General features: G+C 44.2%; 1 protein-coding gene across 1 annotated transcript; it reads left to right on the forward strand.

Moving 5' to 3' along the window:
• The first annotated feature begins 4,415 nt into the window (after positions 1 to 4,415).
• On the forward strand, positions 4,416 to 59,880 carry B3GNT2 (UDP-GlcNAc:betaGal beta-1,3-N-acetylglucosaminyltransferase 2). Its single transcript, XM_069768686.1, has 2 exons — positions 4,416 to 4,602; positions 54,515 to 59,880. Exon 2 carries the CDS (start codon positions 54,524 to 54,526, stop codon positions 55,715 to 55,717), a length of 1,194 nt encoding a protein of 397 aa, XP_069624787.1. The 5' UTR covers positions 4,416 to 4,602; positions 54,515 to 54,523; the 3' UTR covers positions 55,718 to 59,880.
• Positions 59,881 to 72,089: the final 12,209 nt, after the last annotated feature.

Genomic DNA, 72,089 nt, shown 5'->3' on the forward strand with positions numbered 1-72,089 from the left:
CATAGATATCGTTCAGCTGACCGCTGTCACTACAACTCCAAGAAACTTAAAAATTCTTGGCAAAAATTATTACAGCGTAACCACAAATGACAAATTAGTTGCAGGTGTTTTTTCTGACTAAAGCAGCGCGGCTACGTGAGTTTCTGCATGTCCTATTTAGAGAAATAAAAGAGTCACCGAAATTCCTGCGATAAATGTGTCAAATGTGAATTACCATAAGGCCTTTTCACACGGACGTAATTTCGGTAAGTATGCCATACTTGTGCAATGAATGGCAAAATTGATCAATCGCAGCCTCCAATCTATTCTAAACTCTGCTGCCCGACTAATCCACCTGTCCCCCCGCTATTCCCCAGCTTCTCCCCTCTGTCAATCCCTTTATTGGCTCCCCATTGCCCAGAGACTCCACTACAAAACCCTAACCATGACGTACAAAGCCATCCACAACCTGTCTCCTCCATACATCTGTGACCTCGTCTCCTGGTACTTACCTACACGCAACCTCCGATCCTCACAAGATCTCCTTCTCTACTCCCCTCTTATCTCCTCTTCCCACAATCGTATACAAGATTTCTCTCGCGCATCACCCCTACTCTGGAACCCTCTACCACAACACATCAGACTCTCGCCTACCATCGAAACCTTCAAAAAGAGCCTGAAGACCCACCTCTTCTGACAAGCCTACAACCTGCAGTAACCACCGATCGACCAAACCGCTGCACGACCAGCGCTACCCTCACCTACTGTATCCTCACCCATCCCTTGTAGATTGTGAGCCTTCGCGGGCAGGGTCCTCTCTCCTCCTGTACCAGTCGTGACTTGTATTGTTTAAGATTATTGTACTTGTTTTTATTATCTATACCCCTCCTCACATGTAAAGCGCCATGGAATAAATGGCGCTATAATAATAAATAGAGAAGAGAAGAGATGGATCCAGCACTTCAGATAAAATCCAAAGTTTTATTTCATTCTTTAAAACATAGTTTCAGGGAAACGTTCACACTTTAACTGAGGCTGTATATTAATCATGTCCAAGGAGAAAGTCCCATGAGAAAATCAATATCAAGGTTTATGCGTTTCGAAGTTTCCTGTTTATAACCTGATTTGGTTATGAATAAGAAGCATTGCTTCGAAACGCATCAACCGTGATATTGATTTTCTCGTGGGACTTCTTCCTCGGACAGATATACAGCCTCTGTTAAAGTGTGAAATTTTCCCTGAAACTATGTTTTAAAGATTGAAATAAAACTTGGAATTTTATCTGAAGTGTTGGATCCATCTCTTCTCTTCTCTTCATCGACTGGTTCAGATTGCGTTAGTGCAATCCGTTTAGTGCCTAGCGCTAGCGGATTGCACTAACGCAATGTGTTGTAAAGGGGTCGCGTTAAACATCCCCGCTCTCGCAAATCTCAGATCTGCGAGAGCGGGGAACGGACCGCGGGCGCGCCTCGGACGCTGCAAGCAGCGTCCGCGGCGCACCACAAAACACCAGCACATTGCTAGCGCGTGCCGAAAATGGCACGCACTAGAGATGCGCGTCCCCATTGCTGTTAATGGGCGCGCTAACGGACGCGTTGCACGGCGTTAATTTCGCCGTGCAACGCTGTCCGTTAGCGCGGTCCCATTAACGCAATGGGAACCTAGCCTTAGCCTTAGAAATACCGATCCACTTTGGTGGAACTAGAAGATGCTGCATTTTTGATGTAGCAAATATGCAGCTTCCAAATCCATGTGGTGGTAATATGTGGTCTGGTCATGGTATGATGGTATTTTTGTCCCTTTTAGGCTACGTTCACATTTGCGTTGTGCGATGCTGCGTCGGAGACGCAACGCACAACGCAAACAAAAACGCAACAAAACGCACGCTAAAACGCAGCGTTTTGCGACGCATGTGTCCTTTTTTGCCGAAATTTGGACGCAAAAAAAATGCAACTTGCTGCATTTTCTGCGCCCCACGCTTGCGGCAAAAAAAACGCGTGCGTCGCAAAACGCAGCACAACGCATGTCCATGCGCCCCCCCATGTTAAATATAGAGGTGCATGGCGCATGCGTCGCCGCGGCTGCGCCCGACGCAGCCCGGCAGAACGCAAATGTGAACGTAGCCTTATGTGGTATTATTGGTCACTATGTGGTGGTAATGTGTGGTCAAGTCATGGTGTGAGAATATTTGTCCTTTGCATGTGGCATTATTGGTCATTTAAAAAATGTATGTGGCACATTCCCTTAAAGAAAAAAAAATATATACCTAAAAGAGTATGGGAAATTTTATGAAATGTTTAATAGGTTAGAGTAGAGTAGGGCCCGGCCTAAAGTCTACCTTGTTGTGGTGGCGGTCCTGCGGATTAAAAGTTCTTTTGGCCAGAACAAAAGCTGATGGCTATGTATGTGATCTTGTGTTCGATGGGAACTGTTAATGTGTGATTGGTGAGGAAGTGGAGCAGAAGTGGAGTTTTTCCAAGAGTGACGATGGGACTTGCAAGTTTTGCACGGTGGAGGCGGAATGGGGTGGAGCCTGGACAAAGTCTGAAGGGGGCTCAAAAATGTTGCCAGTATGGGGTCCTGAAATTCCTGGTGGCAGCCAGGGTCCCTCCCTGAAGCATGAAGAGATGAGGAAACCGAAATGTATCATGATGAATTAACGAAAACCAGACTGCAGATTTTTTACACTAAAAGTATGAAATCAGTATGACAGCGCCATTCTGCCCATACTTTTAGTTTTACATGGCCAATCTTGCTGACAGATTCTCTTTAAGTAAAGCTGCTTTGTTTTTGATACTTGCTGGTATTTGGCTTTGACAAAAATTTATTGACATACTTAGGTGCAGATTACATGCGTTTTTGATGCGTGTCCGCCATGGAAACGCACTAAAAACTCATGAACGTTTTACACCTGTGGAATTTCAGCACCTAATGTAAGTCTATGGAGAAATTCCAAACAGAAAACCCGCTGTACCCATAGGAGAAAGTGTCACGCTGCGGATTTGAAAAACGCACCGCAGGTCAGTTTACGCTTTGTTACAAAGAAGTGCAGAGGGCCGGAGATTTCTATACATCAATATAGAGCATCAAAAACACACCGAAAGCTCATTGTGGGAATGTAGCCTTAGAGCAAAATAAAAATGTTTTTTTTATTTAACCCCTTTATTACTTATGACATATACGTATGTCATAGGTCGTCTCTTCTGTTTGATGTGGGCTCTGCTAATGAGACCGTAACTTTTTCAGCACATGTTAGCTGATTTCATGAGCTGACATGTGCCCCTAACAGCTGCAGGTGGAATCATGATCTACCCACGGCTGTTAACATGTTAAATGCCCCTGTCAATCTCTTACAGTGGTATTAACATGATAGCGCCGGATTAGCGTCATTAGCGCCATCTATTGCCACCCCTGTCACTTGATCGTTGGGCGCCAATGGACAACTCAGGCCGGTTTGCAGAAGCCCGCTGTGGTTGTCATTGCCGAACTGCTTTGAGCGCCGCCCCTTGGCCGCTGCTCATAGCAGATGAGCATTTTTGCTACACACGGCAGGGCGGGAGCATGATCGCAGCTTCTAGTCTCCCATGGAGACTATTACAGCAAGTGTAAATCACCACCCTATTCGCCCCATTCAAAATTAAACAATAAAAAAAAACCACATATTTGGTATCACCGAATTCAGAAACGCCAGATCTACCAATATATAAAAATAATTAATCCGATCTATAAATGACGTAACGAGAAAAAATATCATAAAACGCCAGAAATATATATTTTTTGGTAGTTGCAACATTGTATTAAAATGCAATAACGGGCGATCAAAACACCGTATCTACAACAAACTGGTATCAATGAAAACGTCAGCTCGGCTCGCAAAAAAAAAAAGCCCTCGCCCAGCCGCAGATCACAAAAAAATGGCAAAAACGGAAGAACCCACAGTGCTAAAGGGGTTAAAAGCATTGTGCTCCAAGGTAAAATCACTCCAGGTTGTAAGGAGGGGGAGACAGGAGCACAGCTGAGTACATTTTTTGCAACTTTTTTGGAAAAGTCATACCACAAGTGTAAAAACACGCAAACTGGATTTGTTAAGAATCAATAAATCACTGACAGAAGGTTATTCCAGCCAATGACAGACATGCACTGATGATATGTAATGCACTATGTCCCAAGCTCAGGACCACACTACAAGCAGAAAGCTTAGCAGGGTCATTCATCAGCCAATCAGAACGCAGCTTTCATTCTTGTATGCGTTCCTATTGGCTGCTGCGCACAATGGCGCTCCCTCTTCTTCTGCCTGTGCAGCGTGTCAGTGACCGGAGGGGCGGGGCTTCAATGTTTTCTCAGAGAGACGTCACTCAGCGTTAAGACACCGCCCATGTCTCCTCGGTTGACCAATAAGGATGGAGTAGAGCTCAGAGCTCCGCCCCCGGCTGTGAGTGACTCGCTGAGTCGTGCTTGTGCGGTGCAATCTGTGGTCGGCACTGGCTGCTGCGCGCCCGGACAGGACGGTCGGACCGGGAGCCGCGGACTGCACCCTCTCTAGATGGCTGCGGGGAGATGAGGCAGCAGAGAGGATGATCAGACCCTGGCAACACTCACTGCACAGGAACCGTCCCGCCCAAGGTACGTGTGCGCCCGGTGCCGCCGCTGCTGCAACAGGGGGTCGGGTCCTCCCGTGATGCAGCACTGAGCGCCGCACTCTCGGCTGTCACATGCAGCTGGAGCAGACTTTACTTCCCAGGAGCCCGGATGTTTGTGCTGGGGCTCCTGGAGGGTCCTCTCCTCGGGGGCTCCTGGAGGGTCCTGTCCTCGGGGGCTCCTGGAGGGTCCTGTCCTCGGGGGGCTCCTGTAGGGTCCTGTCATCGGGGGGCTCCTGGAGGGTCCCGTCCTCGGGGGGGGGGCTCCTGGAGGGTCCCGTCCTCGGGGGGCTCCTGGAGGGTCCCGTCCTCGGGGGGCTCCTGGAGGGTCCCGTCCTCGGGGGGCTCCTGGAGGGTCCTGTCCTCGGGGGGCTCCTGGAGGGTCCTGTCCTCGGGGGGCTCCTGGAGGCTCCTGTCCTCGGGGGGCTCCTGGAGGCTCCTGTCCTCGGGGGGCTCCTGGAGGCTCCTGTCCTCGGGGGGCTCCTGGAGGCTCCTGTCCTCGGGGGGCTCCTGGAGGCTCCTGTCCTCGGGGGGCTCCTGGAGGCTCCTGTCCTCGGGGGGCTCCTGGAGGCTCCTGTCCTCGGGGGGCTCCTGGAGGCTCCTGTCCTCGGGGGGCTCCTGGAGGCTCCTGTCCTCGGGGGGCTCCTGGAGGCTCCTGTCCTCGGGGGGCTCCTGGAGGCTCCTGTCCTCGGGGGGCTCCTGGAGGCTCCTGTCCTCGGGGGGCTCCTGGAGGCTCCTGTCCTCGGGGGGCTCCTGGAGGCTCCTGTCCTCGGGGGGCTCCTGGAGGCTCCTGTCCTCGGGGGGCTCCTGGAGGCTCCTGTCCTCGGGGGGCTCCTGGAGGCTCCTGTCCTCGGGGGGCTCCTGGAGGCTCCTGTCCTCGGGGGGGGGGGGCTCCTGTCCTCGGGGGGCTCCTGGAGGGTCCTCTCCTCGGGGGGGGGGGGCTCCTGTCCTCGGGGGGGCTCCTGGAGGGTCCTCTCCTCGGGGGGGGGGGCTCCTGGAAGGTCCTCTCCTCGGGGGCGCTCCTGGAAGGTCCTCTCCTCGGGGGGGGGGGGGGGGGCTCCTGGAGGGTCCTCTCCTCGGGGGGGGCTCCTGGAGGGTCCTCTCCTCGGGGGGGGCTCCTGGAGGGTCCTCTCCTCGGGGGGGGCTCCTGGAGGGTCCTCTCCTCGGGGGGGGGCTCCTGGAGGGTCCTCTCCTCGGGGGGGGCTCCTGGAGGGTCCTCTCCTCGGGGGGGGCTCCTGGAGGGTCCTCTCCTCGGGGGGGGCTCCTGGAGGGTCCTCTCCTCGAGGGGGGCTCCTGGAGGGTCCTCTCCTCGGGGGGGGCTCCTGGAGGGTCCTCTCCTCGGGGGGGGCTCCTGGAGGGTCCTCTCCTCGGGGGGGGCTCCTGGAGGGTCCTCTCCTCGGGGGGGGGGCTCCTGGAGGGTCCTCTCCTCGGGGGGCTCACTCTGCTGCTGGGTAACCCTTTAAATGCTGAGGTGTGGACTCTGCAGTATTTCGCGGAGGGCTGTGTACATTGTATCTGCTGAGCGGTATACTGGGGGCAGAGCACAGGAGACCGTGTAGTGGACGGACCTGCCCTGCAGATATCCTCAGGGATGGGGCTGATTGGAAGGACCCCTGGAAATGTAGGGGCTCCTAGCACTGAACTTTTCCTGTTAGTTTTTGTTTATTTTACTCAATTGGGCAAAATATAAATATTTACATTCTGGACATTCTCACTATGACTTGTGACAATTGTGCTTGGCCCGTGATACAAATGTCCATCAGATGACAATCGTATTATCGGCGTGGGGTGTAACTGTAGGGGGGGGGGGGGGGGGTCCTAAAGCTTCCATATGAGAAAAATACTATTGAAGGTCTGTGATAGTTGGGGGTCCTGTTGGAGATTTTGTACGGGAATCCAAGAGTTTCACATTACGCCACTGCTCATAGGTGGATAGTCCATGGTTCATGGACGTGTTCTCTGTTTTTCACAGAATGTTTTGATTTTTTTGTTTATGTAAGTGGCTCCAAAAAGGTAAAAAAAAGACATGTTTTTGATCCTAGTCACAGATCACCCATACAAGTCTGTGAAAAATCGCGCTCCCTGCTTTTCCGCGCTCCCTGCTTTTCCGCGCTCCTCACTGATTTGTTTTCTTCCGTTTTTCACATTAGCTTGATGGAAGCCGTCCATTTATTGCGCACAGGAAGAACTGATGGTAAAAACTGACACTAATGGAAATCTGATCCCAAATAACCGATGGATGACTGTCGGTTTTTATTTATTTAATTTTTTTGTACACATGTTAAATCGCCAGCTTCAGAGTGTGACTTGGAGTAGGAGCCCACAATCTGTCCCGTTGACCTATATTTTATGTATAATGAGCTCTTGAATGCTGCTGTCTTTCATAATGTGGTTTTGAGGGACCCTCCCATTGGAACAGCAAACATCATGCCTTCCATAGGCACAGCACGCCCATACATAAGGTGATGGACCGAGTGGTGGCGAGTTCAGGTTATGGAGTTAGGACCCTCGCAACACCCCCCCACTCCCCTTCCTCCCTCATTTCCAAGCCTGCTGACTTCATCGATTGTCCCTCCTTGTTGTGGAGTTTGATGTCTATGGAGTTTTTCCTGCCGGTCTACTTGTCACACTGGTTCTTGGAATGGTCTACCTGGATCCTCCCATTACCCCCTCATCCACCAAGTAGCAGCTGGTCAAGAAGATCTTGCTGGACCTGCATCATGAAAAGTGACCCTCTGTGTCTTCCCCCTTATCTCCATGAACAATGGAGCCCAATTTACTCACCCTTTTCAAGACTAGGCTCTGAAAAAGCCCTAAATGTTGACTAGCTTTACACCACCTGCTCTGTCACTTATTGTGCTTAGGGCTGGCTCAGATGAGCGCATGATTGGCCCATGTGCACACATGGAGAACGCATGGATTTGTTATAGCCAGCCTTTATGACACGGACTGGAAACAGTCAGCATGTTTGCTTTGGTTACCATACATACGTCAGAATCCAGTCTAAATCAATCCTAGTCCTCTATCAGGAGCCTTGTATAGGCACCATGGAAGCACTGTCCTGCCCTCGGTGATGACGGATGTACCTACCCCCTTATGAGTATGGATGGTCTTTCTGCATAGGGTATACCCTATCGGTACAGATCCTGGGCCTGCGTCTTCTATGGTCGGCTTTAAAGCTGCTGCCCGGTGCTGGGTATTACTCCCTGGTCTCAGTACAGCAACAACCTAAAAATATATTCCCGAGCCTGTTATAATGTGGGAATATATTATATTTATTTAACAAGTCCATCCTCACGCTGGATACAGATGTAGCGGAACTTGTGCTCCCAACCCGCAGTCCTATGTAAAACCGTGATGGTGCAGTAACTACATAACAGACTGGGCTTTGCTATGGCCCTGTTCCTAGGGTGCATTGCTTTCCTTCCAATATCTGGTTTACTGATCATTTCCCCCTCTGTCCTCTCATTGCTGTCAGGTGTGAACTGCTGCTGAGTCTGAAATCTGTTGGGAAGGGGGGAGAGGCGGCTGTGCCACCGCCTGTACCATCGCCTGTGCATGTCGGAGCTCATAATGGTGTCTGCCTCTTAACTAGTGACTGTGTTTTCTCTGGAAGGGGGAATCAAGGAAGCATTGTTGTGGCAACCACAAGATTTTTATTGTGAGGAAGGTTCTACACGTAGAGGTGTTGCAGAAGGGGTTAATTCAGGAGTTTCTCACTTGGCTCAAACTTTGCTTTTTCCTGTTGAATAGGTCAGTTTTTTTGGGCACAGACTGATGATCGTTGGATTTTTGTTAGAGATGAGTCGGTGTCCTTTTACGTAAAGCGTCTTTAACCTAAGCGCACTGTTGTGCGGAGTATGAAGGAGTATTTCCTCTGAGCAATCAATACTTTAAAGGGGTTTTTCTATACATAAAGTTTGTTTTAATCAATAGATCTTCAAATAATTTCCAGAATTGGATGTGTTTAAAAAAAAAATAAAAATAATGTTCCTGTGCTGAGATAATCTTATACATCTGCCCCTGCTGTGTACTGTGTAATGGCTGTGTCTGACTGTGCAGGAACATGGTCTGACCATACCACAGCTCCTGGGCAGGGTAGGACTCAAGAGTATACATACCTGTACGGTCACACAGCCATTACACAGTACACAGCAGGGGCACATCTTTAAGATTATCTCAGCACAGGAACATTTTTTTTTTTTAACCAATTGTGGAAATTATTATTACAAGATCTATTCGTTAAAATGTACTTTGTTAGTTGGGAAAATCCCTGCAAGGATTTTTTTTCACTTCTTAAATGTGGGGACCACTGTGCGATATGGGAATGCAATATTTTGATCTTTCCATTGTTGTTATTTTTACATCCAGATCTCACAGGTTCACATTTCGCGCATGTATTTAATGCAAAATATCAAAATGCATGTGACTTTTACCAGAACCCTACTAGTGCTAAAAATTAATTTGATATGTGCCATAAACAGTTGTTTTTTTTTATTTTTTTTTATCATTTATTTTTATCTGTAATTGCGCTATCCATTTCCAAAATCCGATGGAAAAGTTCAGAGGTTCTTTTATCGCTCCCCACTTCTGGATATGGCTGTAAGGTTACATTGGCGGCGTGTTTCATAATGGATGATGTCTCCTCGGAATTGCTCTCCGGGGGCTGAGCGGGCGTCTCTTGAATTGATGTTTATAGCAGGTTGCCATCACAATAGGGTGGCATCTGTTGAGCTTGTGCACTGTTATTTACCTGCGGTAATTTCATAGTGTTAAGTAATTGTGGCGGATGCATTATCTCTAATCGTATAGGTGCGAAAGGCCCAGAGCAGTTTTTGCTATTTTTCTATTTTCTCATCTCTTTTGTATGTCTTGGTTATATTTATAATGACTTGTCAGACGAGCAGGAGTGGCCCCTGGGAAATTAATTGTTGTTAGGCCTTGCCTTAAGGTACCGTCACACATAACGATATCGTTAACGATATCGTTGCTTTTTGTGACGTAGCAACGACATCGTTAACTAAATCGTTGTGTGACAGCGACCAATGATCAGGCCCCTGCTGGGAGATCGTTGTTCGCTGGGGAAAGTCCAGCACTTTATTTCGTCGCTGGATCTCCCGCTGACATCGCTGAATCGGCGTGTGTGATGCCGATTCAGCGATGTCTTAACTGGTAACCATGGTAAACATTGGGTTACTAAGCGCAGGGCCGCGCAGGACTAAGGTCCTGCGCTTAGTAACCCGATGTTTACCCTGGTTACCCGGGGACCTCGGCATCGTTGGTTGCTGGAGAGCTGTCTGTGTGACAGCTCTCCAGCGACCACACAGCGACGCTGCAGCGATCGGGATCGTTGTCTAGATCGCTGCAGCGTCGCTTAATGTGACAGTACCTTTAGAAATAATTCTTATCTTTGGTACAAGGTGTTTTTTTTTTCTGTTTTTTTTTTTTTTTTTTTCTTTTTTCACTCCCCAAGGTGAAAATGTCAATATTTCACACTGCTGCTATCTCCCGGAGTGTGCATTTCCCCTACTGACTGCGGTCCGGGTACATAAAGACATTTTCCAGCATGTTTTATAGAGAGAGCTACTTGTATTTACTAAGCAACAGTTGTCTGGGGCATAACTACCGGCAAGTCGTCCCCACAGGAAATGATGAAACGGCTTGTGATAATAACTGCTAAAAGTCATAAGGCCTAATTCAGACGTCTGTTCGCACGTGTTCTGTCCTTGCTCTTCGCTAGTGGAGAAGGGGGGTGCGAGGGTAGTATCAGTCACAACCAACTGCATATCCAGTGCTGGAAAGTACCCTCGTTTTTTCTTCTGTCAGCTGCAATCACCAGCAGGTATAGCACCCAATGATTTCCAATTACAGCAACAAATCGATCAGCATGAAGAGCTCCAACAATCCCCCTCTCTCCTACCTTTATAATGGGCACATGGCTCTGTTCACATGTTTGTGTATTTTGGCAGACTTCTTGTCCGCAGTCTGCCCCGGGGCCATGACCATTTTTAGCAGGGCTGTGGAGTCGGTTTAAAATGGACCAACTCCAACTCCTAAAATATAAATTGGGTACAGTAGTACGATGCAGGATGTGCTGTAAATGTTTTCATAAGAATTTGGGAAAGTTATGAAATGTCGTATAAACATCTGTTCTGCTCCTGATCTAAGGATCTTTGTTTTTAGCGGACATGAATCTGTGCTGCACTTTATGTCCATGCTCAGTAGTGACCAGTGCTGTGGAGTCGTAGTTGAGATGAATCTGTGCTGCACTTTATGTACATGCTCAGTAGTGACCAGTGCTGTGGAGTCGTAGTTGAGATGAATCTGTGCTGCACTTTATATGCATGCTCAGTAGTGACCAGTGCTGTGGAGTCGTAGTTGAGATAAATCTGTGCTGCACTTTATGTACATGCTCAGTAGTGACCAGTGCTGTGGAGTCGTAGTTGAGATGAATCTGTGCTGCACTTTATGTACATGCTCAGTAGTGACCAGTGCTGTGGAGTCGTAGTTGAGATGAATCTGTGCTGCACTTTATGTACATGCTCAGTAGTGACCAGTGCTGTGGAGTCGTAGTTGAGATAAATCTGTGCTGCACTTTATGTACATGCTCAGTAGTGAGGCAGTGTAGATGAAAATTGTTCTTTTATGTACCGTATATACTCGAGTATAAGCCGACCCACCCCCCTAATTTTGCCACAAAAAACTAGGGAAACGTAATGACTCAAGTATAAGCCTAGGGTGGGAAATGCAGCAGCTACCGGTAAATTTCAAAAGTAAAAAGATACCAATAAAAGTAAAATTAATAGGTTAAGTGTTTTTGAATACCCATATTGAATCAGGAGCCCCAAGTTTGATGGGCCCCATAAGATGCTCCATATTAAAATATGCCCCATATAATCCTGCATAAAGGTCAATAATGGTCCTATAAGATGCTCCATAAACACATTTGCTCCATATAGTGCTGCACAAATGTTAATTATGGCCCCATAAGATGCTCCATACAGACACTTGCCCCATTTGCTGTTGCTGCGATAAAAAAAAATATCACATACTCACCTCTCGTCGCTCAGGCCCCCGGTACTTGAAATATTCACCTTTCCTTTTTCTGGCTGCCGCTCTTCGACGTCTAATGCACTGATGTTCAGCAGAGGGCGCGCACCAACCACGTCATTGCGCCCTCTGACCTGAGCGTCACTGCAGAAGGCGCTGAAGACGGAGCGGCAGCTGGAGCGAGAAGAGGTGAATATCGCGCAGTGCTCCCCCTCCCCATTATTCTCACCTGTTCCTGCTCACCTGCAGTCCCTGCTTTCCCAGCGCCGCAGCTTCTTCCTGTATTGAGCGGTCACATGATACCACTAATTACAGTAATTAATATGCAGCTCCACCCCTATGGAGTAGGTGAGTATTATTAGACAGCCCCCGCTCCCCTTCCCCTGCCGACCCCTGGGTATGACTCGAGTATAAGCCGAGAGGGGGACTTTCAGCCCCCAAAAATGGGCTGAAAATCTCAGCTTATACTCGAGTATATACGGTATGTGGGGAAAAAACAGCTGCTTATATCTCCATTTAAAGTTCTATTCACACCTAGTTTGGGGTATACATTGAGGTTTGCGTACAATAATTAATTATTTATATAGCGCCAAAATATTCCGCAGCGCTTCACAAATTATAGAGGGGATTTGTACAGACAATAGACATTACAGCATAACAGAAATCACAGTTCAAAATAAATACCAAGAGGAGTGAGGGCCCTGCTCGCAAGCTTACAAACTATGATACATCAATCTATTAAGGTTTTTTCTAATGGGAGGGGACTGTTTTATCAACAGTCTCTCTGCACATCAATATTAGTGATTTAAGGAATATATTAGTAATGTAACTTTTGCACTGTTATGAAGTTTTTGTTAGTTGCTTAAATAAAAGTTTGCTTGATTTTTAAAACATCACAGTATATATAATTTTTTTTTTTCCCTCCAAGTCATAACTTCCCATAAACATGGGGGGTTGTCTTCTATTGCAGTTTCGCTGTGGTCTTTTGTAGCAGAGTTGATCCTATGTGCAACTCGGATTGTCCCATGAAGCAAAGAGAGATTGACCTACTACTCACTCTTAGTGCTGACTTTGCAATATTCAGTGCACGTGGTGTAATCTGCTGAAAAACCACAAAGCAGTGTAGCAATTTGGTGAAAAATGGTTAATGTCTGCTACAAGGTGATGTCTGGGCAAAATAAAACTTTTCCCAAGGAAAGGGAGATGTTGAGAAAACAATAAAACAAACCCAGACCTACTCGCCTACGGGGAGATTCAGTGCTGGCTGCTTCGGGGTCTTAAGGTACCGTCACATTTAGTGACGCTGCAGCGATCTAGACAACGATGCCGATCGCTGCAGCGTCGCTGTTTGGTCGCTGGAGAGCTGTCACACAGACAGCTCTCCAGCGACCAACGATCCCGAAGTCCCCGGGTAACCAGGGTAAACATCGGGTTACTAAGCGCAGGGCCGCGCTTAGTAACCCGATTTTTACCCTGGTTACCATTGTAAATGTAAAAAAAAAAAACACTACATACTTACATTCCAGTGTCTGTCGCGTCCCTCGCCTTCAGCTTCCCGCACGGACTGAGCGCCGGCCGTAAAGCACAGCGGTGACAACACCGCTGTGCTCTGCTTTACGGCCGGCCGGCGCTCAGTCAGTGCGGGAAGCTGAAGGCGAGGGACGTGACCAGACAGCGGGAATGTAAGTATGTAGTGTTTGTTTTTTTTGTTTTTTACATTTACAACGGTAACCAGGGTAAATATCGGGTTACTAAGCGCGGCCCTGCGCTTAGTAACCCGATGTTTACTCTGGTTACCAGTGAAGACATCGCTGAATCAGCGTCACACACGCCGATTCAGCGATGTCTGCGGGAGATCCAGCGACGAAATAAAGTCCTGGACTTTCCCCAGGGGCCTGATCGTTGGTCGCTGTCACACATAACGATTTCGTTAACGATATCGTTGCTACATCACAAAAAGCAACGATATCGTTAACGATATCGTTATGTGTGACGGTACCTTAAGAGACGTGAAGCTGTGATGTCACTGATAAAGCACCCCCTCGCCCCGGTGGACCCCTGCAGCTTGTGATTGACCAGAGTGGCAGATGACTTTGCAGAATATGATACTAAAATATCCGATGACGCAGTGCTCAAGTTATGACTTCTGCACGCCGCTATTCACTGGCCACAGTGGTCCTGCAGCTGGTGGAATGGTGCATCATCGCTTCCTGACTGCGCAGGCGCTGGATCCATGTGGGCACCGCTAGGTGAACATGGTGACATATATTTCTTTCCAGTCACGTCACCTGGGAATTTTTTTTTTTCTTCTGTCAACATAACCATATGAAAATTTGTTAAAATTGTATTTTAAAATTGTGTTTTATCCTCAAGTCAGTGACTGTCGGGGCTTATGTCTGAATGTGCTGACCTTTACTAATGATGCATGTCTGTTGGACATCATTTTCACCCATACCTGCCTATTTGAGGCAGGCACCAAAATGTGGTATTCCTCTCCCTGTTACAAGCGGATTTACCATAATTATGATCTGGACTAATAAATTTAACTCTATACACATTCTCCATTAAAGTGGTGTTCTACAGTATATGTAGGTTAAATAAAGTCGGCCTTCACAAGTCAAGGTGCAGATAACTGCCAGACATTAAAGTGAACCTGTCAGCAGGATTGTGCACAGTAAAGGCCCCTTCACATTTAGCGACGCTGCAGCGATACCGACAACGATCCGGATCGCTGCAGCGTCGCTATTTGGTCGCTGGAGAGCTGTCACACAGACCGCTCTCCAGCGACCAACGATGCCGGTAACCAGGGTAAACATCGGGTAACTAAGCGCAGGGCCGCGCTTAGTAACCCGATGTTTACCCTGGTTACCATGCTAAAAGTAAAAAAAAACAAACACTAGATACTTACCTACAGCCGTCTGTCCTCCAGCGCTGCGCTCTGCTTCTCTCCTCTCCTCCTGTACTGTCTGGGAGCCGGAAAGCAGAGCGGTGACGTCACCGCTCTGCTTTCCGGCTCACAGCCAGTACAGGAGGAGTGCAGAGCGCAGCGCTGGAGGACAGACAGCTGTAGGTAAGTATCTAGTGTTTGTTTTTTTTTACTTTTAGCATGGTAACCAGGGTAAACATCGGGTTACTAAGCGCGGCCCTGCGCTTAGTTACCCGATGTTTACCCTGGTTACCAGTGAAGACATCGCTGGATCGGTGTCACACACGCCGATCCAGCGATGTCTCCAGGGAGTCCAGCGACTAAATAAAGTTCTGGACTTTATTCAGCGACCAACGATCTCCCAGCAGGGGCCTGATCGTTGGTCGCTGTCACACATAACGATTTAATTAACGATATCGTTGCTACGTCACAAATAGCAACGATATCGTTAACAATATCGTTATGTGTGAAGGTACCTTAACCTACAGACAGTGTCAGGTCAGCGCCGTTATACTGATTACAATGATACCTGGTGATGAAATCCGTCTTGTGGTTGTTGTTGTTTAATCATTTTTTTGTAAACAATAACATATTCAGTATGTAAAATCGGTCACTGATGCCTCACTGACCTGCCCCCTATCAGAAGCCATCAGTATGAATAGCTAATCAGAGCACCACATGAAGACACCATCCCGGAGCACGATTACGTCATCAACTCAACAACTACAAGACTGATTTTTATCAACAGATATCATTGTAATCAGGATAATGGCGCCGAGCTGACGCCAGGTTACTGAGCACAATCCTGCTGACAGGTTCCCTTTAATGAACGTCTTTATGAAGCGTTTCAGCAGCCACTCCTGAAATCAGACAAAACTTTTCAAAAAGGACTCTTCCGCCTAAAGTCTGTGGCTGTAGATTGTCGTCACAAAATGACAGCGTGCTCATATTCCGAAGGCGGAAGCGGTTTCTACTTTAAAATCTCGTTGTTTTTTTGTTTTTTTTACAACCTTAAACTGTCTGCACTTGTCCTAATGGTAGAAGCAGTCTTGCTACTGTGTAGCTCCGACCTCCTTTTAATTATTTTTTCTTCTTTTATTGATATCAGTGGCACAAAGAACAAGCACTCCCGGTGTTGCTATTCTGCGGGTTGTTTCCACTTGACCTCGAGTTACTCGGTCAATAATTAACTTTAATGTTTAGCAGCGATCATGTGAGCTGAGAGGGAAGAATGTGAAGTGGCTTATTGAGAAGTCAGATGATGGGGTCTGTCAGGAGGCCCTGATTATATTCCTATTCATAAAGCTGGAGAGTTTTGTCTCGTGTCGCCCAACCTGATCCTTCTTTGTTTACGGCAGGGGTGGGAAACCTTAAGCCCTTGGCCATTTACGGCCCGCGACCTTTTCTCCAGCTCTCTCTCAGGTTCACGGGGACTGCAGTGCTCAGGCCAGCAACCGCATTTTGATGGCCACCGGCCTTTAATTTCTTCTTGCTCTGCGAGCACTCGCATGCATCGTTCATTACGGAATGCTGGAGCGCATGCGATGAAAGATGACTTCCTCAGGCTAGCCAGCGCCAGCATCAGGACGTACTTTGTGGGCGGCGTTATCGCTAGGATGTCGCGTAAGTTTCCATTTCTTAGTGTGGGGGGTGATGGCTATGGAAGACCTGGGACTGATATGTACACCTTTCTCTCTGTCACCGCATTTCCCAGTGACCTACAACGTACCAGAAACTGGAAGTCCTTTAGAGGAAGTTTCTCTTATCTAGTAAAAATGTGACTGTGGGGAAACTGTGAGTCATTCTATAGTCTGTCATGGTGCAGAGACACGGGTGCGTCCGTGAGACATGAGCCCCGGACCCCATCCATAATACTGGTGTGGGACTTCAGTACCTCTGGGGGTCCCAGTCAATTAGTCATAACCAGTGACTTATCCCTTGCCCAGGAGTACGGCATGTTGGATCTTTATTTTTCGTTCCTATAACTACACCACTTTTTTTTTTTTTTTTTTTTTTTTTTTTTTTTGAGGCCATGCCACGTTTCTAGCCCTAACCCTACATGAGCGCTTAGACGCCCAGGCACCAGCTGATGACTTACTCAGCTTAGAGAAACCCCGCGTTCTGGGATATTTCAGAGAAGGTCTTTTTCTTCAGACGAACTAATTAAGGAACTACTATTACAAGTTACAGTAAAGGAAGGAGTTACTATATTTGTGTTCCGCTGTACATGAGGATATTGGTACGTATGTGCATCTTCATAGAACTGAAAAGGTGAAATTGGTACATTTGTAAGGTTTTATATAAATGGGTTGTAGCTAGAGGCAGTAACTGGGGCATTTGCCCCTGATGATGGCTTTTGGGGAGCTGTGTGTTCGCGTGTGTGCCCCACCTTGGGGTTCATTCAGATGTCTGAGCACAGACCACAACTCACGGTCTGGCCGCAATCCTCCCAACCGGAGCATGACTTCTTCACATTGGGTCGGGAGAGCCGCAGCCAGTTTATGCATTGCGGCCTGTGCTCAGGCAGATGTCTGAATAAAGGTACCGTCACACTGAGCGACGCTGCAGCGATACCGACAACGATTCGGATCGCTGCAGCGTCGCTGTTTGGTCGCTGGAGAGCTGTCACACAGACAGCTCTCCAGCGACCAACGATGCCGGTAACCAGGGTAAACATCGGGTTACTAAGCGCAGGGCCGCGCTTAGTAACCCGATGTTTACCCTGGTTACCAGCGTAAAAGTAAAAAAACACAAACACTTCATACTTACCTTCCACTGTCTGTCCCTCGGCGCTCTGCTTCTCTGCCCTGTGTCAGCGTCGGCCAGCCGGAAAGCACAGCGGTGACGTCACCGCTCTGTTTTCCTGCCGCTGGGCTTACACAGGGCAGAGAAGCAGAGCGCCGAGAGACAGACAGTGGAAGGTAAGTATGAAGTGTTTTTTTTTTTTTTTACTTTTACACTGGTAACCAGGGTAAACATCGGGTTACTAAGTGCGGCCCTGCGCTTAGTAACCCGATGTTTACCCTGGTTACCAGTGAAGACATCGCTGAATCGGTGTCACACACGCCGATTCAACGATGTCTGCAGGGAGTCCAGCGACCAAATAAAGTTCTGGACTTTCTGCAGCGACCAACGATCTCCCAGCAGGATTCTGATCGCTGCTGTGTGTCAAACTGAACGATATCGCTATCCAGGACACTGCAACGTCACGGATCGCTAGCGATATCGTTTAGTGTGACGGTACCTTAAGTCCTTACTGGGGGGATTTAGATACAGGGGGAGAGGATGTACATTGACCCTTTTTGCCCCAGATAAATAAAAGCTCATGTACAAATCTGATACAAGCCACTTTGTTGTTTTTTTTTTTTTTTTTTTCCACTCGTCTAGTAATATATCCCTATTTAAACTAGCCGATTTTGGTTGATAAATGGTCACTGGTCAGGCACTCTGACAAATGTTCTACGTGTCCATAGAATATCACATTGACACCACATCACATTCTTACTTGGGGTGATATTCCCTGATTATTGGTCAGTAATCGAGGTTTCTTACATGGGAATTTGTAGATCTAGTAGATCACCCCTCAAAATCTCCATTAATTGTATTTGTTTCACAGTTAGTTTGCCTTCATTACATATCTGGTTCCTCCTATGAACCTTGGTTGTTGTACGGTATTGGCATAGGATGTGCACAGATCTTTTCTGTAGTTAAAGGGAACCTGTCACCCCCAAAATTGAAGAGGAGCTAAGCCCACCAGCATCAGGGGCTTATCTACAGCTTTCTGTAATGCTGTAGATAAGCCCCTGATGTATCCTGAAAGAGGAGAAAAAGAGGTTAGATTATACTCACCCAGGGGCGGTCCCGGTACAATGGGTGTCGCGGTCCGGTCCGGCGCCTCCTATCTTCATCAGAGGACGTCCTCTTCGGGTCTTCATGCTGGAGCTCTGGCGCAGGCATAATTCTCTGTCCTGTTGAGGGCAGAGCAAAGTACTGCAGTGCGCAGCCGCTGGGGCTTTCTGACCTTTCCCGTTGCCTGCGCACTGCAGTACTTTGCTCTGCCCTCAAAAGGGCAGACAACGTACTGTATGCCGGAGCCACGGCGTGAAGACCAGAAGAGGACGTCATCTGATGAAGATAAAAGGCGCCGGACCGCGACACCCATCGTAGTGGGACCGCCCTTGGGTGAGTATAATCTAACCTCTTTTTCTCATCTTTCAGGATACATTGGGGGCTTATCTACAGCATTACAGAATGCTATAGATAAGCCCCTGATGCCGGTGGGCTTAGCTCACCTTCAATTTTGGAGGTGTCGGATTCCCTTTAAATGATGGAAATTTTGTCAACAGTGATTTGTCAGTGCTTCCCAAAGTTTTGGGGGATAACACTCGGTGTGCCAATGACCACTGGTACCACAGCTGCTGGTTTGAGCCATAATCTATAAATTTTGATTTTTAGATATTGACATTTTTTTTTTACCCCTTTCTATCATTATTTTTTTTTTTTTGCCTCACTCCTGTGTCAATTGATATTGCTATCGCAACAATCCGAAGTTTCTTTTTCTTGATTGGTTACGTTGTGTCTTGTGGGCCAGTACTTTGTTGGTATGCAAAAGTCCCACAAAAATCTCATATATGTTCATTTTCGAACACTTTCCACTGTGCGCCCATCACCTCTTAGTGGGCAACTGGTAATTTTTGCTAATGTTCCAATGAATCATTTTTGACAGTGTTGTGCCACTAGACTGTGCAGTGTGGACTTTTCATAACAGAAGACATTTCAATCCTGCTTTTATGGCATTCTTCCAATGGCTTGTTCTTGTGCAGACCTTTTGGTTTATTTCTTCAAAGTTCCTTTAGCAAGCCATAGTCATGTCTTATTTTCTGATCTGTTTTTCTTTTCTTTTTCTTATTTCAGCTGTCCACTATTGTTTCACTTTGTTTTTGATACTCTTGTGTTGCCTAGTGAACTTTCAATCAGTGCTGTGGAGTTGGAGAATAAAATGGACCGACTCCTAAAACATATACCGTATATACTCGAGTATAAGCCAGACCCCCTTCCCCTCTAATTTTGCCACAAAAAACTAGGAAAACTTAGTGACTCGAGTATAAGCCTAGGGTGGAAAATGCAGCAGCTACTGGTAAATTTCAAAAATAAAAATGGGTACCAATAAAAGTAAAATTGAGACATCAGTAGGTTAAGTGTTTTTGAATATCCATATTGAATCAGGAGCCCCATATAATGCTCCATACAGTTTGATGGACTCCATAAGATGCTCCATATTAAAATATACCCCATATAATGCACAAATGCTGATTATGGCCTCATAAGATGCTCCATAGAGATATTTGCTCCATATAATGCTGCACATGGCCCAATACAGATATTTGCCCCATATAATGCTGCACATGGCCCCATACAGATATTTGCCTCATATAATGCTGCACATGGCTCCATATGCTGTTGCTGCGATTAAAAAATTACATACCTCTCCAGCTCACAGCACTTGCTATATTCACCTGCTCCCCATTCCAGCGCCGACCGACGCAGTGGTGCTGACGGTGGAACAGGGAGCAGTTGAATATCGCGCACTGCCCCATCATACTCACCTGCTCCTGGCGTTGTCCCTTCATTTCTGTTTCCCAGCGCCGGCAGCTTCTTCCTGTACTGAGCGGTCACATGGTACCGCTCATTACAGTAATGAATATGTGGCTTCACCCCTATGGGAGTGGAGTAATGTCCATATTCATTACTGTAATGAGCGGTACCATGTGACCGCTCGCTACAGGAAAAAGCTGCCAGGGAACCAGGGACACCGCGCCAGGAGCAGGTGAGTATTATTAGACAGCTGGCGCTCCCCCACCCCTGCCGACCCCTAGGTATGACTCGAGTATAAGTCGAGAGGGGCAATTTCAGCCTAAAAAAATGGGCTGAAATTCTCAACTTATACTCAAATATATACGGTAACACATTGGGTACAGTAGTTCAGTGCAGGATGTGCTGTAAAAAATTTTTTATTAAAATTTGGAAACGTTATAAAATGTCCTATGAATATCTGTTGTGTTCCTGATCGAAGGAACTGGTCTTTTAGTTGAGATGAATCTGTGCTGCACTTTATGTACAACCCCTGGCAGAAATTATGGAATCACCGGCCTTGGAGGAGCATTCATTCAGTTGTTTAATTTTGTAGAAAAAAAACAGATCACAGACATGGCACAAAACTAAAGTAATTTCAAATGGCAACTTTCTGGCTTTAAGAAACTCTAAAAGAAATCAAGAACACAAAATGTGGTAGTCAGAAATGGTTACTTTTTTAACCAAGCATAGGGTAAAAATTACGGAATCACTCAATTCTGAGGAAAAAATTATGGAATCCCCCTGTAAATTTTCAGTCCCAAAACTTAACACCTGCATCAAATTAGATCTGCTCGTTAGTCTGCATCTAAAAAGGAGTGATCACACCTTGGAGAGCTGTTGCACCAAGTGGACTGACGTGAATCATGGCTCCAACATGAGAGATGTCAATTGAAAGAAAGGAGAGGATTATCAAACTCTTAAAAAAGGGTAAATCCTTACGCAATGTTGCAAAAGATGTTGCTTGTTCAGTCAGCAGTGTCTAAAATCTGGACCAAATACAAACATGGGAAGGTTGTTAAAGGCAAACATACTGGTAGACCAAGGGAGACATCAAAGCATCAAGACTGTAAACTTAAAGCAATATGTCTCCAAAACAGGAAATGCACAACAAAACAAATAAGGAATGAATGGGTCTCAACTGGAGTCAACATCTGTGACCGAACTGTAAGAAACCGCCTAAAGAAAATGGTATTTACATACAGAAAAGCTAAACGAAAGCCATCATTAACACCTAAACAGAAAAAAACAAGGTTACAATGGGTTAAGGAAAAGCAATCGTCTGTGGATGACTGGATGAAAGTCATATTCAGTGATGAATCACGAATCTGCATTGGGCGAGGTGATGATGCTGGAACTTTTGTTTGGTGCCGTTCCAATGAGATTTATAAAGATGACTGCCTGAAGGGAACATGCAAGTTTCCACAGTCATTGATGATCTGGGGCTGCATGTCAGGTAAAGTCACTGGGGAGATGGCAGTCATTACATCTTCAATAAATGCACAAGTTTATGTTGATATTTTGGACCTTTTCTTATCCCATCATTTGAAAGGATGTTTGGGGATGATGAAATCATTTTTCAAGATGATAATGCATCCTGCCATAGAGCAAAAACTGTAAAAAAAAATTCCTTGAAAAAAGACACATAAGGTCAATGTCATGGCTGCAAATAGTCCGGATCTCAATGCAATTGAAAATCTTTGGTGGAAGTTGAAGTAAATGGTCCATGACAAGGCTCCAACCTGCAAAGCTGATCTGGCAACGGCAATCAGAGAAAGTTGGAGCCAGATTGATGAAGAGTCCTGTGTGACAGTCCATGCCTCAGAGACTGCAAGCTGTTATACAGTCATGGCCAAAAGTATTGACACCCCTGCAATTCTGTCAGATAATACTCAGTTTCTTCCTGAAAATGATTGCAAACACAAATTATTTGGTATTATTATCTTCATTTAATTTGTCTTAAATGAAAAAAACACAAAAAGAATTGTCCTAAAGCCAAATTGGATATAATTCCACACCAAACATAAAAAAGGGGGTGGACAAAGGTATTGGCACCCTTTGAAAAATCATGTGATGCTTCTCTAATTTGTGTAATTAACAGCACCTGTAACTTACCTGTGGCACCTAACAGGTGTTGGCAATAACTAAATCACACTTGCAGCCAGTTGACATGGATTAAAGTTTACTCAACCTCTGTCCTGTGTCCTTGTGTGTACCACATTGAGCATGGAGAAAAGAAAGAAGACCAAAGAACTGTCTGAGGACTTGAGAAACCAAATTGTGAGGAAGCATGAGCAATCTCAAGGCTACAAGTCCATCTCCAAAGACCTGAATGTTCCTGTGTCTACCGTGCACAGAGTCATCAAGAAGTGTAAAGCCCATGGCACTGTGGCTAACCTCCCTAGATGTGGATGGAAAAGAAAAATTGGCAAGAGATCTCAACGCAAGATTGTGCGGATGTTGGATAAAGAACCTCGACTAACATCCAAACAAGATCAAGCTGCCCTGCAGTCCGAGGGTACAACAGTGTCAACCCGTACTATCCGTCGGCGTCTGAATGAAAAGGGACTGTATGGTAGGAGAACCAGGAAGACCCCACTTCTTACCCCGAGACATAAAAAAGCCAGGCTGGAGTTTGCCAAAACTTACCTGAAAAAGCCTAAAACGTTTTGGAAGAATGTTCTCTGGTCAGATGAGACAAAAGTAGAGCTTTTTGGGCAAAGGCATCAACATAGAGTTTACAGGAGAAAAAAAGAGGCATTCAAAGAAAAGATCACGGTCCCTACAGTCAAACATGGCGGAGGTTCCCTGATGTTTTGGGGTTGCTTTGCTGCCTCTGCCACTGGACTGCTTGACCGTGTGCATGGCATTATGAAGTCTGAAGACTACCAACAAATGTTTCAGCATAATGTAGGGCCCAGTGTGAGAAAGCTGGGTCTCCCTCAGAGGTCATGGGTCTTCCAGCAGGACAATGACCCAAAACACACTTCAAAAAGCACTAGAAAATGGTTTGAGAGAAAGCACTGGAGACTTCTAAGGTGATCAGCAATGATTCCAGACCAGAATCCCATAGAACACCTGTGGAGAGATCTAAAAATGGCAGTTTGGAGAAGGCACCCTTCAAATATCAGGGACCTGGAGCAGTTTGCCAAAGAAGAATGGTCTAAAATTCCAGCAGAGCATTGTAAGAAACTCATTGATGGTTACCGGAAGCGGTTGGTCGCAGTTATTTTGGATAAAGGTTGTGCAACCAAGTATTAGGCTGAGGGTGCCAATACTTTTGTCTGGCCCATTTTTGGAGTTTTGTGTTAAATGATCAATGTTTTGCTTTTTGCTTCATTCTCTTTTGTGCTTTTTCATTTAAGACAAATTAAATGAAGATAATACCAAAGATTGTTTGCAATCATTTTCAGGAAGAAACTGAGTATTATCTGACAGAATTGCAGGGGTGTGAATACTTTTGGCCATGACTGTAAAAGCCAGAGGTGGTGCAACAAAATACTAGTGATGTTTTGGAGTGTTTTTTTGTTTTTCATAATTCCATAATTTTTTTCCTCAGAATTGAGTGATTCCATTTGAAATGACTTTAGTTTTGTGCCATGTCTGTGATCCGCTTTTTTTCTACTAAATTAAACAACTGAAGGAACATCCTCCAAGGCCGGCGATTCCATAATTTTTGCCAGCGGTTGTACATGCTCAGTAGTGACCAGTGCTGTGGAGTCAGATTTTGGCTTACCAACTCCACAGCCCTTCTTTCAACAAGTCTTGATTTCTTCAATCAGTGCATGTTCTTGGCTTTCCATGATATAGTCTGCTAGTCCATGCTTTTCTTTCTCTTGTAGTAGTTGACTGTAACCAGATTTTCTAGGCGTGTACAGTTTATGAACATCGCTACAAGGATGTGAAACATAGTGAGTAGCTAACAACTTTCACCCAGCCAAATCAGATCTCCTACTTTGCACTGATGAGGCGCGATACTCCCGAAACAGTCTGCAAATTTAGATTGTTCTGGCTTTTGTCCTAAGTCATATTGCAAGGGTCATTAAAAGGTCGATAACTACTTGTAGGACTACTGCTTCCAACAGGTGATGCTATCGAGTTCAAGTCCTCAGCTCGCAAGAGGCAATTCTGCTTATTGTGTTTTGGTTGAAATTGTACAAAACTGCTTATGATGGGTACAGCCCAGGTGTGTATGGCTTTAATGCTGTTGGCAACTTTTAGATTTCTTTAGCATTTTTCGCCCCAAAATTGAGTTCTTGGGAGTAGATGGTAAAACCTAAAAATAAATAAAAATTACCGTAGGTATTGATGTAATGTAATAATGCTAATCAACCTGCAGAGTAACATTAACATGTTAGTTATACTGCACAGTGAACTCTGTAAAAACTAAAATGTAAAAATAATTCCATTAGGAATTTAAAGGACCCTTTTTTTTTTTTTTTTTTTTTTAACGCAGCACTAAAGCATTTGTATTAATTGAACATATAATGGCTAATCAATATCTATTTACTCTGTTTTATATAATTCTTCCCCCTCAGTTACATCTATACACTCCTCCATCCCTTTATTATAGGTATTTGGGTCCTGTGATCCACAGTGACAACCAACCTGCTACCCACAGTATTGTGCAGACAGGATGTCAGTCTCTGACTTCCTGTGGATTACAGAATAACATCATCCATAGAATCCTTCCTGGCCGCTCTCGTTCTCCTCCGTGCTCCCTGTCCATCTGTCTATTCTTCTGTGCAGTTAAACATATGGGTGAAGACTTGTGAAACTGTCTAGAAAAGTTGTACTTGCTGGCCGTAGCAACCATTAAGCAGCTTTCATTTAACCCCTTTACCCCCAAGGGTGGTTTGCACATCAATGACCAGGCCAATTTTTACAATTCTGACCACTGTCCCTTTATGAGGTTATAACTCCGAAACGCTTCAACGGATCCTGGTGATTCTGACATTGTTTTCTCGTGACATATTGTACTTCATGATAGTGGTAAAATTTCTTTGATGGTACCTGCGTTTATTTGTGAAAAAAACGGAAATTTGGCGAAAATTTTGAAAATTTCGCAATTTTCAAACTTTGAATTTTTATGCAATTAAATCAGAGATATGTCACACAAAATACTTAATAAGTAACATTTCCCACATGTCTCCTTTACATCAGCATAATTTTGGAACCAAATTTTTTTTTTGTTAGGGAGTTATAAGGGTTAAAAGTTGACCAGCAATTTCTCATTTTTACAACACCTTTTTTTTTTTTTTAGGGACCACGTCTCATTTGAAGTCATTTTGAGGGGTCTATATGATAGAAAATTCCCAAGTGTGACACCATTCTAAAAACTGCACCCCTCAAGGTGCTCAAAACCACATTCAAGAAGTTTATTAACCCTTCAGGTGTTTAATAGGAATTTTTGGAATGTTTAAATAAAAATGAACATTTAACTTTTTTACACAAAAAATTTACTTCAGCTCCAATTTGTTTTATTTTACCAAGCGTAACAGGAGAAAATGGACCCCAAAAGTTGTTGTCCAATTTGTCCTGAGTACGCTGATACCCCATATGTGGGGGGGAACCACCGTTTGGGCGCATGGGAGGGCTCAGAAGGGAAGGAGCGCCATTTGGAATGCAGACTTAGATGGAATGGTCTGCAGGCGTCACATTGCGTTTGCAGAGCCCCTAATGTACCTAAACAGTAGAAACCCCCCACAAGTGACACCATTTTGGAAAGTAGACCCCCTAAGGAACTCATCTTGATGTGTTGTGAGAGCTTTGAACCCCCAAGTGTTTCACTACAGTTTATAACGCAGAGCCGTGAAAATAAAAAATCTTTTTGTTTTCCCACAAAAATTATTTTTTTAGCCCCCAGTTTTGTATTTTCCCAAGGGTAACAGGAGAAATTGGTCCACAAAAGTTGTTGTCCAATTTGTCCTGAGTACGCTGATACCCCATATGTGAGGGTAAACCCCTGTTTGGGCACACAGGAGAGCTCGGAAGGGAAGGAGCACTGTTTTACTTTTTCAACGCAGAATTGGCTGGAATTGAGATCGGACGCCATGTCGTGTTTGGAGAGACCCTGATGTGCCGAAACAGTGGAAACCCCCCAATTATAACTGAAACCCTAATCTAAACACACCCCTAACCCTAATTCCAACGGTAACCCTAACCACACTTCTAACCCTGACACACCCCTAACCCTAATCCCAACCCTATTCCCAACTGTAAATGTAATCTAAACCCTAACCCTAACTTTAGCCCCAACCCTAACTGTAGCCCCAACCCTAACCCTAACCCTAATCCTAGCCCTAACCCTAGCCCTAACCCTAGCCCTAATGGGGAAAATGGAAATAAATACATTTTTTTTTTATTTTTCCCTAACTAAGGGGGTGATGAAGAGGGGTTTGATTTACTTTTATAGCGAGTTTTTTAGCGGATTTTTATGATTGGCAGCCGTCACACACTGAAAGACCCTTTTCATTGCAAAAAATATTTTTTGCAATACCACATTTTGAGAGCTATAATTTTTCCATATTTTGGTCCACAGAGTCATGTGAGGTCTTGTTTTTTGTGGGACGAGTTGACGTTTTTATTGAAAACATTTTTGGGCACGTGACATTTTTTGATCGCTTTTTATTCCGATTTTTGTGAGGAAGAATGACCAAAAACCAGCTATTCATGAATTTCTATTGGGGGAGGCGTTTATACCGTTCCGCGTTTGGTAAAATTGATAAATCAGTTTTATTCTTCGGGTCAGTACGATTACAGCGATACCTCATTTATATCATTTTTTTTATGGTTTGGCGCTTTTATACGATAAAAACTATTTTACAGAAAAAATAATTATTTTTGCATCGCTTTATTCTCAGGACTATAACTTTTTTATTTTTTTGCTGATGATGCTGTATGGCGGCTCGTTTTTTGCGGGACAATATGTTGCTTTCAGCGGTACCATGGTTATTTATATCTGTCCTTTTGATCGCGTGTTATTCCACTTTTTGTTCGGCGGTATGATAATAAAGCATTGTTTTTTGCCTCGGTTTTTTTTTTTTTTCTTACGGTGTTTACTGAAGGGGTTAACTAGTGGGACAGTTTTATAGGTCGGGTCGTTACGGACGCGGCGATACTAAATATGTGTACTTTTATTGGTTTTTTTTTTATTTAGATGAAGAAATGTATTTATGGGAATAATATATATATTTTTTTCATTATTTTGGAATATTTTTTTTTATTTTTTTTTTTACACATTTGGAAATTTTTTTTTTACTTTGTCCCAGGGGGGGACATCACAGATCAGTGATCTGACAGTGTGCACAGCACTCTGTCAGATCACTGATCTGAGAGCAGTGCAGGCTGCTTCACAGTGCCTGCTCTGAGCAGGCTTCTGTGAAGCCACCTCCCTCCCTGCAGGACCCGGATCCGCGGCCATCTTGGATCCGGGGCTGGAGGAAGCAGGGAGGGAGGTGAGACCCTCGCAGCAACGCGATCACATCGCGTTGCTCCGGGGGTCTCAGGGAAGCCCGCAGGGAGCCCCCTCCCTGCGCGATGCTTCCCTGCACCGCCGGCACATCGCGATCATCTTTGATCGCGGTGTGCCAGGGGTTAATGTGCCGGGGGCGGTCCGTGACCGCTCCTGGCACATAGTGCCGGATGTCAGCTGCGATAAGCAGCTGACACCCGGCCGCGATCGGCCGTGCTCCCCCCGTGAGCGTGGCCGATCGGCTATGACGTACTATCCCGTCCAGGGTCAGATAAGCCCAGGGCACCTCGACGGGATAGTACATCTAAGGTCACAGAGGGGTTAAACAGCAGCACACAAAATGAAAGCTCATGTATGATTGGTTGCCATTGACAGCAATCATCTATAGAGCAGCTTTCATTTTGTATTCTGCTCTAGTAAAATGAAAGCTGTGTTGGGATTGGTTGCTTTTTCTGTTACCTCCATTCATCCGGCCTAATGTTTCCTGCATTATATAATAGCATTGTAATAGTTGAGACAGGTGGGAGTCACTGAGGCTGTGCCATGTACTTGTCATGTAGGAGACCCTGAGGCTGTGCCGTGCATTCAACGCATGGGAGACTGAGGCTGTCATGTAAACTGCTCAAAAAATTAAAGGGAACACTTAAACAGAATATAACTCCCAAGTAAATCAAACTTCTGTGAAATCACACTGTCCACTTAGGAAGCAACACTGTTTGACAATCCGTTTCACATGCTGTTGTGCAAATGGAGTAGACAACAGATGGAAATTATTGGCAATTATCAAGACACACTCAATAAAGGAGTGGTTCTGCAGGTGGGGACTACAGACCACATCTCAGTACCAATGCTTTCTGGCTGATGTTTTGGTCACTTTTGAATGTTGGTTGTGCTTTCACACTTGTGGTAGCATGAGACGGACTCTACAACCCACACAAGTGGCTCAGGTAGTGCAGCTCATCCAGGATGGCACATCAATGCGAGCTGTGGCAAGAAGGATTGCTATGTCAGCGTAGTGTCCAGAGGCTGGAGGTGCTACCAGGAGACAGGCCAGTACACCAGTAGACGTGGAGGGGGCCGTAGGAGGGCAACAACCCAGCAGCAGGACCGCTACCTCATGCTTTGTCCAATGAGGAACAGGAGGAGCACTGCCAGAGCCCTGCAAAATGACCTCCTCCACTGGAGACTCCGTGGAGAGCGATCTGCTGCCTGCAACATCCTTCAGCATGACCGGTTTGGCAGTGGGTCAGTAATGGTGTGGGGTGGCATTTCTTTGGAGGGTGGCACAGCCCCCCATGTGCTCACCAGAGGTAGCCTGACTGCCATTAGGTACCGAGATGAGATCCTCAGACTCCTTGTGAGACCATATGCTGGTGCGGTTGGCCCTGGGTTCCTCCTAATCCAGGACAATGCCTGATCTCATGTGGCTAGAGTGTGTCAGCTGTTCCTGCAAGATGAAGGCATTGAAGCTATGGACTGGCCCGCCTGTTCCCCAGAATTGAATCCGGTTGAACACATCTGGGGTATCATGTCTCGCTCCATCCACCAATGTCACATTGCACCACAGACTGTCCAGGAGTTGGCGGATGTTTTAGTCCAGGTCTGGGAGAAGATCCCTCAGGAGACCATCCGCCACCTCATCATAAGCATTTGTCAATGGCCACACTAGCTGAATGTGCCTGGCCTCGTCAGATCGCAAATGCTAAGCAGCTTGAGGCTGGGCAAGTACAAGCATGCGAGACTGGCTGAGGAGCTCATCAGGAGCATGCCCAAGCATTGTATGGCGGTCATACAGGCATGTGGAGGCGCCACACACACACACACACACACACACACACACACACACACACACACACACACACACACACACACACACACACCTGGGCATAATTTCCTTGTCTTGAGGCTTTTCCACTGAAGTTGGATCAGCCTGTAATTTGATTTTCTGCTAGGAAAACGCTAGCATTCTGCAAGCTAATTATGTTTGTAAAACGCTAGTGTTTAGCGGGAAAACACATGCCAATTCCGCATGGGTTTTACCTGCGGCACATTTGCGAAATTTCCACGGCAATTCCGGACGTGTGCACATAGCCTTAGGCTGTGCCTTGCATATATCGCATGGGAAACTGAGGCTGCCATGTACATATCATGTAGGAGACAGAGTATCACTGGCAATCTTGTGATCAGAGTAAGGGCATCATGTGCAATATAGTGTGCACGAGGGGAACCACATCAAGGGGAAGAAGGAATAAGTGGCAGACTGCTTAGACAAGATACATGAGCTAAAATGGTATCCGCAAGGCACACATAACCTCAAAACAGTATTTAGTAGTCTCTGCTCCTCTGTGTAGGTTTTTTTTTTCCTTCTGTAGTGCAAGTTTTCAAACAAGGTTAAGGCAATGTGCACACGTCAGGATTTCTGGCAGAAATTTTCCTGACAAAAGCCTGACATTTCTGCCAGAAATCCGCATGCTTTTTTTTTTTCCGCGTTTTCTTGTGCGTTTTTTCTTGCGTTTTTTTTTTTTTTTTGCAAATGCATAGAATAGCGGGAAAAAGGAAAAAAAAAAAAAACGCAAAATTAACATGCTGCTTTTTTTTTTTTTTTTACCGCAATGTTTTTTTTCCACGGAATAAAACGCATCATGTACACAAAAATTGCAGAATGCATTCTAAATGATAGGATGCATATGTCTGCAGTTTCTAATGCGGTTTTATCACGAAAAAAACGCGAAAACCTGAACGTGTGCACATACCCAAAAACTTCTTCGTTTCAGGCCCCCCGATATGCAGCTTTCAACCTCCTTCAAACTGTTCTCATGATTGCATATTTCTCCCAAACGTACTGTGTGTGTGAGCGATCTGTGCAGGATGCTCTACTGTATCACCACCACTTTATTCTTAGGTTGATTTTTTTTTATTTTTATTTATTTTTTTTTCTACTCACTTTGATTTTATAGACACTGATGCTGTGGAGACTGATTTTTCTGTTGCTTCCCCTACAAAGTGCCCTGTGTTTTTGTCTTTCTGCCTGCGCGCAGCTTGTGAGGTTCATCCCCTGCGGAATGCATCCCTATCTATACTTTTATAAAGTACAGACTGTGTCAGCTGCCCTCCCTGAAGAGTTGGATGCTTTCCTTCTCCTTGACCCTTTGATCCCGTGTACAACCTCTTCACACTTTTAGTATCTTTAAGTCCAAGTTCAGGTGGCTGTATTAAAAATCTGGTCTCTCCTACTGACGCGATTGGCTCCGTGTGCTCCTGTGCGTTCGGACAGGTGCTTGAGCCTTTTGTTGTATGCGCTTTTCTGGGTTTTTGTTCTTGTCGTTGTTAGGCTAGGGTCACATTGCGTTATGGCGGTACGTTTAACGGACTACGTTACACCACGGTGTAACGTAGTCCGTTAACGCCGCCATTGAGTGTAATGGCGAACGCATCGCTAGCGCACGCCCACATTGGGCATGCGCTAGCGATGTGCCGTCATTTGAGTGACTGACCACGAACGCTGCTTGCAGCGTTCGCGATCCGTTCCTCGCTAGCGCAGATCCGGGATCTGCGCTAGTGGGATCGACTAACGCGATCCCTTTTGGGACATTGCGTTAGTGCAGTCCGTAGCACTATGTGTCCCTAGCCCTAGTTAAAGCCTCTATCGCAAAAGTGAAGGTGGCCTAATTTTGGATTCAAGAAGCAAATTAACAATACAAAAACTTTAGTGCAAAAATGGAAAAACTATATACTGAAGGGCCAGCAACGGTGTGTGTATCTTGTATTTTTTTTTAATTTTTTTTCTTTGGGGGGGGGGGGGGGAGGGGTTCATGCTGCTCCTTATCTCCTGCGATACACATTTGCACTCTCAATGCTGAGTCATCAGGCACTTTCTGATGTGGTGTCCTAGCTGTGCAATGAAATGGACAACCCCTCTAACTAGACTGCGCTCTGTTCTGGTTCCCTAGGCCGGTGAATGTAGCCTCTGCAGGGAATTCCCTGAGTGCCTCTTTTTGTAGAGGAGAACTCGGCCCTCAGGAGTATGAAAGCGAATGTTTAATGTAGCAATCCAATCACAACGTTTATTAACATCTTGATCCTAAGGCTGTGTGCACACGTTGCGTTTTTTTCGCGGTTTTTCCCGATAAAAACGCTATAAAACCGCAAGAAAACGCATACAATAAGCATCCCATCATTTAGAATGAATTCTGCATGTTTTGTGCACATGATGCGGTTTTTTCCGCGAAAAAAAAACGCCTCGCGGTAAAAACTGCAGCATGTTCATTAATTTTCCGTTTTTTTTTGCGGATTTCCCACTCCAAAATGCATTGGGAAGTGTCTGGAAAAAAACGCGGCAAAACCGCGGCAAAAACGCATGCGGATTTCTTGCAGAAAATGTCCGGAATTTTCTGCGAGAAATCTTGAACGTGTGCACATAGCCTAAGTTCTGGACATTCATCAGAATGTAAGGGATTGCCGTGAATGGAGCAGATTAGGAAGAAAAGCGCAAAAGTAACACGTGACCATAGTCAAGCATGCAGTCACTGCACTCGGGCACCATCCTCTCCCCGAGTGATGTATAGTACCTTATATTACTGTGTGTCCACAAAAAATGGATCTGTGCATTCAGCTTTCTCCAAAAGACTTGCCTTAATTTTATAGTCATGAAAATACAGAAAAATCTTTAAATGAGGTGTCCAAACTTTTGGTCTGTACTGTACATACATAGCTCCAAAAAATAAAGGGAACACTTAAACAACTTAATCAACAGAATGTAACTCAAATCAAAGTAAATCAAACTTCTGTGAAATCAAACTGTCCACTTAGGAAGCAACATTGTTTGACAATTTCACATGCTGTTGTGCAAATGGAATAGACAACAGATGGAAATTATTGGCAATTATCAAGACACCCTTAATAAAGGAGTGGTTCTGCAGGTGGGGACCACAAACCACATCTCAGTACCAATGCTTTCTGGCTGATGTTTTGGTCACTTTTAATAATAAAATAATAATAATTTTTATTTATATAGCGCCAACATATTCCGCAGCACTTTACAATTAAGCGGGGACATGTACAAACAATAAATTCGGTACGAGTTAAGACAATTTAAACAGTGACATTATGAGTGAGGTCCCTGCTCACAAGCTTACAATCTACGAGGAAGTGGGGGGACACAATAGGTGAAAAGTGATTATTTCAGGTCTGGCAATTATAATAGGGATTTTCATACAAAGCTGCATGATCCAGTCATCAGCCCGTGTGTTTAAGTGCAATAGTCAAGTATCAAGTGCAGTTATCATGTGTATGGAGGGTGTGGAGACAGATGAGTAGAAGGGTGCAGATTCAGAGTAATATTTGGAAGGAGGGAACAGCACAAAGTTAGTTTACTGAGTAGTTGATTTGGTAGGCTTGTTTGAAGAGATGGGTTTTCAAAACGTGCTTGAATAGGTCGGGGCTAGGTATCTGGGGAAGTGCATTCCAGAGAGCTGGCGCAGCAGGAGAGAAGTCTTGGAGACGGAGGTGCGAGGTTCGGATTACGGGGGATGTTAGTCTTAGGTCATTTGTAGAACGGAGGGCACGTGTAAGGCGATAGACGGAGATGAGAGAGGAGATATAAGGCGGTGCAGAACTGTGGAGAGCTTTGTGGGTGAGAGAGATGAGTTTATACTGGACCCTGTAGCGAATGGGTAGCCAGTGTAATGACTGGCACAAGATGGAGGCATCGGTGAAGCGGCTGGACAGAAATGACCCTGGCTGCCGCATTCAAGATGGATTAGAGAGGAGAAAGTTTGGTAAGAGGGAGACCGATCAGAAGAGAGTTGCCGTAGTCCAGACGAGAATGAATAAGGCTACGTTCACATTTGCGTTGTTGTGTGTTGCGTTGTTTTGTGACGCATGCGTCCATTTTTTGCTTTATTTTGGATGCAAAAAAATGCAACTTGCTGCGTCCTCTGCGCCCTGACGCTTGCGCCAAAAATGCCGCATGAGTCACAAAACGCAAGACAACGCATGTCCATGCGCCCTCATGTTAAATATAGGGGCACATGACGCATGCGTCGCCGCGGCTGCGCCCGACGCAACGCTAATGTGAACGTAGCCTTAGAGCGACAGTAAGAGTCTTAGTAGTTTCACAGGTGAGAAAAGGTTGGATTCTGGAGATGTTTTTAAGATGCAGGTGACAGGAGCGTGTAAGTGATTGGATATAGGGAGTAAAGGAAAGTTTGGTGTCGAATATGACCCCAAGACAGCAGGCATGCTGCTTGGGAGTTATGGTTGAACCCTCCAGGGTAATTTCGATGTTGGGTAGTGAGGTTAGTAGAAGGGAGAAACACAAGAAGTTCCGTTTTGGAGAGATTTGGTTTCAGGTAGAGGGAGAACATGATGTTAGAGACAGCAGACAGACAATCCTTGGTATTTTGAATTAGGGTGGGGGTGATGTTGGGGAAGAAGTTTATAATTTGGTGTCGTCAGCATAGAGATGGTACTGGAACCCAAATCTGCTGATTTTGTTCAATAGGGGCAGTGTATAGAGAGGAGAGGAGGGGGCCCAGGACTGAGCCCTGCGGAACCCCGATAGTAGGGGGACAAGGAGAGGAAGAGGAGCCGGCAAAAGATACAGTGAAGGAGCGGTCAGAGAAGTAGGAGGAGAACCAGGAGAGGGCTGCATAGTGAGAAGGAGCTGGTGATCTACAGTGTCAAATGCGGCAGAGATCCAGGAGAATCAGCAGAGAGCAATGACCTTTGGATTTAGCTGTTAGATCATTAGAGACTTTAGTGAGGGCTGTTTCAATGGAGTGTAAAGAGTGGAAACCAGATTGTAAGGGGTCAAGAAGAGTTATCCGAGAGATAGCGGATTAGATGGGAGTGGACCAAGCGTTCCAGGAGTTTAGCGATGAAGGAAAGGTTAGAGACAGGTCTATAGTTAGCAGTGCAGTTCTGGTCCAGGGATGGCTTTTTAAGTAAAGGGGTTATGATGGCATGTTTAAATGAGGAGGGAAAGATACCTGAAGAAAGAGAGAGGTTAAATATTTTAGTCAGGTGAGTGGTGACCACTGGTGAGAGAGACTGCAGGATATGTGAGGGAATGGGGTCACTGTTGCAGGTTGTAGGCCGAGCAGAAGTGAGGAGCTTGGAATCTTCTTCTTCTGAAACAGGCTCAAGGATGTCTAGTGAGCTTGAGGTGCGGCAGAGAAGGGGATCCAGGCACTGAGGAGATTGCGCTGAGATATTCTGATGGATGTGGTTGATGTTTTCTAAGAAATAAGTGGCCAGATCCTCACCACTGAGATTGGAGATGGGGGCCTGTACTTTAGGTTTCAGGAGGGAGTTTAAGGTTTCAAAAAGTCGTTTTGGGTTGTTGGATAGTGAGGTGATGAGGGTGGTGAAGTAGGATTGTTTGGCCAGATAAAGGGCAGAGTTATAGGTTTTGAGCATGAACTTATAGTGGATGAAGTCTTCTGCTAAGAGATTTTCTCCACTGCCGCTCTGCACACCTTGAGCAGCGCTGAAGAAAGCGTGTTTGCATAGTGTGCCAGGGCTGCCGGTGTCTGTGTCGGGTCTTTCTGCGTGCAGAAGGTGCTGCTTCATCTAGGGCATTCTTCAGTGTATTATTGAAGTGTGACAATGCCAAGTCTGGACAGGAGAGGGAGGAGATGGGGGCTAACGATGTGTGGAGATTGTCCACAAGCCCCTGGGTATTAATGGTACGTGTATTCCGATAAGTGTGGTAAGTGGGGGTGTCCTGGGTGAGGAGACAATTCTTGACAGAGAAGAAAGAAGGTTGTGGTCCGAAAGCGGGAGAGGGGAGTTAGTAAAGTCGTGCAGCACACTTTTGAAGCTTCTCCTATCTTTTGCAATGTTAATCATGGAAGTCATCTGTATGTAGTCTGGGATTTTCAGGACCCATAGAGATTGATACTTTTCATCCAAGATGCTAATTAACAAAAAAAAAGTACACAGCTTGTAATTACAGCTTTTTGGCACATTCTCTCTGTACCACAAGCAGTATGTGATGAAATATTTCATTTTTTTAATACATATACAAAAAAAAAATTTGCAGGCTTTGTGTTTTTCATCACATACTGCTTGTTAACGCGTGAGAAATTACAGTTGATGGAAGCGTGCTCTAAGTGGCAGATTGTGAATATTTTGGTTTTACTTCTTCCAAGTATCTACACCGCTGCAATTTTCCCTAGAGTCATTACGGTACATATGATTTTTTTTGGAAAGTGCAATCTCTACTTTTTGCAATACAACCACAAAAGAGGATCAAAGTGGCTCCGATTCTCTGCCAGTTTTTGATTTGATGCTTTGTACCCTAGGGGGTTTGGTCCGTGTTGGAACAGAAGTCTGCAGTCACTATGTGACGGAGAAACGTCGTCATGCTTTTCTGCGCTATTCAGTCGCGTGCAGTCAAGAGGTCTGCGCTTCTCTCAATTCTCTTCTGTTGAGAGAAGCCGAATGAGACTATTCCGTTACTACTTGAGGTCAGTATCTCTTAGAGTATCAGTGGTATGCAGGAGAAAAACGTGTTTTACCTGCTGCTGTCACTGCACGGGAGATGAGTGGTGTCTGTACCTCTCAGGGCTGTGGAGTCAGTAAGCCGAACCTCCGACACCTCAATTTCCATGCCACCGACTCCACCAAAATGGACTCCGACTCCACGACTCTGACTCCACAGCCCTGTAACGGACTGAACTTATTTACTTTCCTCTCTCCACTCGGAGATCACCATACAATAGAGAAATCAAATCTGCCACCACTAGCAGCTATGTACGATAGAGCCCACAGTACCTCCTGGGTATAATATCTTATTACATGGTGACCTTGCCGCAGTATTATCCTGCTACTACTATATTTTACTAGATCAGTTCTTTTATTGTACATGATTGACACTCGGTATACTTACACACTGAGTAATTCATTTAATTTCTGTATCCTTCTGAGATCTGACTCAGGACCAGTTTCATATAGGTTTATTTGTTTTACTCACTTGTATTCATTTATTAATTGTTGGTTATTATATGTGCAATGTATTCTCCTTTGCCCTTAGTGAGGTTTGGACTTTTTTTTAAACTTAACCTTTAAATAAAATAGGTTACTTGAGGTTTTTTTTTTTTTAGGTTTTTTGCTGTATAGTTTTTAAAATCCTCACAAGAACATAGCGCAAGGCCAGTGAGCTGCATCACATTTCTAAATACTTGCACCCCGCAGAATTAACATCGAGAGGAATTCTCGTTCTTGGTCACAACCCGTGAAAACATGCCTAGCGATGGCTCGGCAAATAGGCAAAAGTAATTTTGTTCTGTGATGGCATCATTTCATGTAGAATTAAAAATTTTCCTTAGTCGGCAGCACATTCCTGGGTGCAGACAGGTGTAAGCTGCCAATAATAATGCAAACTCTCCGGGGCTGGAGAACAAATCGCTTGTCTCTCTATAAAGTGTTCAAATTGACTGCTGCTTGTTGAATGACTCTGGTTGACTGTCTGCTTACGTAAAAGGAGCCATATTTCTTCTGTGAAGAGGTCCGTTGCAGTTAAAGGGAACCTGTCACCCCGAAAATCGCGGGTGAGGTAAGCCCACCGGCATCAGGGGCTTATCTGCAGCATTCTGTAATGCTGTAGATAAGCCCCCGATGTTACCTGAAAAAGGAGAAAAAGACGTTATATTCTACTCACCCAGGGGAGGTCCCGCTGCTGGTCAGGTCGGATGGGCGTCTCTGGTCCGCTGCGGCGCCTCCCATCTTCATTACAAGACGTCCTCTTCTGATCTTCAGCTCCGGCGCAGGCGTACTTTGCTCTGCCCTCTTGAGGGCAGAGGATAGTACTGCAGTGCGCAGGCGCCGGAAAGGTCAGAGGCCCGGCGCCTGCGCACTGCAGTACTTTGTCTGCCCTCAACAGGGCAGAGCAAAGTACGCCTGCGCCGGAGCCGTGGCTGAAGATCAGAAGAGGACGTCATGGAAAGAAGAGGCGCCGCAGCGGACCAGAGACACCCATCCGACCTGACCAGCAGCGGGACCGCCCCTGGGTGAGTATAATATAACGTCTTTTTCTCCTCTTTCAGGTAACATCGGGGGCTTATCTACAGCATTACAGAATGCTGCAGATAAGCCCCTGATGCCGGTGAGCTTACCTCACCCGTGATTTTTGGGGTGACAGGTTCCCTTTAAAGCATTATGCAGCAAGTGGTGTCAAAATTTAGGCAAAACATATTTGTAAACTGTGAGTTGAAGATCGTTGGCATCATAAAGTGTCATAAAACAAAATCCAATCTTCTATATCTATACAGAAGCCTTCCCATGGCTTCACTCCACCCATGCCATGCTATGGATCTCACAACTACTATCCACAAAAAAAATATTCAGAAATATGAAGTTGGATGAGGACCAGCAAAACGGGTTCATCTCTGCTGCGATGTAGCCTCCCATGGTAACCCATTACCCAGTTACACCATTGGGGGGGTCCAAAAGTTAAAAGGTTTTTTTCTCTTTTGTTCATGACTTTTGCAGAGAACATCCAAAAAGGACTTTCTTATTAAGTTTCTTATGTTGGCAAATTTACACCAACATGACCTGGCAAGTAGCGCTCAGCTCTAATCCTCTAGATTACGTGTGTTTTTTTATCTCCGCACTCCCACAAGACACATTAAAGCCCGTTCCTAGGGCTCCTCTCATGAGGCTTTCATTAATTCTACGCAATAGTGGAATGTTCGGTAACTACTTTTTTTTTTAAAAAAATTTTTTTTTACAAGAAAATGTTGAAACTCCCAACAGACCGAACTGCGAATCAGTGGCAGTCATCAGTTATTTGGATCGAAAAAGGTCATAATTTCCAATACAGACTAAGGCGGCTAGTATGAACACGGCCTTAGGCTTCATTCACACGCCAGAGTTTTAACACATGCGTGAAAAAAATAAAATTGGTACCATGTCCGTGTTTTGCCATCAGTATTTTTCATGGATGAGTAACTTACAAAGCTTCTTCTATCCATATACTTCTACTGGCAATTTTCATTTGATCCCAGGAAAAAAAAACTCAGACTGGACACAGACAGTGAAAGAGCACAGACTTGTGAATAGGACCATACTTTATATGTGTACATGTTGCATCTGTGAAAAAAAACCAAACAAACAAAAAAAAAGGTACAACAGGTATGTGCAACAAAGACCTCTGAAGAAGGCCGTAGGGCTTATTCACGCGTCACTGTTTTGCATCAGTGTTTATAGGGTAAAACCAGGAGTGGAACTTTCAGAGAAACTAGGATTGAAAGCCTGACACGTTTTCTTTGTCTTCAGAGATTCCTGGTTTTGGCACACAAATACTGAAGTGTGAGGTTTGCTCAAAGTTGCAAATTGTAAAAAAAAAAAGAATACATATAAACTAAAATTTGAAGAGGTTCAAAACTTTCAATAATAATAAAAAATATATATATTAGATGCAATCAACCCTCCAAAAATGGGTGGTGATCAATAGTTGGAAAACTTTGGGCCACCATTCACAATAGTTGTACTGTCCAAACACCACCCAATTTAAAGGGAATCTGTCAGCAGGTTTTTGCAGCATGACTTAGGGGCCTGACAGACAGATTTCAAAGATGTGTTCCTTTTTAGGCCATATGCCGTTTCCATACTATATATGTTTTATCAACAGGAGATGATCACTGCCTGGACTACAGCTCACATGAGCCCTGGTCTGACGACGCCCCCTCCTCTAATAAGCAGCTCACTGTCAATAGACAATGTACACAAAAAGCTGTGGTGTGGGCGGGTTAGCGTTCTGAGCTCTGCTACATGCGACTTCTAAAACTCTGAATATTATAACTGCTGCATCCAGTAAGCGAACGCCACATTCCCACAATGAGCTTTTGTTGCATTTTTGATGTTCACTTGAATGTACATCTTGTAACTCCCTTCCCACATTATTTTGACTTGCCATTGCCCGGTTCATCTACGCCATGACTTTCTAGGTCTATATAGCAATCAGTAGAGCTGTAATTCGTAAAACGGACTAAACAAGCTTGTTGGATACGTCAGGTGTAGTCCAAAATCGATGGAGCCAAGAAGTTGTGGTTCATCCCTTTAGTGACCGGGCCAAATTTTTGAAATCTGACCAGTGTCATTTTATGCGGTAATAATTCTGGAACACTTCAAACAAATCCCAGTGACTCAGAGATTTTTTTTTTTTTTCGTGGCACTTTATAATTTATGATAATGGTAAATTTAGGTTGATATGTTTTAATAATAATGATGATAATCTTTATATAGCGCCAACATATTCCGCAGCGCTTTATAGTTTAACTGTTTCAAATGCAAGTCGTGTTTATTTATAAAAATCAGAAATTTGCCAAAAAATGTAAACAAAAAAAAAATTTGCAATTTTCAAACTTTGATTATTCCTTTAATCCAGATAGTCATACCACAGAAAAACATTAACCAATAACATTTCCCTCATGTCATGTCTGTTTTACATCGGCACCATTTTGTAAAATGTTGTTTTATTTTGTTAGCGTTTTAGGAGGTTTAAAAATGTAGCAGCAATTTTTCATTTTTTTTTTTTTTCAGGGAAATTTACAAAATGTATTTTTTTTAGGGACTTAACCAGGTTTGAAGAGACTTTTGGGGGTTTTCCAATATATAGGAACCCCAAAGTGATACCATTTTAAAAACCGCACCCCCTGACATATTGAAAACTGCTGTCAGGTAGTTTATTAACCCTTCAGGTGATTTTTCAGGAATTAATGCAAAGTGGCATGACCGGAATGAAAAAGTGTATTGTCACCACCTAAATGCCGCTAACTTCTGAACAGGCCACTGTAGCCGGCAGACTCTAAGGCCGCTATTTGGTCATGAATTGCCATGGCAGACATCAGTGCCACAAAATCATCTCAGGGTGCCGATGGGGTTTAATAGGGAGCCCCCTACACTCTTTTAACCATTTATATGATGTAGTCACTATTGACAGCAGCATCTAAGGGGTTAAACGGATATGGACGGTGCCAACACTGATCGTGGCTGATACAGCAAGTTGTCAGCTATAGTGTACAGCCGACAGCTGCTGGATTGTCACCTATATGGGGATGCTATTCTCTATCTCAGGTCAGAAAAAGACATTGGTGGTCAATAAGGGGTTAAAGCAACCTACTTACTTACACAATTGGCTGTAAACTATCGTAATGGCTCCGCTCCTTATTTGTCATGCTGTTTTCTTCCGCATTTGCAGATCTAAAAGATTTATTTTCAGAGGATTATAAGATCTTGATTTCTTTTAGGCGAGCATGTTTGTTACGTAGCTTGTAATTACCACTTTTTGGCACATTCTCTCTGTACCACGCCCATAGTGTGACTGTTTAGGGAAGGTGAGCAGGTTTTTTTTTTTTCTTTTTGTTTTTACATAAGAAACAAGTTTTAACTTGAAAAACGAAACCATTATTGTGTTTTGTTGTAACATAAATGTGGGTCAAGATGGATTGTCACTTTTTTATGTTCATATTGGCATGGGGTGAAATTACATGGTGGTCAGCAAGTCATCACTAATGTTCTCAGAAAAATTAGACCTGTTATGATGTCTGGTTGTCTGAAGAATATTCTGCCATGCTTAATGCACTTGGGCATATAAAGATCCGCTGCTGGCAGCTCCTTTTGCAGTTTCTGACCAATGATGTCTCAGATGGGCAATAGGAGGCTAGTCCGAGATGCTGCAGACAATGGTAGCACGATTTAACCATGCTGACTGATCACAGAAGCAGCCTGGCATTGTCGTTTTGAAAAAAAATACTACTGGGACACTTTCACGTTCCCTCATGAATGTTACTTAATGGTGTTGCCCCCAAACTTCGCCAGACCTATCTCTGGCTATAATTGCATCCAAAGCTGGACTCATCGCTCAAGAGGATATACCTCCATTGCTGATTTTCTCTGCACCATGATGGCTTTTGATGGTGGCATGATGTCAGTGGATCACTTACAGCTAGACGTCCGGTGCATCTTCCAATGGTTTATGTAGGCACATGACATCTAATTACACTGTCAGGACAGAATCGATGACTGCTCATTGTTTGACAATATCACGAGGAAATGTCACTCAGGGATTATGGTGTGGGGTTACATAATTTACTGTAGCCAGAACCCTGTTGTCTTCATTCCAAATACACCACCAGCTTTGCGTTAGTTAGGCTACGTTCACATTTGCGTTGTGCGTCGGCGACACAACGCAAATAAAAACACACCAAAACGCATGCAAAAACGCTGCGTTTTGCGACGCATGCGTCCTTTTTTGCCGAAATTTGGACGCAAAAAAAATGCAACATGTTGCGTTTTCTGCGCCCAACGCTTGCGGCAAAAAAAAACACATGCGTCGCACAACGCAGCACAACGCATGTCCATGCGCCCCCCATGTTAAATATAGGGGCGCATGACGCATGCGTCGCGGCAGCGTTTCCCGACGCTGCGTCGGGAAACGCTAATGTGAACGTAGCCTTAGCTCTACCAAGTAAGTGTGTCTGTGTCACTCGTACTCGAAAATGAATTAAGTTTTTGGAGTTTTTATTTTTGTTTCCATTTTTTTCGTCATTTGCACTTCACTCTGCTGCACGGTGGCTCAGTGGATAGCACTGCAGCCTTGCAGCACTGGGGTCCTGGGTTCAAATCCCACCAAGGACAACATCTGCAAGGAGTTAGATTTAGATTGATGAGCCCCGATGGGGACAGTAATGTCTGTAAAAGTAATCATTTTTCCTATCGCCACGACAGCACCCCTACGAGAGAGGGGATCCGCCCACCTTCCGGACAGGAACCTACAGAATTTAAAGGGGCGGTCCCCCCTCACCACTCCAGTTTGGGTTCCTGTCCGGAAGGCGGGAGCCTGCAGCAGCAGTCTTACCCGGGCCTCCATGCCTCCGCGCGGTGTCTGTTAGGAACGGCGGAATTGGGGGCTCGGAAGCAGCGTCGGGGGTGTCCTGCGTGCAGACCCCCCCCCCCCCCTCGTCTGGCCGTGAGGAGCGCGTCCCAGGAGTCGGGCAGTGCCGTCCTGGTCCGCGGTGTGCAGCGTCCACACCGGCGCTGGTGAACCCGGAAGTAGTTGATACGCTTCTGGGGTAAGCCGGGGGAGGAGCGCTGCAGCGCTGTAAAAGAGCGACGCTGATGGTAGGAGGCGCGCAACCATGTCCTCAGTAGGGGACGCCGAGCACCCTCATGGAGAGGGAACGGAACAGCGCAGTAAGAATGGTAGTCGCTCAGGGAGAAGCAGCAGCAGCAGCGTGGTACGGGGGCAGCAGCGTGCAAGCGCCTCAGCGTCACATTTGGATCCTACTCCTCCAGAACCGGTATTCACAGGATCAGCCTTATGGTGAGTGTTAAATCAGACACCTGGTGCTGATATGGTCTGTTATTTGTGCTTTGTTTTAGGGGAAAAAGACCACTAAATCTAAGCACAAGCAATGTGCTCTATGCATGACTCCAATGCCTGACAGTTACACCAAAAGGCTGTGTCAGGCTTGCATATCTCAGACCTTAGAAGAAGAAGCTCCCCTTCGGTCATCAGACCTTAGAGCGGTCATCAGGGAGGAAATAAGCTATTCCCTTAGAGGCAGCCGCCAGGAAAGGTCGGGCAGGGACATATCGCCAGGATCTAGTCTGTCCCTGCAAGAAGGGAAATGTTCCAGATCTTCATCCCCATCCTCCTCAGATGAAGAGGGAAGGCCTTGTTTCTCGGTAGACAACATGGACATGTTAGTTAAAGGAGTCCGAGCTACCATGGGTGTTGCAGAGAGCAAAGAACCAAGGTCCGCACAGGACATAATGTTTGCGGGCTTGTGCCAGAGGAGTCGTAAGGCTTTTCCGGTGGTGGATACGGTCAAGACTCTTATAAAGAGAGAATGGGATAAGCAAGACAAAGGTTTCCTTCCGTCATCAGCCAAAAGAAGGTATCCCTTTGATGACCATGAGCTGGCGGAGTGGATGAAAGTCCCGAAAGTGGATGCAGCGGTGGCGTCAACATCTAAAGCCGGTACTTTGCCGCTGGAGGACGTGGCCCTTTTGAAAGACCCGTCAGATAGGAAGGCGGACATGTTTTTGAGAAAAACATGGGAGTCAACTGCCGGGGCGTTCAAACCTGCTATCTCTAGCACATGTACAGCTAGATCCATCATGGTGTGGATATCCCAACTGGAAGAACAGCTGAAGTCCAAGGTGCCCAGAGACAAGATGCTGAATTCCCTTTCGCAAATGCGTGAAGGGGTGGCGTATTTAGCGGACGCATCAGTGGATTCATTAAAATTGGCGGCAAGATCAGCAGGTCTCTCAAATGCTGCTCGCCGTGCCTTATGGCTTAAGACCTGGAAAGGGGATGCCCAGGCGAAAGCTAAACTGTGTACAATACCGTGTAGGGGTGAGTACCTGTTTGGCCCGGTATTGGATGATATCCTGGCTAAGGCTGAGGATGGGAAGAAAGGTTTTCCTAAAGCTTTCAATCCTACCTTTAGGAATACCTTCAGGAGACGCTTCCAATACAGAAGACCCTACCAAAACCGAGACTGGGAACCATCAGACCCGAAAAAGAAAGGTTCGGACTTTAATGCTTCAACATCTTCCTCAAGAAGAAGGAATTATCGTTAATAATGATCTTCCAGTAGGGGGCAGATTAAATTACTTCTATGCTCAGTGGGCCAAAATAACTTCGAGCAATTGGGTTCTGGGTATAATTAATTCAGGGTTAAAATTAGAGTTCCGGGAAAGACCTTCTGAATTTTATATCTTGACTGCCCCTGATTCCTTAGACCAACAAAAGGCCCTTGAAAAAGAGGTCCAAATGTTAAGACGGAAGAAAGTCATAGTGGAGGTTCCAAAACATCAGCAGGGGAAAGGGTTCTATTCCCCTTTATTTTTAATCTCCAAGCCAGATGGATCCATTCGAACCATCATAAACTTACGGAGATTGAACAAACATCTAGAGTATCATGCCTTTAAGATGGAGTCTATTAAAACGGCAACTAAACTTCTCTTTCCCAGATGTTATATGACAGTCCTGGATTTAAAAGATGCGTATTACCATCTGCCCATTCACCAGGATCATCAACAATTCCTCAGAATGGCGGTGCGCTTAAACGACCAGGTCAGACACTTTCAGTTTGCTGCATTGCCCTTTGGTCTATCTATGGCACCGAGGGTGTTTACTAAAGTCATGGCAGAAGTAATGGCCTATGTCAGAGAACAGGATACGTTAATTATACCCTACTTGGATGACTTCCTGGTAGTGGGAAATTCTTTTTGCCAGTGTAGTACTCGCCTAAATCATGTAATATCTTCCTTACAGGACTTGGGTTGGATAGTCAATATGGAAAAGTCAAGACTCGAACCATCAACGACTCAGACTTTCCTAGGTATTCTGCTGGATTCGGAAGTGCAACAGTGTTTCCTTCCGGAAGAGAAAAAGCAGAGGATTGTGCACAAAGTCAGTACGGTAACAAAGAAGCCAGATCTGACTTTAAGAGACGCTATGTCCCTTCTGGGATCCCTAACGTCCTGCATACCAGCCGTCCAGTGGGCTCAATTCCACACTCGAGTGTTGCAGGCCCAAGTCTTGGATGCAGAGAGGAGTCTTCAAGGGCAATTAGGCGGAAGACTCAGGCTGTCCACCGCCACTCTACACAGTCTGAGATGGTGGTTGAACAGAAGACATTTAGGAAAAGGAGTACGCTGGAGTATAGTACCAGACCACACGGTCACAACCGATGCCAGTCCTATAGGTTGGGGAGCTCACATAGGAGATGTCTGGACTCAAGGGCAATGGTCTCTCTTAGAGGCTCAAGAGTCCTCAAACTGGAAGGAGCTCACGGCAGTAAAGAAAGCCTTACTCAGGTTGCTTCCATCTCTGCAGGATTCACATGTAAGAACCCAGACAGACAACACAACAGTAGTGGCGTATCTCAACCATCAAGGGGGTACAAGGTCAAGATCCCTAATGAACACCGCCACAGACATACTAGAAATAGCCGAAGCCCACTTTCGCTCTCTATCAGCTGTGCACATTCGGGGAGAGCTCAACACAGAGGCAGATTACCTCAGCCGTCATTCTCTACGTCAGGGAGAATGGGTTCTAGATCGACGGGTGTTCAGACAAATAGTGGATTGCCAGTAATCGATCTATTTGCAACGAGAGAGAACAGGCAGACCAGGAAGTTCGCTTCTCTTCGGGTGGCGGACAGGCCCTCTATAATAGACTCTCTTCAAATACACTGGAATTTTCCTCTAGCTTACGCGTTCCCTCCAATGTGTCTGATCCCGTTAGTCCTCAGGAAGATCAGGGAGGACAGGGCGAGAGTGATCCTGATTGCCCCCTTTTGGCCCAGGAGGGCATGGTTCTCGTTACTCAGGGCAATGTCTGTGTCCGACCCCTGGGTACTGCCGACCAGCCCGGAGCTTCTTTCTCAGGGTCCATTCAGTTACCCCAATGTGGAATCCCTGCATCTGACGGCGTGGAATTTGAGAGGGAGTTATTGAGGAGAAGAGGGTTTTCAGAGGCTCTCATATCTACCCTTTTAAATAGTCGGAAAGAAGTCACCACTAAGATCTATGCTAAAACTTGGAAAAAGTTCCTTGCCTTCTACCAAAATCCCTTTTCTGGCAAGGTTCCAATTCCGGCTATTCTGGAGTTTTTACAGAAAGGCCGAGAATTGGGCTTGGCGGTAAATACCCTTAGAGTCCAAGTATCAGCTTTGGGAGCGTTATATAACAGTGATGTGGTGGGAAATAGATGGGTTTCCCGATTTATCAGGGCCACTGAACGTAGTAAACCAGTGTATATTCCTAGATTACCACCATGGGATCTAAATTTGGTTTTAGACGCCTTAACAGAAGCCCCCTTTGAGCCAATAGATTCTGTCTCCATTAAAAATTTAACTTTAAAAACAGCCTTCCTAGTAGCCCTGACCTCTGCTAGGAGAGTGAGTGACTTACAAGCTTTGTCGATAGACCCTCCTTATTTAATGGTCTTTCAGGATAGGGTAGTGTTAAAACCTGATCCAGCATACCTACCAAAAGTAGCTTCCAAATTTCATAGAAGTCAGGAAATAATTTTACCATCTTTCTGTGACAGTCCGAATTCAGCTGACGAGCAGAAATATCACATGTTAGATGTCAGAAGAACTCTATTAGAGTACCTACATAGAACAGAACCATGGAGGCAGAGTAGGGCTCTGTTTGTTTCCTTTCAGAATCCAAGGAAAGGGGCGAGTGTAACTAAAGCGTCTATCGCCAGATGGATAAGAGATGCCATATATCTTGCTTATACTGCTAAAGGCCAGACACCACCAGATGGCATCAGGGCCCACTCCACTCGAGCCATGGCCTCATCCTGGGCGGAAAGAGCGGACGTCTCCATAGACGTAATATGTAAGGCGGCAACTTGGTCATCTCCTTCCACCTTTTATAGACATTATCGCCTTGATTTATCTTCAGAGGCCAATTTAGTTTTTGGCCGTACAGTACTTAGTGCTGTAGTCCCTCCCAGGTGATTGATCTTTGAAAATCTCTCGTAGGGGTGCTGTCGTGGCGATAGGAAAATCGGTTTTTACGTACCGGTAATAGGATTTTACGGAGCCACGACAGCACCCGCACATTCCCCCCCGTAGTTATTCACTGGTTTCTGCACCCTTTGGGGAAAGTGTGCTTGTTAAAAAATCACTCTTTAGTAGGTGATGGTATTTAGTAATGTTTAAGTATATATGTTTATGTACTAACTCAATGGCGGTGTCCCTTATACTCTGAAACACAAACTGGAGTGGTGAGGGGGACCGCCCCTTTAAATTCTGTAGGTTCCTGTCCGGAAGGTGGGCGGATCCCCTCTCTCGTAGGGGTGCTGTCGTGGCTCCGTAAAATCCTATTACCGGTACGTAAAAACCGGTATCCTCTTTATCAGTCCTGTGGTTTACATAATTCCTTGACTTCACCTTTTTAATGCTGAGATTTTAATGCGTGTGTGTATGTATGTATGTACTGTATGTATGTATTTATGGCTCAGTGGTTAGCACAGCAGCTTTGCAGCACTGGAGTCCTGGGTTCTAATCCCACCTTGGACAACATCTGCAAGGAGTTTGTTTGTTCTCCCCATGTTTGCGTGGGTTTTCTCCGGGCACTCCGGTTTCCTCCCACATTTCAAAGACATACTGATAGGGAACTTAGACTGTGAGCCCCATCAGGGGACGGTTATGATGTGTGCAAACTGCAAAGCGCTGCAGAATATGTTAGCGCTATATAAACATAAAGATTTACATATATATATTCACACATATATTCAATATTCACACATATATTCACACACGCTGGGAGCGTCACTCTGTCCGAAGCCTTTATAGACAGCGCAAGCGCAGTTTGGACCCCACAGAGTGACGCAGCCCAGGAGTTTGCGGTATGCGTAAGCACTGAACGCACACCGCGATCTCCAACGGAGAAGCAGGGACGTGCCAGGAGGGTGAGTATGTTATATTCACCTGTCCCGTTCCAGTGCTGCGCACCGCTCCGTCTTTCGGGTCCTCTGCCTGTGACGTTAAGTTCAGAGGGTGCGATGACGCGCTTAATACGTGCCGCCCTTTGACTGAACAGTCACAGCCAGAGGACCCGGAAGACGGAGCGGCATGCAGCACTGGAACGGGCCAGGTGAATATAGCAAGTGTCGGGGGCCTGAGCTAGCGGCGACTCCGGCACCTGACCCCCACAGCGCGCCGGTGTCCCCGCCTGCTCAGGCCCCCCAGCACTCGGCGCCCAGCGACGATAGGTGAGTATATTATTTAATATATATAATAATAATAATAATAATAATAATAATAATAATAATAAAAATATATATATATATATATATATATATATATATATATATATATATATATATATATATATATATATATATATATATATATATATATATATATATAAATATAAATAAATATAATCTCGCAGCAGCATACGGGGCACATAATACTATTGAGCATCTTATGGGGGCCATCAACCATAATGGCGCAGTATATGGGGCATATACTATGGAGCTTCTTATGGGGGCCATCAACCATAATGGAGCAGCATATGAGGCATATAATATGGAGCATCTTATGGGGGCCATCAACCTTTATGGAGAAGCGTATGGGGCATATGGATGGGAGCAGCAAATTACAGAACGGGGGCGCAGGATGGGAGCAGCACATGATAGGATGGGGGCGCAGGATGGGAGCAGCAAATGACAGGATGGGGGCGCAAGATGGTAGCAGCACATGACAAGATTAGGGCGCAGGATGGAATCAACACATACCAGGACGGAGACCATATACCAATATAAATGCTCGCCAAACGCATCGGGTATTCTAGAATATGCATGTCCACGTAGTATATTGCCCAGCCACGTATACTGCCCAGTCACGTAATATATTGCCCAGCCACGTATACTGCCCAGTCACGTAATATATTGCCCAGCTACGTAGTATATTCCCAGCCAGGTATGTAACAGGTTAAAAAATAAAAAAGATGCATACTCACCCTCTGAGAGCCCCTTGTAGTCCTGTCGCTTGTGTGCGGTGCACGCGGCAGCTTCCGGTCCCAGGGTTGGTATGAGCGCAGGACCTGTGATGACGTCGCGGTCACATGACCGTGACATCATGGCAGGTCCTTCTTGCATAGCATCTTTGGAACCGGATCCTGCCGCTTGCACTGCCGAGGACAGGACGACATGTCGGAGGGTGAGAATAACGTTTTTATTATTATTATTATTATTTGTAACAGTAGATCTTTTTACTATTGATGCTGCAGGCGCAGCATCATTAGTAAAAAAGTTGGTCACACAGAGTTAATAGCTGCGTAACCGGAGTGCGTTACACCGTGGTCCGCTAACGCTGTCATTAACCCTGTGTGAGGGCTGACTGGAGGGGAGTATGGCGCGGGGAGGAAAGAGCGGCCATATTGCCACCGGACTGGCAAATCGTGGTCGTGGCAAATCAGCGACTTGGATTTCCATGACTGACAGAGGCCGCGACCAATGAATATCCGTGACAGAGGGACAGACCGAAAGACGGAAGTGACCCATAGACAATTATATAGTAGATACACATACATTCTGTATATTCTATTGCAGGGGTGTCAAACTGCATTCCTCGAGGGCTGCAAACAGGTCATGTTTTCAGGATTTCCTTGTACTGCACAGGTGATAATTTAATCACCTACACACATAATGATTGCAGCACCTTGTGCAATGCTAAGGAAATCTTGAAAACACGCATGGTTTGCGGCCCTCGAGGAATGCAGTTTGACACCCCTGTTCTATTGCACACCTTCTGTGTTGCTCTGCCTCAGATCTACATTTTCCTATACCTCTCATATCGTGGGCTCTTTCCATATCTGGAGTCGAGTTTTTTCTCTGGTTCCCCCCCCCCCCCACACACACCACATATTAACCAAATGACTATGGTAATTTATTGTCAGTTAAGGGGAAATACTGACTTTTTTCCACTCGATAACTGCTGTTGTGAAGGAAAAAATTGTGTTATCCTTCAGTTTTAACACTAGTGAATGCATGTGTTAAAACTGGCGCATAGCAAATGTGGTGCCAATATTCAAAAAGGGCTCTAAAAGTGAACCTGGAAATTATAGGCCAGTAAGTCTAACCTCTATTGTTGGTAAAATATTTGAAGGGTTTCTGAGGGATGTTATTCTGGATTATCTCAATGAGAATAACTGTTTAACTCCATATCAGCATGGGTTTATGAGAAATCGCTCCTGTCAAACCAATCTAATCAGTTTTTATGAAGAGGTAAGCTATAGACTGGACCAAGGTGAGTCATTGGACGTGGTATATCTCGATTTTTCCAAAGCGTTTGATACCGTGCCGCACAAGAGGTTGGTACACAAAATGAGAATGCTTGGTCTGGGGGAAAATGTGTGTAAATGGGTTAGTAACTGGCTTAGTGATAGAAAGCAGAGGGTGGTTATAAATGGTATAGTCTCTAACTGGGTCGCTGTGACCAGTGGGGTACCGCAGGGGTCAGTATTGGGACCTGTTCTCTTCAACATATTCATTAATGATCTGGTAGAAGGTTTACACAGTAAAATATCGATATTTGCAGATGATACAAAACTATGTAAAGCAGTTAATACAAGAGAAGATAGTATTCTGCTACAGATGGATCTGGATAAGTTGGAAACTTGGGCTGAAAGGTGGCAGATGAGGTTTAACAATGATAAATGTAAGGTTATACACATGGGAAGAGGGAATCAATATCACCATTACACACTGAACGGGAAACCACTGGGTAAATCTGACAGGGAGAAGGACTTGGGGATCCTAGTTAATGATAAACTTACCTGGAGCAGCCAGTGCCAGGCAGCAGCTGCCAAGGAAAACAGGATCATGGGGTGCATTAAAAGAGGTCTGGATACACATGATGAGAGCATTATACTGCCTCTGTACAAATCCCTAGTTAGACCGCACATGGAGTACTGTGTCCAGTTTTGGGCACCGGTGCTCAGGAAGGATATAATGGAACTAGAGAGAGTACAAAGGAGGGCAACAAAATTAATAAAGGGGATGGGAGAACTACAATACCCAGATAGATTAGCGAAATTAGGATTATTTAGTCTAGAAAAAAGACGACTGAGGGGCGATCTAATAACCATGTATAAGTATATAAGGGGACAATACAAATATCTCGCTGAGGATCTGTTTATACCAAGGAAGGTGACGGGCACAAGGGGGCATTCTTTGCGTCTGGAGGAGAGAAGGTTTTTCCACCAACATAGAAGAGGATTCTTTACTGTTAGGGCAGTGAGAATCTGGAATTGCTTGCCTGAGGAGGTGGTGATGGCGAACTCAGTCGAGGGGTTCAAGAGAGGCCTGGATGTCTTCCTGGAGCAGAACAATATTGTATCATACAATTATTAGGTTCTGTAGAAGGACGTAGATCTGGGTATTTATTATGATGGAATATAGGCTGAACTGGATGGACAAATGTCTTTTTTCGGCCTTACTAACTATGTTACTATGTTACTATGTTCATGATGGCTGCAGACCTGACTGACCGTCCTTCAGGCTGCATCCGAGTATTTGCATACCACCTGCTTTCCTAAGGACTTAATTTAAAATATATGTTTATTAAAGTTATTTTAAGCCTGCTTTTCCTTTATTTTGCATTGCATGATTTAATGGATGGTTGGCACAATATCAGACTCATAGGTACATGTAGGTAGACGCTAAACCAATTCAAGAGGTGGATTGATCCCTTAGTGACCAGGCAGCTAATGGTCTGTTTATGATTTTACGTATTTATTAGCTTTTACTGAATTAGGCTATGTGCACTCGGTGGGTAAAATTTCTGCAGCTCTTGGCAGGAGAAACATAGCCTTTTCACATTTTTGACTGATTTGAGTGAAGTCAATGATGAGAAACGCACATAAAATTAATTGACATGCTCCAGATTATTTTCTGCATCAAATCTGCAAGTCAAAAATGAAGGTCACGAACTAGCAGCGCTTTGGATGCAGTTAATGTTTGCTGCATCTCCGCAAGGGAAATTGACATGCCGCTGTCTGGAGAGACGAGCATCGTTTGTCAGTGTTCGCTGGTGAGCCGGAGGCGACTATGGACACAGTGTACTTGGGGTTTCTAGAAATCCCATCCACTACGCTGTCACATCTGGCTGCTGCGGTTATGATGCTGCATAAATACGCACCGTCAAAACTGCAGAAGTTCCTGATCGTGGGCAAATACCCCAACGTGTGCACTACACTTAATGTTTCTTATTCACTTTGCTGGCATCAGGATTGCTTCAGGTTTATCTAGAAAATCTTCAAGGAAAAAATGCACCAAATCTGCAATGTGTGCACACAACCTTAGACTAGTGTCACCACCGTGAGGGGAAATTTATCATAACAAATTTACAGTATGGTTTCCCTTGCTTGCCAGAGGAGGTATACCGGATACTAGTTGATAGAGGAAACTAACTCCACCTTCTACAATCTGAATTGATCAGGATCTGTCAGGAGCCAGTGGCTCTCCTACACTGAAGTTGTTCTGGACTATTATATACACAGCACACTTTTAGCACTCAGTATATACAGATGGAAAAAAACAAATTAGTTAAGGGACTGTCAGCGCAGAATGACTGTTCAAACCAAGTACAGGCCCTCCGTGCTCCATGTCGGGGCCAATCATTTTATGTACACCTTCCCACCTACTTGTTTACATCTATCTCCACCTTTTCTCTGCAGTGATCAGGTAACTTTGAGCAGCATGTCGCCTGACAGCTGCAGTGTCTAGTGAAAGGTTGAGTTTTTATATGTTCTGGGGAACCTTTTTATTTTGCCGGGACAGTCTCCCTCGCTCTTGTGTCGGCCCCTCGCCCTGTGTCGGCCCCTCGCTCTGTGTCGCTGTGATTGTCCTTTTTATACGGCGTGGTAGTCTGGTTCTTTTCTAACAAGTATATATGCAGGATTCAGGCGAGCGCTGTAATAATAAATAGGCCCACAATTGAGTGTTACCCATAGCAACTAATCAGATTGTTTGTTTATTTTCATGGCTGGATTGAAAATGAATGCTGTAACCTGATTGATCGTTCTTGGCGACCGGTGAACTTGAGCCGTTTATGGCTGAAAGTGACTTTCAGGACAACTGTGAACACAGTGATGAACTTTTTTTTTTCTGCAGTCCGATGGATTAGTACCAAACAGCCAGTGTACTGATGTAATAAATTCCTGGCATGTTTGACACTTCTTGGCCTAGTTCTCTCCCCTCTCGCTTTGTGAGCTGATTAAGGCCTTTGGTATGAGCTGGAAAAAAAAAGAAGAAATAAAGCTAATTATATTGTCCTTTCTCCTATGCTGGGGTATGACACTTGCCGCTACAGGCCCAAAGCCTAAAGATTTGCCACTAAGTGTGGTGACGACCTTGCAGGTGCAGTGTTGTCATGGAGACCGTGTGGATTTACTTCACCAAATCCATTATTGATTTCCTCACATATGCACTTGTGTAGCACTAAGGCCAGATAGAGGGTCCGTATTGTCTCTTGGTTACTTAAGTTGCTCAAGGTTTACATGACAACTTAGTGATGGAACTTGCTGACCCCCATGCATAATTTCCAACAGAGACCCAAACTCCCAGGTTTTTAATAGCGTTGGTCTGCTTAAGTAGACAACCCCTCATCCCCAGAGACCTTAGGGACGGGTCTCCCCCCTACCCCCCCCCCCCCCCCCCCACTGCTCCCGTTTTGATGCCTCTTGATCCCCAGTCTCCTTCCTTCTGCAGAAATGACACCCACACCCGCGCTGCATCCAGTCACTGGCTTTGTTGATGATCGGCTGCAGCGGTTACAAGTCCTTATATCAGGAGCTCAGTACTGCTGCAAGAAGCAGATAGCAACCAGGGACTAGTGTCAATTTGGAAGTATTGGGAGATGGGTGAGGCGAGTGTTAAGCCATTTTAATGACTAATTATCATTTAGAAAACTTTTAGGCTGTGTGCACACGTTCCGGATTTTTCACGAGTTTTTCGCTATAAAAACCGCAAAAAAAAAAACGCACCCATTAAGCATCCTATTAATAGAATGCAATCCGCAATTTTTGTGCACATGTTGCTGTAGATAAGCCCCTGATGCCAGTGGGCTTAGCTCATCTTTGATTTTGTGGGGTGACAGGTTCCCTTTAAGCAAATGGACAATTTGAAATTTGACCAGTAGTAAAATATGAGAAGCAATATCATCAAAAACATCATATTTTTAGTGGACTCTCAGGTATTTTATTGGAAAAATTAGAATAGTAATACACTGTGTGCTGCACATTACCTGATTTCTGTTTTTCTTCTTTCAGGTATGAGAAATGAGTGTTGGAAGGAGAAGATTAAAGCTGGTGGGGATCCTAATGATGTTAAATTTCTTCATTTATATCCTTGTCGAAGTTTCAAAAAGCGACAGCCAAGACAAAAATACGAAAGGACAAGTTCTAATACCCGCTGGAAAATTCTGGAGGAAACGCGCAGCAAGCGGAGCTTATTGGAATAGAGAGCAGCAAAAGCTGGACAGATTGTACAATCCAATTCTAAACTTGCTCAATAACGTTACCGTGGAAGAGATGGTGGCTTCCAACGCAAGCCTCCTGAATTCATGTGATATGGATACAAATATTCAGTCCCAAATCAAAGACTTTCAGAACTTGCCAGACAGATTTAAAGACTTCCTTTATTATTTAAGATGTAAGAACCATTCTCTGGTGTTGGATCAACCAGATAAGTGTAAAGATAAGCCTTTCTTGCTGCTGGCCATCAAATCCCTCACACCACACTTTGATAGACGACAAGCCATACGGGAGTGCTGGGGCAAGGAAATTAAAATTCACAACATGACTGTTGTCAGGGTGTTTCTCCTTGGAGAAACTCCTCAGGAGGATAATCATCCCGATCTCTCTGGCTTAATAAAATATGAAAGCGAGAAGTATAATGACATCCTTCTGTGGAATTACAAGGACACTTTCTTTAATTTAACTCTTAAAGAAGTGCTCTTTCTGAAGTGGGTAAGCCATTCCTGTACAGATGTTCAGTTCATCTTTAAAGGAGACGATGACGTTTTTGTGAATACACATCAGATCCTGGATTACTTGAAGACGTTGTCCGTAGAAAAAGCCAAAGATTTATTTGTTGGGGATGTGATCAAGGATGCTGGACCTCATAGGGACAAAAAGCTAAAGTACTACATTCCTGAGAGTCTGTATGAAGGGTCCTACCCACCCTACGCTGGGGGCGGAGGCTTCCTTTATTCTGGCAATATTGCTTTAAGACTCTACAACGTAACAAACAGAGTTCTCCTTTATCCCATTGATGACGTGTATACTGGAATGTGCCTTGAGAAGCTTGGGCTTGCTCCAGAGAAACACAAAGGGTTCAAGACTTTTGATATAGAGGAGAAACAAAAAAATAACATATGTTCATATTCCAATTTAATTTTGGTCCATCCTAGGAAACCCGAAGAAATGATAAAGATTTGGTCTAGGTTGCAAGACTCTAGTTTGAACTGTTAAGATGGGAGCGCATGGTCTAGACTTCACAGAAGGGTTTCTGATTTGCACTGCTTTTATCGCGAGGACCTGTGCGATGAGTACATATCCACATCACACTGAATGTTTCCAAAGACTTTGCTAAACCAGAAGGGTGTAAATTTATACATATTATTTTTGTTTGTTTTCATGCGTTTGTCAGTTTTGTTGTTGTGGATGGTCTTTAAATGAGGTCTTGAAAATGAATTGTTAAAAGCTGGTTTTTTTGGGGGGGATTTTAAACCACGCACATTAAAAAAATATATATACATGTCACATATCACATATTTGTTTTTAATGGGATTGCGTTGTCATCACACCCATGCTTGGGCTGGTGGCTGTTCTAAATCGGCCCATTATCAGGATATCAGACCTGTGCTTGGGCTTGGGCCTGTGGCTGTGCAGGATTGGCCCATCAGGATGTCAGACCCTTGCTTGGGCCTGTGGCTGTGCAGGATTGGCCCATCAGGATGTCAGACCCTTGCTTGTGGCTGTGCAGGATTGGCCCTTCATCAGGACATCAGACACAAGATTGGGCTGGTGGCTGTGCAGGATTTCCCATCATGAGGATGTGAGATTCATGCTTGGGCCTGTGGCTGTGCAGGATTGGCCCATCATCAGGATGTTAGACCTGTGTTTGGGCCTGTGGCTGTGCAGGATTGGCCCATCATCAGGATGTTAGACCTGTGCTTGGGCCTGTGGCTGTGCAGGATTGGCCCATCATCAGGATGTTAGACCTGTGCTTGGGCCTGTGGCTGTGCAGGATTGGCCCATCATCAGGACATCAGACACAAGATTGGGCTGGTGGTTGGGCAGGATCGGCCCATCATCAGGATGTGAGATCCATGCTTGGACTGGTGGCTGTGCAGGATCGGCCCATCATCAGGATGTCACATCCATGCTTGGGCTTTTGGCTGTGCAGGATGGGCCCATCATTGGGATGTGAGATCCATGCTGGGGCTGGTGGCTGTGCAGGATCAGCCCATCATCATGACGTGAGATCCATCCTGGGGCTAGTGGCTGTGCAGGGTCGGCCCAGATCCATGCTTGAGCTGGTCGCTGCGCAGGATCTCTTCCTGAACTGTATGGATGTCGTTTCTACAGAAAACTGTTATTTATGTCTCTATTAAAAGTGGCCCTTACATTCTTGCATATGAATCTGTCTTGTTAAAATGTGTGAATGCTTACTGTGTCAAAGCTGATGACCGTTCATAAACGTCTGCTCCCCCATTTGATGACACCTATTTATAAAAAAAATGCTTTTTTTTTGTCCCTCATGTTACAATGCACCCTTTTTTTTTCTTCTTTTTTTTTAATGTACGCCACAAAAAAAAAACTGCCTACTCCCTTTCAGAAAAGCATAACTTGAGATCTGTGCGGCTGTTGTAAAATTTGTGACCGACAAGACTTTGCAATCACTGTGTCGGCATCATTGGGACGTGGAGGCAATAGGGTGGACATTGGCGAATCTTTTTTCCTTGTGTTGGCACTTTTTCAAAATTGCCGCTATTTAAGTTTACCATTATTTTGATCCATTTTGAGGTCTAAAGGAACATACCCAGGGTCTAAGCCTAATAGAAATCACTGGGATCCATTAGAATCTGTTACCCAACAGCTTTATTACAACAGGAGCAAAGCCGCCATTTGGACACATTCAGTAGCTGTTTCAATATTCCCTCCATGTCTGGTCAAAGCTCAGCACATAAATCTTTGTCTTCTGATATCCCATATCTATAACTAGCGGATTGTGCTTATGTGACCTGAATATGTAAGTTCTGAGCGGAGGTTGCTTCATATGGTACCGAGGTGGGGAATATGCGGTTGTCTAAATTATGCATGTTGTCTACAAAAGTGTAGGCGTTTCTACCGCACTTGTAGCACGTGAATCATTATCACTAGTGGCCTTTCTAAGTATCCTTGTCATATTGGTTAGTGTTACAATATATCAATATAATCTAGTGACTTGCACACCTGCCTGGGGTATAAGCTAGCGGGCAGACGCACCTTGCCTATTGTAGCCAAATGACCGTGTCACGTTGTGATCTTGTTAAGCCATCTACTTTACTATTCCTGAGAGTATCTAATGGTATTTTACATGTATGAAATTCATGTAATATATATGGATAGGAAACCCTTTGTGTGTCATAATAATAATGGGTCTTCTTGGTGCTATTACCTCTGATCATCTTCCTGTAGGGCAGCCCCTAAAATATTCTTATTCTTCATGCAAATTTATTTATATCTTCTTTAGTAAATATTTTTTTACTCCACTGTGTCAAAAAAAAAAAAATGTTCTATACCAATTTATGTCGTTGTGCTACTCGACCAAATCATAGGGGTTTTGTCCACTTCACAATAAAGACACAACCATTTCTGAGTTTCCCACTGGTGAAGGACTTTTTAGATTTATTTGAAATTCACATTTGTTAATGTTTTTTTATTTTATAACCTACGAAGACCAGACTTATATATTTTTTTTCCTCCATTTTCTAGGCTTTGCCCTTTACGACAATTTATTTTTTCAATTTATCTTTCATATATTTTAGAAGCTCGGGGGAAATTTAAAAAATTTTGATTTCAAAAGTGGACATAGTCTTGTAAGGGGTTCTCTATTTTTTGGGGGTCCTTGATGACTCTAATCACTTGCTTGCTTACAAATTAAAGTACCCATATACACTAGATTAGTCATCTGAGTGACGACCTGACAGATGTAATGGAAGGGAAGGATCTGGCCTGAAGAACTTCATTTGCTGATGCTTTTGTTCTCCCAACAGATAAGTTACTACTGTTGGAGTCTGTCATTGACTCTTTGATAGAGAACTTGAGAACTTCCGGCCAAGTGTCGATGTTCATGGGGAAGCCGGGACAGGTAGCTGTTGGCCAAATGATGGTTCGACCAACAGTTTTCTAATGTGGATGCGTTAAGGTCCGCCATACCATCCATACAGGACTCTCTATGGTCCAGTTATCTACACTGGGGTCTGAGCATACAGAGAGTAGCTGTAGGGAGTCTCGTATGTGAGCAAACACAAGAGTCTCCATGCAGCCAACATCTCGGCGTCCAGCCTGACAGTGCAGTAGATCTTATAGTACTTTCTAAAACCGAAAAGGTCCTCTTATATACCAGTGTTTTCATGATCCATAAAATGTTTATATCTAATAAAGTATGGAACCCTGAACAGCCATTAATTACAAAATATACAAGTTTGCGCTCAACTCTCCAATGCAGACCTATGTATTCCCCTTGTTACAGGACTATAAACTCGAATCTGATCGTACGCATCGTATGATCGTACTGTCTCCGTATGAAATGTGCTGCGTTCAAATTTATAGTTGGGGTCCGCAGAGCATGACCCAACAGGGAATGATTAACATGTGCAATAAACCTCACCCCCACTCATCTTTCACTATTATCCATCAGTACATACCAATTCAGTCAAAATAAAGTTGTTTTTTTTATGTTTTTTTTATTAAATCGTTAAATCCAAAATAAATTGCAATTCTTTTACAGAAATTTACTAAACTGTTTCCACATATCTATAGGCTGTCAGGTTTCAGTGTATAAGCTATACGTATAGATCACAAAATAAATGTTTGCCCTGGTTTTTATTTAAAAAAAAAAATTAATTTAAAAAGAAATAAAATCCAAATTGCACCTATCTTTCCTCATTGGTCATTGTTTTGCCTTTTTTTCCCTACATATAGTGTGCCTTTTTTATTAGAACTACTGAGCTGAATTTCTCTATGCCATCCTGTTTATATATTTTACATTTGTGATTGCTATTTTTTTTTTTTCTTCTCCTTTTTTTTTTTTTTTTTTTTTGCACATTCCTAGATATCTAATGAAGAACACAGTTCTAAAACTTGAAGGATTTGCTGTTCGTCCTGCGGCTTCTTTCTCCGTTTTCAATGCCGACTCCTGTTGTCTTTCTATCTCCTTTGTTTTAATTTATTGAAATCTTTGGAACCAGAACTGTGTTTTTTTTTTTGTTTGTTTTTTTTCTTTTTTCCTTTTTAAAATGATTTGTCTATATTGCCTACAATTTGTACACAATGTTTTAGTATTTAACAAAGCATGGATTTTCTATGGGCTGTAAATTTGAGTTGGAATATAGCTAATAAAATTTGTTTTCCCCCCTCAGAGACAAGTCTTAGTCTTTTTTAGATTGGATGGAAGCTCAAAAGCTGAAATTTGTGTTCTGGAGGAATCTACTTGAGAATGAGAGTTGTCTTTTTATATTTTACAGATTTTCCAATAAAAACTTCTTAAATTTACTAAGTTTTAAATTCCAAAAGAAGTTTCTTGTCCCCTGGTTACTGTCGACAGGCAGCAGCGGTCACATCAGGATTACACCATGTGACTGCAGTCACTGTGCTCAGCGATAATACCGCGGTACCTGCACGATACGGCAGAGCCCAGTGGATGGCTGCAGTGATAATGTGCTATATCATGACATGAATGCCATCACTGTTACAAATGCACCCCACCTTGGCTGTAGTCAAAACTGCCATTGCAATGATTGAACACGTGCGCCATGGCTTCTCCATTCAATAGTGGTCTGAAGGAGAAATTGGGTGCAATCATTATGGAGACATTGGTTTCCAAAGGTGGGACCCTCATTTATAAAGCACTCATGGTATATCTTGGTGATATCCCAAAAATGTCTCCTTTTAAAACCACTAAGGAAACGGTCTCTAGGATCGACCCTACTAAACAGTCTATATGGGCTTGTAGGACGTAGTAAGCTGAATAAAATGATACCTTTATCTGTCATCTGATGTCTTATTCCAGAGAAATCCACTTTTTTTTTTGTTCTATACAATAATTCACAAGTTAGTACACCCCTCATATTTTTGTAAATATTTGCTTTTCATGGGGCAACATTGAAGATATGACACGTTAATACAATATAAAGTAGTCAATGACAACTTGTAGAACAGTGTAAATTTGGTGTGCCCTCTAAATAACTCAACACACCATTAATGTATAAACCACTAGCAACAAGTGAGTACACCCCTAAGTGAAAATGGCCAAATTGTGCCCGATTAGGCATATTACCTTCCCTGGCAACAGGTGTGAATGGGGAGCATAAGGTATCGCTCACACTCTTACTGGTTACTAAAAGTTCAACATCTCACGTCATGGCAAAGAACTGAGGATTTGAAAAATATTTGTTGCGCTATATATAGTTGGTCTAGGCCAGTGGTGGTGAAAATTGGCACGTGTGCCAGAAGGGGCACTCGGAGCGTTCTCTGTGGGCACACACGCCAGGCCCAGGAGGTGCCAATCCCTTCTTCCCATGTTCAAATGTATTTGCGTCTTTTAGAAGTGAAAGCTAGTGATGAGCGACTTGTTGCTCGGGTGGTCTCCGAGTATTTGTAACTGCTCGGAGATTTAGTTTTTGTTGATGCAGCTGCATGATTTATGGCTGCTAGCCAGCCTGAGTACATGTGGGGGTTGCCTAGTTGCTATGGAATCCCCACATGTATTCAAGCTATCAGCTGTAAACCATGCACCTCAGACAACGGAAACTAAATCTCCGAGCAGTTACAAATACTCGGAGACCACCCGATGGTGCTCGGGAAAATCCGAGCAACGAGTATACTCACTCATCACTAGTGAATACATTTGAACAGTGCTCCACCGTGACCAGGGCGCAGGAGCTCCTGTCAGTAGTGATGAGCGAGTATACTCGTTGCTCGGGTTTTCCAGAGCACGCTCGGGTGACCTCCGAGTATTTGACTGCTCGGAGATTTAGCTACTAGCTGTAAATCATTCAGCTGCCGCGATGAAAACAATCTCCGAGCAGTCATAAATACTCTGAGGTCACCCGAGCAACGAGTACACTCGCTCATCATTACCTGTCAGCCCCGAGTCCAACATGCATTAGTGTGATGTCGTCATCATGCTACTCGCCTCATCACATTGCTGCCTGCATTGGTGCCATAGAGGAGCAGAGACCGTGCGGGCACAGACAGCGCGCTGAACTTTAAATTTATCATTTTGGGGGGGATGGTTGCTATTGCCAAAGGGGGCACAGTTTTGGTAGAGGCAGTGTGTGGGGGGTGTTGCTTTATTCAGAGGGGCAGTGTGTATGTGCGTACAAATTGCAGTTTGGCTGTGTGTTTTATTTTACAAAGGGGTAGTGTGCGTGTATACTTTGCACAGGGGCAGCGTATGTATGTACGTACGTACATGTATATTTTACAGGGGGGCTACGTGCATGTATCGTATTTTTCAGGCTACAAGATGTACTTTTTCCCCAAAAAAAATTTGGGGAGAAAACGGTAGCGTCTTATAGTCGGAATGTACGGTACTTACATTTAGCATGGTGGCAACAGGAGTCGGGCGATTCTTCTGGCGGTCCGACGCTGCAGGGCGATGCTGGTGTGGCGATGCTGGGGGCTCAGGCGACATTTTCTGAAAGCCCGGAGCCCTGCACTTCTAATGCCTCGATGCTGCTTCCTACGGGAAAATGGCCGCCGGATGTGGCGCTTGCGCAGATTGAGATCTCGGCTCGCGTGCGCCGCCTCCATCTGCTATTTTCCTGGAGGCCACAGCATCGAGGCAGAAGTGCGGGGGCTCTGGGATTTCAGGAAATGTCACCGGAGCCCCTGGCACCGCCGCACTATCATCGTCCTGCAGCGTTGGACATCAATAAATGTCACCGGAGCCCCCCACACTACCGAGCACTGCTGAACCTGCCGCACCAGGCTGGGATGGGAGCGAGAATCTCCCTGCAGCGTCAGACCACCAGAAGGATCGCCCAACTCCTGCTGCCACCAGCGGTTTACCCCTGGGTAAGCTGAATTCAGGACTGTAAGACGATCCCCCCCCCCCCTTTTGACGCATTAATTTTATTCCCCATTTTTCTTCTGAAAATTTGGGGTACATGTTATAGTCCGAACAATACGGTATATTTTGCTTAGGGGCAGCGTGTGTGTGTTTTGCAGAGGGGCAATGTGCGTGTACATGTATATGTTTGTGATACACTGTCAATGTTGCAAGTTTTCTCACTTAAAAAGAATGGAAAGGTTTGTAACGTATATCGTATGTACACTTCACCTGTGAGAGACAGAATCTAAAAATAAAAACCACAAAATCAGTGTTATTTTTAAATAATTAAATTTCATTTTATTGGTAGATAATCAAATTCTTATTTCATGCAATCCGCAATAATTCTGGCTCTCACAGACCTGTTACTTTTTCTTTTAGATGCTCTCCTACTCTACACATTAACTGTATTAATTGCACCTGTCCACATACTCAAACACACTCCAAGCTCTCCACCATGGCCAATTTAGAAGTGGAAAAGTGCTTTTGTGTATGGGATGCCATATGACACCAAAACGGCTGTAACTTGAATCATGAAATTCACAATTCTCTTTTTTGAAGGTTTTCAGGTAGAACATCTACATATAAACCTGGAACTGTGGTATACCAACAGAACTTGTCCAGAGCACTGCATTGTCTCTGCTGCCAAGTTTTCATATCATAATGCTTCCTATCACAATCTTCAGCAAGTTAGCAATTAGAAACTGTTTCAGCACATCAGGGTTTGTTTTTTGTTTTTTTTGCTTGCTCCATGGTCCAGTTTTGATGCTTATGTGGCCACATTAGGCACTTTCAGTGGACAGCAGTCATAGTTGCTCTGCTTAGTCTATGGATATGCACTATGAGTAACACCATCTACCAAAACAAAAAATAACTTTTATATTTACATCAATGCAAACTACAATAGCTTTGCTGTGTGCTCATAACCATGTCAACTGTTCTTTCTCTGCCTAATATATTCGTCTAATGCCACGTGTCCCACCTTTGAGTGATTTTAATAATACGACTGATCATTCTAAGTAGAACATCATGGTGTAATGTTTGTACCATCTATCTACATCTTTCTGAAGTTGCATAAGAACTGGTAATTGTCTCCCTAGAGAGTATGGCAGAAGTAGCACACCAATTTAGAGACAACGTTACCCTCACTGGAATAATGATGTTCCTTAGGGAAAGTTGGCTGAAACGGAGTAGAATTTCAGGGAATCCTCAGTGGGAAAATATGAAAGTCTGTCTCAACTACAACGAAGAAATTGCTGCTGAAGTCCAAAATTTGTGGTTGCTATCACTCAAGAAGTCCTAGAAATGAGCGCGCGAGTCCTCGATCTCTGGATACTTCTGTTTTAGTGTTGTGGACCTTATCAAGTAGGAATCCTAGAATGATTTGACATTGACCATATGTTACACTGTTCGTCACTGTGTGCAAGCTTGTGTATATACCATATAATGTCAATATTCCTGGCTTTATGGCCAGAACCACTGTGCTTTTACAGTGCCACATTGCCTTTTTAACCCTATCCTCAAGGTCTTCTTACACTTTCACTCTTGTTTTAAATTGAGCACCAAATCTTAAATAAATCGTGTATTTGTAGGACAGTCGCCACAGCCAACTTTTGAAAAGTTATACGAACATATGCTTCTTGGGAGATATACAGTGCACCATAAAAAACACGGGTTGTGATTCATCAAAGCTTTTACACAAGAAAACAGATGTAAAATGTGGAGTTGTGCAAAGAGAAGTTGTGCAAATTTTTGCGACTTGTCATTCTTACGCCATTTAGAAGCATATCTCCCAAAATGGACCTAGCTGGGGTGGAATGGTGCTCGCTAAAACAGACCCCTCAAATTCTGCAAACGTGGCATGTTTATGCCAGAAATATTTCTCCATTCCGTGACTGTTGCAGCATTTTTAGCGAGTTGCACACAACTGACTAAAGGTGCCAAATTCATCATGTGGCCAGCAACTACTATTGAATTTGGCTCATTGTTCTCCAGTAAACCCCTTCGCTCAGACTGGCCTTTCATATAGTGTTTCATTGATTTGGCCCCAAAGTGCTTCTACAAGTCCGGAGGATGAAGCCATGGCAGCTAAAGTGGAAACCTCTATTAAGTCACTGCCACATACACCCAATCCTCCTTGCTGCTTTAGAAAGTTAGTTACTGTGCTCAATAGATCAACCACAAATGATCCTTTTAATCTAAATCACTATATCCCTGTTTAATTTCTGTAAAATGCACTGCACCAATAAAGTGCAGGTGCAAGCCACAAAGCCTGGGCTACTGGACTATAAAATACAAGCAATGAAGAATGGCAGCACTCCCGTTTCCAAACAAGTGAAAAGTTGTGTTTATTCTCAGCCCAACTACTCAATGTTCTTGCTTCATAGAGTGAGCTGAAACCTATATGATGTTGGTGAATATGCAGGACTTATGTTACTGAGAAGAGTCAAAGAGGACTCTGTTTTCCAGATGTTTGCAGCTGATTCACCAACTTTTTAAAAGGTTGCCAAATTTTTCCATAAATGTTCCTCAGTTCTCCATTGGAATTATTTTATGTTTGCCTGAATTTTTTGGCAAATTTTCTAAAATTAAGCTAAAAAAAGTCAATAAATGCAACAGGACCAGATAAGAAAAAGTGACTTAAAAGACACATCAGATTCAGGTTTTAGCATATTTGGGCAATTGTAGCTTCTAACTAACTTTATAAAAAAAGTTTGGAGATGGTCTTTTTGTGTTCTCCATGATTGTGATCCAGCAAACAAAACAAGGTCCATAAAGACATTTAAGTGAGTTTTGTGTGGAAGAACTTGTTTTGCCTGCATAGTGTCTGACCTCAACCCTATTGAAGACCTTTGGGATGTTCTAGAACAGAGACTGTGAGTCTGGCCCTCTCCTAGAACACCAGTGCCTAGCCTGGTGCTCCTTTGATAGACTTAGATCTACATTCATAGATGACACTTTGATAAGGGATCATAAATAACTAGTCATAAAACGTGCCTGAAAGGATCTGCACTACCCTGCTCCAGCATTGATTTTGGTACACCATGACAGCAGGACCAGGTCAGTGTGACATATTCTTCAAGAATTGATATTCCGGCATTATGGATGCCTCATGTGATTACAAACGCTTGGTGGCATCATGACATGCGTCGTGCCGCGGCTGCATGATGTTGCGAGAGCCTAAGTAATTGCAAGAGGTACCAAGGATTCCACCATTCAAGTACTGGCTGAAAAAATTGCGCTGCCATGGTCAACCTGCCATGAAATACCAAAGTGAATGCAGGATCGCGGTAGTGCGGATCTTTATGCTCATCTGTAGCCATCACTTTTTGTTTAATGGAGGTCCATCCTCTTACTAATCCTGAGAATAAAGGGAATGCAGGTCTAAACCAATGATGTGTCATTCTCAGAATCATACTGAGCTCAGAGGTCGGACCCCCCACTTTGATTAATGGACCAAGGTTCTTATGACAGCTACTTGTTCACTTAATTTCTTTGTATTGTAGTTTTTTTTTCACATCTCATCGTATTAGGAAGTTGGACAGTGTATATAATTGTATCTACAAGAAAAGCATCTGCAATACATCTGTGCAAACAGATAATATAATCAGATATAATTAAGTATGAATACTCCGTGTTCTGTTAGACATTCCACTGGAGTTCTGTTAATAAGTAAAAGATTACATTCCGAGTCCTTCTCAGACCACTTCTTCCACCACTCCAGTGTAATGTTTGTGGGGATGTTTGTGTTTCAGATTCTGCAGATGTTCTCCACTCACTGGTCCATTATCATCAGCAATAAGAACGCAGACCCCTAAAGCAGTAATTGGGATCAGTAATAGGATGCGCCAAACTGGGCAATTTCTTTATATAGCGTCATTAATTCCACGGCTCTTTACAGACATTATCTTCGCTGTCCCTACAAAGACCTACAGTCTTTGGACTGTGGGAGAAAACCCACATAAACGCAGTGAGACTATACAAACTCCTTACAGATGTTGTCCTTGGTGGGATTTGCCTCGGCCCTCTGTTTCCTAAGGTATCTTGTGGACTTGACCCTTAAGAAAACATGAAAATGGAGTGGAAAATAGTTTGTTCCACTGTCAGTCCCAGTAGTCGGACAGAGCACTTACTTACACTGAGTGCACTTACTAATCATACTGAGAAATGGACGGCGGTCACTCTGCCACAAAGTTCTTCCTTTTTTCTACTCTATAATAATCTATTTGATCAGTGTAGGAAAAGATTACTTTGATTTGAGTAAATAAAATATTATAGTGTTTAGCCGTGTAAAGCATCACTACTTTATCAGCAAACTCAGAATATGCCATTGTATGAGTGAATGATTAATACCATGTGCTGCTACATTTAAAGGGAATTTGTCAGCAGATTTTTACTATGTAATCTGAGGACAGCATGAGGTATGGGTTAAAAACACAGAATTCAACGATGTGTCTGTTGTCAGGCTGTGTGCTGTTGTTTACGCACACTGAAGGTTTTATGACCTGCTGACTATCATTGCTGTGACTTGCTGGCGCGTGCTTGCAAGTCCGACTCCGCCCCCTCCTGTGATAAGTAGCTCACTGTCTATGGCTATGTACATACAGAGTGTGGTGTTTGCGGGGGCAGCTTTATCAGCTTTGCTGCATTGCCAAATCTAAAAACTCTGATTGTGTCCAATCTGCTGCACCCTGTAAATTAAGTGATACATCATTGGATTCAGGGTCTATTTGCTGCTCTCATTTGTGGTAGTAAAAACCTGCTGACAGATTTCTTTTAATTCTGCACCTGGATGCATTTGTGCTCAGGAGAACACTAACTACCGAATGCATAGTGCCTGCTGTAAAATTTGGTAGGGGAGAGATAATGGCACTTTGCTGTTTCATAAAACATTGCATAAATAATGAACGCAACTTGCTGCAGTCAGTATTAATACTATTCTGTTTCCCATTAAATACAGAATGGAATAATTATTAACATAGACCTATTGTTTTATTTGTATTAAATGGAATCCAGTGTTTTCTTATTTTAGAGCTGGAGTGGAGCCACAAATTTAAGTTCTCTGACCCTAGTATTATATTTACCAAACCACCGTCTTCAACTTTTTCTGATGCTGCTTCAGTCTCGTGCTGCCGTCCTATGACTGCAACGTCTGACGAACCGGAAGTCAGGGGAACGGTCACAAGTTCTCAGTGTAAGTCTGTGAGGGCCCCGTCAGACTTACATTGAGAGGTGACTTCCGGCTTGCCCAGCAGACACTGGTGGGATCCAGCAGGTGGCAAATTGTTGTTGGAGACGGACCGGTGCGGCATCGGGAAGAGACGAAGATGGAGGCTGATGTGCATAAAACTAGAACCTTAAATTACTAGCGCTACTCCAAAGGTAAATTACGAAAAATGCCGGAGTGGTGCTTTAATATACAGCTCTGGCAAAAATTAAGAGACCACCACATCAAAACCCTGTCATGGGCAGCCCAATCTCCAGACCTGAACCCCACTGAAAACCTCTGGAATGTAATCAAGAGGATGATGGATAGTCACAAGCCATCAAACAAAGAAGAACTGCTTACATTTTTTGCGCCAGGAGCAGTGTGAAATACTGGTGGACAGATTGCCACGAGGCATGACAGCTGTGATTAAAAATCATGGTTATTCCACAAAATATTGATTTCTGAGCTCTTCCTGAGTTATATCATTAGTATTGTTGTTTCTAAATGATTATGAACTTGTTTTCTTTGCATTATTTGAGGTCGGAAAGTGCTCTTTGTTTGTTTTTTTTTATTTTTGACCATTTCTCCTTTTCAGAAAAAAAATACAAAATGTATGGCTTGGAAATTCGGAGACATGTTGTCAGAAGTTTATAGAATAAAAGAACAATTTACATTTTACTCAAAAATATACCTATAAAGAGAAAAATCAGACAAACCGAACATTTTGCAGTGGTCTCTTAATTTTTGCCAGAGCTGTAGATTTCTAATAAAAAGAAAAAACAAAGAAACTCAGTGTGTCCAGGTGTTTTTTTCTTATTCCACCACCTTCTAAACTTTCAAATAATTATTTTTATAGCACCAACATATTTCGCAGCACTTTACAATATTAGCGGAGACTTGTACAGACAATATGAACATTACAGAATAAGCATAACTCGGATATCAAAAAGAGTGAGGGTCCTGCTCACAAGCTTACGATCTATGAGACTTTATTGTTTTTACACCACATTCGCATTGACGTGAAATGAGACAGGATATATAGGTTAACACACTGGCACACACGGACAGACATGGGTCCCTGTGCAAGAACAATATACTATACGGGCCCTTTCATAGCTCATAATGCACAATTCCACTTGCTTTGGATCAGAAAACGGGCCCCTATTACATCTTGGGTCTCTGTGCAGTTGCAAAAAAACAAAAGAAAAACAGAAAGCAGCACCAACAGCTGGTTAAATTGCCTACACCCGCTCGCTCATAGTCCTCCTATAGCGCATTGGCCACCCAATTGTGTCAGGGGTAGGTTCTTTAACAGAACCCCCGTCACGTTATTTAGATTGGCTGCTTCACCCGTTGCTCCCCGATATTCCATCTTAAATAAGGGACACAAAACACTTTTTGGAGGTTTTAAGGGGATTTATATGGCAAGAGAGTTTCCTATTAACATCAATAGATGTAGAAAGTTTGTACACTCGTATACCACAACAACAGGCAGTGGAAGCGGTAAAGGAAATTCTCACCTATACAAATACAGATGAAAAAACTATCGGATTCATCAGCAGTAGCTTGCGTTTTGTATTGACACATAATGCCTTTCGTTTTGACTCCAAATGGTTCCTCCAAATAGAAGGTACCGCAATGGGCACGCCAGCTGCATGTACATTAGCCAATTTATTTTTGGCGGTTTTTGAAAATAGGTACATTTATGCGGATGAGAACCCTTATTTGAGACATCTAAAACTATACCTCAGATTTGTGGATGATGTGTTCATAATCTGGGATGGGGACATAACCGTTTTCCAGCAGTTTGTTGAGTATTTGGAAAGGATAAATACAATGAATATGAAATTTACCTCAGTATATGGAAGGCTGACTTTGGAGTTTTTGGACGTCAAGGTTAGTGCAGTGAATGGCACTTTGCACACCGAGATTTTCTGGAAAACCTCAGCCACAAATTCCTTGTTACATTTTAAGAGTGCACATCCGTATTACACTAAGAATTCCCTTCCTTTTAGCCAATTTCTGAGAGTGAAACGGGTGAATAGCAGCCAAGAAGGATTTCAGAGGCAGTCCAAAACAGTTACATGTTTCCCCTTAAATCACTTGAGTGTTGGTTCAGCGGTGTGCTTTGGTCATTGGTGTTTTGAAAGGTGAACTTCCATCCTAGTCTCAAATCACTGACAAACTGAAACAGGTTTTGCTCAAGAATATCCCGGTATTTTGCACCATCCACCTTCCCTCCTGACTTGGACCATTTTCCCTGTCCCTGCTGCCAAAAACATCCCCACAGCATGATGCAGAAACCACCATATTTCACTGTTGGAATGGTGGTCTTGGGGTGATGAGCTGTGTTGGTTTGGACTTGGTGGCCAAAAAGTTCAATTTTTATCTCATCTGACCAGATCACTTTCCTTCATACATTTGGGGAGTCTCCCACATGTCTTTTGGCAAATCAAAAATGAGCCTTACAATTTTTGTGTGTAAGTAAAGGCTTTTTTTGCCCAGTCTTCCATAAAGGTTACTTCTATGGCGTGTACGGCTGATTGTGGTCATATGAACAGATATTCCAATCACCGCTTGGGCACTTTGCATCTCCTTTCTGTCTCTGTGCTGCCTCTCTGATTAATGCCCTTTCTGCCTGGGCTGAGAGTTGTGGTGGGTGACCCTCTCTTTTCAGATCGGTGGGTGTTCTTTCCATTTGATGATAATGGATTTGACGGTGCTCTGGGACGGTGCTTCTCAACAACTTTGTCTTTGACTTGTCTGGAGATCTCAACGGTCTTGTTGGTGGTGTTTGGTTAGTGGTGCCTCTTGTTAATGATGCTGCAGCCTCTGTGGCCTTTTAGAAAAGGTAAAGTGAATATACTGACAGACATGTGACACTTAGATTACACACAGGTGGACTTCCTTTCTCTAAGCATGTGACTTATGAAAGTAAATGCATGCACCACAAATTTTTAGGGGCTTCATAGCAAAAGGGGTGAATACATATGCACATGACAATTTTTAGTTGTTTGATCCAATAAATTGCATCACACACAAATTGGATTACACAAATATTTAAGTACATATTGTAATTAGTGATGAGCGAATATACTCGTTACTCCAGATTTCCCGAGAACGCTCCAATGTCCTCCGAGTATTTTTTAGTTCTCAGAGATTTAGTTTTCATCGCCGCAGCTGAATGATTTACATCTGTTAGCCAGCATAAGTACATGTGGGGGTTGCCTGGTTGCTAGGGAATCCCCACATGTAATCAAGCTGGCTAAGAGATGTAAATCATTCAGCTGAGGTGAGGAAAACTAAATCTCCGAGCACTAAAAAATACTCGGAGAGGTCACCCAAGCGTGCTCGGGCAATCTCGAGTAACGAGTATATTCGCTCATCACTAATTGTAATGTAATAAAATAGGTAAAAAGCCAAGGAGCTGAATACTTTCACAAGCCACTGTATCTAAAGATAGTGTTATTGTGCATCTAAACATAACAGATTATTTTGAGGTTACTTGGAATGACAGCTTTCTTGACATATTGTTTGGATTGGTTCTGTGTTGGGGCACAAACTATGCCTATTCTAAAGGAATGTGTTGTCTGAAAATTACTTACATTAAGAAAAAAAATAGATTTATGTATATATGGAATAAATATGTGTATATATTTAAGTATATAAAATAGATATTTTATTGTCCCCTGACATAGTCCAGTTTCTTCACTGGCTAATAGAGCAGTGGCAATAGGCTGTAATAAGCTGTAATAAGCTTTGCTGTGTAGATTAGGGCAGAATCATGTCATTATTAGAGGGCATATGCTGTAATTATCGCTCTGTCATACAGCTGGGGACCTAATTAAAGTAGGAAGGCATGCACACTCTGCTGTACAGGATTTTAATGTGTCCCTAGTATGGCTGCCTCCAGGAAAGTCTAAAAGAAAATACAAAGTGCACATTATTATCTGTTTTTATACACTTACATTGAAATTATAATGAATGTAAAACATTTCTTTGCATTTACGGTAAAATATGTTTGTAAAAAAAAACCTCCCTTCTACTTTTATTTCACTATTGTAAAACAATTTTGAATCATAGTAAGGAATAATAACCCAGGAACTCTCTTGAAGTGCAAAGTTTGGATGACGTAACGTCTGTTGCCCCATTCTTTTCTTTTACGATTTTTGGTTATTGTTTCATTGACTTCGATCCTTCCCAAACTGAGCAAGTTATATTCCTATTTCAGCAAATAAATGTTCATTGTATAAATAAAAGTTATACAACTGTCCAATATAATGTCTGTCTCAGTTTCAGTTATTCAACACTTT

Source organism: Ranitomeya imitator, chromosome 5, assembly GCF_032444005.1.
Source record: "Ranitomeya imitator isolate aRanImi1 chromosome 5, aRanImi1.pri, whole genome shotgun sequence".
Classification (NCBI taxonomy): domain Eukaryota; kingdom Metazoa; phylum Chordata; class Amphibia; order Anura; family Dendrobatidae; genus Ranitomeya; species Ranitomeya imitator.

Coding starts and splice junctions, on each gene's coding strand:
- B3GNT2 (XM_069768686.1), top strand. CDS start 54,524: ATGAGTGTTGGAAGGAGAAGATTAAAGCTGGTGGGGATCCTAATGATG.